Source organism: Chelonoidis abingdonii, chromosome 3 (assembly GCF_003597395.2).
Source record: "Chelonoidis abingdonii isolate Lonesome George chromosome 3, CheloAbing_2.0, whole genome shotgun sequence".
Lineage (NCBI taxonomy): Eukaryota > Metazoa > Chordata > Testudines > Testudinidae > Chelonoidis > Chelonoidis abingdonii.
In genome coordinates this window covers 68,626,627-68,698,715 of record NC_133771.1, presented here as the reverse complement: position 1 = coordinate 68,698,715, position 72,089 = coordinate 68,626,627, and the positions used below count along the sequence as shown (strand labels likewise).

Sequence of the window (72,089 nt, the reverse complement as noted above, 5' to 3'; positions counted from 1 at the left end):
TTGATCTTATAATGGAACATGAAGCACAGATATGATCATAGTTAATAAATTTAGATTTCATCTCAAGAGCAACCAATTACTATGGAACAAGAAAACAGTCTCAACCTGATATATAGTTCTTAAATTAATATACTGTCACACAATACAAACCAAATAAGGCCACAAGGTTTATTAAACATTAATTGTGGTTCCACAAGACAACCATCATTATTAAATGAGGGCAGCTTGCTAATAAATTGTAGTCCTACTGTACAAATAAAGTTATGCAAACTGTCAAGATATGATTGGAAGTTACATCAGCAATTTTCATGGCTCAGTCTAGTCAGCAAAGGCATACAGTGACACCTGTTACTCTTGTATATCATGAGAAAGGACTAGCAGTCCTGTGATATCTTGCAGTATACCTGTCCAATTGATTGCAGTTACTCTAGATTGCCCCACCTTGGACCCACATGTATAAATTAAAACAGTGCTGGGACAAACCCAGAACCTTGAATTTCACAGAGAGGTGCAGATTTCAATTTGCTCCTATTTTTGGTTTCAAATCTGATTAAAAACTTAAAGATGTGTATTTTCTGGAAATCTTGTAAAATGAACTCTCCCTGCAAGATTTCAAGGTGACAGAAACCCTTTGAGGTCTGCTGCTATTGCAAGATTTCATGTGAACAGCTTGGTATACTTTGTCATTATCAAATGTGAGCCTGAAGGCTGGCATTGTTTTGACCTCAAACCCTAACCCTTGTCTAAACATAGAGCCTGCTTCTCCACTGCCTCACATCCTATGTAGCCTTTACACCACGACAGAGTGGGTGTAAAAATGCTGCCATGCTAATTGGTAGTATTTTACACTGATTTGGCACAGGTCTAAGTGACTAAACAGTCATTCACCATTGACAGATAATAGGAAAGATACAGTAATTGTGCATTAAATAGATTGTGCAGAACGCATTCAAAGAGAACCCTTAATAGCAGCAATTACTTTACATTCTTCCTCTTGCCCTCTCCCACAACAATAGTTGAGGGAACATGTTGGAATAAACATGGAAAACAGTGGAAACTAATATTCCTAATCTGAATCCAAACATTGCTGCTTCTGCATGGCAAATGGGAAAATAATTTCTGTTCACTCTGTTTGTCATTGCTGGCTGGTGACCAAGATACGTGTTTTCAGCCTAATCCTGCAATCCACACTCAAACAATGGGATTCTTGTCAAAGTAAGGATCAGATCTTATATCTGGTACTCTATAATCAGCCTGCTTCTCTTGCATGATTTATTCAGTGAGGATAATATTTATGACCTTCACTGGAGTTGGGCAAAACAAATTATTTTTGCTTTGCAAGATTTCATCTTGCATTTAAGGAGAAGGAATAAGATAAGGATCTGGGGACTGGGTTGTCTTTTCTTGGTTACTCGTATCAGTGACCTGGAAACCATTTTTAAAAATGCTCATTAGAACAATTTCTGTGGCAATTATGAAAATGTAAAAATGATAAACATAAGCAAATAAAGGTAAATCATTGACAAAAATGTGTTAATAACAAATACTGCTATTATGTGATTATTACAACAGAATAATCAGAATCTAGATATGAAATCAGGGGAAATGGTTAATGGGAAACTTCCTAAGCATCGTTTAAATATCCAAAACAACAAAAAATTAAAACATCACCATTATGAGCCACATGTTAATGTTTCATTCAGTTTTATTATATTTCTCAGCTTTGAGCATCAGAACAAAGTTTCTCATGAATGGTCTTTGTAAGAGAGAAATGATTATCTTTCTATTTATTTATCATGTACCTGTTAGTTCATTAGGATCTAGGACGGTGTAAAGATGAAACCCAGAGGAAAATAATGAGTCAATGACTGATTAAAAGAAAAACAATTAACCATTTTAAATTCCTGGTGGCAATCTCATTTTCTGTAGTATTCTAGGTAATGACTCTTCATTTGTTAAAAATGGGAACTAACACATTATAGTTCCTGGAAGCTATTAAAGCCACATTCAAAGAGTGCCAGCAAAATTTTGAAAGGATTGCTGCCAAAGACTACATAATATTTAGGCTTTAAGGAACAGAATTTGTTTCTGAAAACCTTCTCCATGAAAGGGGAGAATATTACTTCTCATCTCTACTAGTTTTTGAAGCCCTATTTAATCCATGATCTAATGGATTTATTTTGGCAGGGTAGCTGTTCATTTTTTTCTGGGCAGGGGGAGAGAAAGCTAATTATCAGAACAGTTTTTAAAATGTGAAGATCTATTTGAATATATTTCTTGGAATGTACTCAGGGACACAGATGTTTCTTATAATTGTTATAATTTAAGATAAAACAGTGCTGACAAATTAGAAGTCTGAGTTTTATATTGGGTACCTATTAAACTTCTCTTCTGCTTGCCCTTTTATCAGCTTTATACAACATATCTATTATTGGAACACACATAAAAATATAACACACATATGTAGTTAGATAGTCGGATAACATATAAATAATGTAGATATCCACTCTTCCTCCACAGAGCAACTGTTTCTTTGAGAACACAGAGCATTCATCCATTTAATATAGTGAAGTTCATCTGATGGAAAAAAGGATGTTCTTGTTGCATGTTAAACATTCCCTGTGGCTCTCCCATAATGCTTAACAGCAAAGTTATGTCACTCATCCCCCTGAGGAAAGCTCCCCCCCTTCCCCACAACATGGTAACAAATTGAACTAGTCAGCATTAGAGTATGACTTTGGACACTGATTGTCCCTTTTTTTTCTCTTCGGGTAGCGCTTAGAGGGCACAACTGAGAACCCCAGGGAACTTTACATGCATATAACAAAGACCATTCTTGCCCTGAAGCACTTACGATCTAAACAAAGCCTTTTCTCTTTGGCAAAGTTTATATGTTGCATTCATGATCTTCTTGATGTTTCAGTCATGCATCAGTGTACAACAGTGAACAGGTGCAACTTCCTCACTGAAAGAAACAGGAAAATCGCATGGTACAAACAGAGTGATCAATTGGGTTATAAAAATCTTAACTTCTGTCTGCAAACATGTCTTATTGTGGCCAGAATTGCTGCCTCAGGGCTCTGGCACTTTTTCTTTTTTGTTTCCTTTCAAATCCATCACTCCCCTCCCTCACATGCACGTACACGTACACACACACACACATGACACACCCTTTCTTTGAGCTGTCAGGATTTTTAATAGAATGGTGCTGGACACGGGGGGGGAGTCAGTGCCTCTCGGCACATTTTTCTGTTGTGGTTGTTATTTCATGTGTATTCATCAAATCCATTTTGCCTCTCCACTCACGCCATTCAGAGCGATCCCAACCGATAGCAGCGATTACACTTTTTACAACACATGCTAACAAGAACTATCCTTTTGTCTCCATCAGATAATCTTCACTCATATCACACATGACAAACACACTACCTTGCTGTTAGAGCTGGCACAGATGTTTCCTTGATATGATTGTCCGTCCCCCAGAGGATGAAGCGAGCGTAAGGTCCTGCTTCTGTTCCGTACTGTCCCCTGGATGTAGTGCGCGATTTGACTAATCTAGCGGTACTACTATTCCCTTATATCGACTCAGTCGTAATGCTCTCTGCCCGTAAAGCACATAATCTGATCAACTACCTAAGTGAGTTTGTCTGTTGATTAACACCCAGATCTACTACCATTTGGTTCCAATATTGTATGCTTCGTATAATCTTATGCCGCGACTCAAAGAAAGCAGCTGCAACTGAACGACAGAGATCCAAACACGTACAAGTGCAAGAGGTCAAATAGCTTATGCGTCACTGTTCTATGACATCTAGGAGACCACTCAGCACAGATTCACTTAGACTGGTGTATATATTCAGCCATGGCACGCTGCGGAGAGCTGATCTTCTAGTATCACGTCTAATAGCTGATTTATCAGACCTAAAGTGATAGATAGATATACCCATCCATGGCTGAGCATCTATCTGCACTTAGAGATCCCTGCATCAAACAACTTTCCCAAAACCAGAAAAATTATATCAAATTCAGACAATCTTCTCTTTCAATTAGGGTATTTCTTTATAAAACCAATGCCAGGTAGAAACATGAGCGCTCAATAAAATAAAGACAACATTGCTCTTCTATCTTCATTACTCGACTATGGTACATAGCTAAAATCACTGTACGTATACAAAGTCAGAAGAATACACTGTATCAGCAAGCGCGTCACCATTGAGCAACCTGATACTCTGCAAATTATAAAAATCACGTAAAATCATGTACGATAAAAATCAACAGTGGCATTAAATGTTCACTAAGAAGGGACAGTTCAACATAAGCATACGCAGTACGTATCGCTACACTTAAGTACTCCTTGGCACACAGACTCTTTATTTGTCAAACAATTCAGTCTGTATCATAGAAGAAGGTCCACTGATACTTCAGTGCAGAGTTAGGAGGCCTCAACTCGCCATTTCTAGGCGGATGCTGTAACATGTGTATTTACAGAAAAACAAATTTTCCGTTCCCTCATAACAGCGCTCGCGATAAACACTTAAGATATCAAGATAGATGGGGTACCTTTGGCAGCAAATCCTTTCAAAAAATTTTGAGCCACTGAATGCTCACTCTGCTCTTAAGCTTGAAATTGCCATGGTTTAGCAATCACTGTTAAGTTCAGCTGCCACCAAGCTCCAGGAACTATAATGTGTTAGTTCCCCATTTTTAACATATGAAGAGTCCATTTAGACACCAAGTGAATCAACATGATGGCACTATAGTATTCACTCAGTGATCCTGCGCGCGAACACCTTGCATGGGACACTCTCCTAACTCCGATATCCCCTCTTGTCTTAATATACAAGTGTAATATATAAGTATCTGTATCCTCCATCACTTGTTGTTTCGGCATGCGATCCCTCTACATGGTTACCGGTTAATGACCTAGAGTGGATTGCGACTCTCTATGGACACCTAGAGATATACAAGAGAACGAGAAATTCACAGCATCCCTCACTCCTTTCCTCCTGTCCACGATCACCTAACCAGATTCTCCTGAGTTCTATGAAAAAGCTAATCTCTATACACACAGAAGAAGAAAATATTCAAACGCTTATCGAACATCCCTTCCCTCCTTTCTCCCCACCCAATTCCCTGTAATCCAGACCCATTCCATCTGGGGTCGTCCACCCCAGAATATAAATAACAATCAGGTTCTTAAACAAGAAGAAGCTTTTAATTCAAGATAAGCAAAATCAGTAAAAATGTATTTTTTATAAATTTAAAATGGTATATTGGTACTCAGGTGTTTTTTTAGCTATACGAACATTAGGAATCCTCCACAGCCTAAGTAAATTCGAAGTACAAATAAAAATCCTTTCAGAAAAAATACAAGTTTGAACTCCTTCCCAGACAAAGACACAATTGAACTTCTTCAGCCAAACGCACATTTGCAAATAAAGAAAACAAACAATAAAGCCTAAACTCGCCTTATCTACCTAGTACTTACTATTTTGGAATCTTATAAGACCATGTATCAGGAGAGATTGGAGAGAAACCTGGTTGCACCAGTCTGGTCACCTCTGAAGCCCACCAGAAGTTGAACAACAACCAAAACTACAGCACACACAGAAAACTTCCCTCCTCAAGATTGTGAAAGTCATCTCTGTCCCCTGATTGGTTCTCTGGCCAGGTGACAGCTCCAGGCTGAACTGAAGCTTGTGAAACCCTTTACAGTCAAAAAGAAGATATAAAGTACTTCGGTTCTATTAACTCTAACTATCTGTTTTATGACAGGTTCTCTGAAAATCTTACCTTTATAATCTCCTGACAATTCATCCATTTTCATCACAGTCTAGGGAAATCTGTTAGCAAAATTTCTATTATACGATCCCATGGCAGTGAGGTAGAACTGGGTAACAGTTTTGGACAAATAGTTTATTCACCAAAAAATGCAGTTTTTTGCAAAACTATTTGCCAATATGAGTCATATTTGGGAAATAGTTTAAGCCAAACAAATGGAAAAACAAAACAACTTAAAAGTAGAAACATTTCATTCTGATGTTTGAAACAAAAATGTTGACTCTTTTATTCAAAATGTACGTAGGTTTACTTTAAAAAGTTTGCTTGTTTTGTTTTTCAGTGCTTTTTTTTAAAAATGAACACAAAAAAAAAAAAACATTTCAGGACAAATGAAACATTTCATTCGACCTGAAATGAAATTTGTTTGTTTGTTTGTTTCAGAAAGAAAAAACAAAATTATGTTTTGGGTCAATCCAAAACAAATATTCTTTTGGATTCTTCAGTTCAGCCACTGAACCAAAAAATCAATTATTTGTTCAGCTCTATTCTGAGGGCCACCATGAAATTGTCAATGCTGGAGAGAATATTTTATCTACATATTGTTGTGGTGGGCCTGGTACTGCACCGCCCCTTCATGGCAGGGGTGGGATGGGGTGTCGAAACCTTGCCACTCTCAAGTTCATGCGCCCGTCTCTCTGTGGGCGGCCGGTTGCAGCCTAATGGCCTCCTTCCACACAATCACCCCTTGGTCACGGTAGTAGGCCTAATGGCTAGAGTCCAAGTAACTCAGCCCAAACATCTGGGTGGGGTGGCCCAATGGCCAGGGTCCATATAAATCACCTCCCACATTGGAGTAGTGCAGCCTAATGGCTAGAGTCCACACAATACACGTGGTGTGTGTGTGGGAGGGAGTGGTAGGGGGACCCGGGCCTGCCCTCTCCACTGGATTCCAACCCCAGGCCCTGGTAATGGCAAGTTCCCCTTGCCATCAGCTTGGTGGGGATCCACCTGCAACACCCGAAGCATCTGGGCAGCTCTAACTCTGTTCCCCTCCTGTGACACACTCCATCTGGGCATCAGGGTGTGTCTTGGCTTGGCTGGCCTCCAGATCCTAGTATGCAGGCTCAGGAGTTGGCGGCATGTCTCCTTCCCCTCCAGTGGTGGTCGGCCCAGACTGAGCAGCTCTGCAGGTTTTTATACCTGTTATCCAGTTGGAGCATGCCCAACAGAGCTTCCGGGGCATGGCTTCCTCTGCTAGGAAGGAAGGGTTAACCCCTACGGTACCAGTGCGGAGCCGCTCTGCCCTGTCACAATTGTCAACAGCACTCATCAGTTTTTTTTCTAAAGAGAATGCTCCCACTGTCATATGATGAACTGGATCCTTTAGAGAGGTTCTTCCGAGATATCCATCAGTATCTATCTCTAGAATAACTGGAAGTGTTGTAATCACTGCACCCTTATCCTATGTGTGATCACCCAGAATAGATTTAGAAGAAATTATAATTATGCTCCTTCAGTTCTGATCAGTCTATAGTTCTAGAGATTTTTTTTTTAAGTTCCATCGTGCTTTGACTATCAGCACTAAAAGGATGATAACAGTAGAGAACTCGCTAAGCTCACAATATCATGGGGCCTTTTGAGTCTGCTAAAGATCACTTAAGTACATGTTTTATTGCATAATATCCTTTTTGTGACATTGCACTCCATATGCTTTATGAAAATATGCTTATGAATATGACATAACTGGAATATCCTTTATGCTAAATACCCCTTGTATGGTATCATTAGAAATCTTGTAATCTACTAAGTGTGCTCTTCCTATTTGTTTGAATGTATTATTTCTATATCTGGAGTTAGGAGAATAAGTTATAAACTTGTTTCACTGATGTAAACATGTTAAGTGGAGGCCATTAAGGGTGCTCCAGAAACAATCAGTTGTAAATGGTCTTAGTTACTGGAAAGCCTTCCTGTGTATGTGTGGGACAGTCATGGGAAATGGAGATGAGGGGTCTTCCAGTGACATGTGACCATGTCACCTGATAATGAAATCCATCTGAAATCTGGTACTTTTCCATTTAGAAGGAGGGGTGGGGACCCAGAGAGACAAAAGATTCCCATCTTGTGCTAAAGCTATAAAAGGGGATGGAGCAGGACAAAAGGGGCTTCCAGTCATGAGAAAACCCCTGCTTACCACCTCAGACATCTGCTGGAACTATCAAGGACTGTACCAGGGAAAAGGACTGGGCTCAAACTAGGAAGGAGTTTAGTTTGTGAAGGAAGCTTATTGGAACATCTCTGAGTGTGAGATATTACCTGTATTCAGTTTCTTAATGTATTAGGCTTAGACTTGCATGTTTTTGCTTTATTTTGCTTGGTGACTTACTTTGTTCTGTCTGTTATTACTTGAAATGACTTAAATTCTACTTTTTATACTTAATAAAATCACTTTTGTTTATTAATAATCCCAGAGAAAGTGATTAATACCTGGGGGGGGGGCAAACAGCTGTGCAAATCTCTCTATCAGTTTATAGAGGGGGGACAATTTATGACTTTACCCTGTATAAGCTTTATACAGAGTAAAACAGATTTATTTGGGGTTTGGATCCCATTGGGAACTGGGTGTCTGGGTGTTGGAGAGGTAACCTGCTGAGCTGTTTTTGGTTAAAGTCTGCAGCTTTGGGGGCATGGTCCAGACCCTGAGTCTGTGTTGCAGCAGGCTAGCATGTTTGGCTTAACAAGACAGGGTTCTGGAAATCCCAAGCTAGCAGGGAAAATGGGCTCAGAGGTAATTTCAGTACATCAGGTGACAGTCCGAAGGTAATTTCTGTGACCAAACCCGTCACACTTTTTAACATAGGAACCCCCATTTTTTATGACAAGAATTAAAAGGAATATCTAACTTCTTTTGTTTAATTTGCTTCCCGGAGCTTTTAACATGTGAACTTTGATAGATTGCTCTTAATCTAGGTCCTGTATGATTTGGCTTCTCAGAGGACTAATTACATGTGAGTCCATTTTCCTTCTTGGTCCTCTGAACAATCCTAAATTCACTAATCTCAATTGATACATTAATTGATGTAACATTAAGTGAGCAAAATCTCAGGATTATACTATTACTATTTATGGTTTATATTGTGGAAGTGCCTAGAGAGCTCAGCTAGGCTCCATCATTGCTAGTCCAAAGAGTTTATAATCTACAAGAAATCTTATTGTCACTGGACCAGATCCTCAGCTGGTTTAGATCAGCAGAGTTGCATGACTTCAGTGGAAGTCTGATGATTTATAGCAACTGAGGGTCTGGATCTATATTTCTTCCTTTTTTATTTTTGAGGATGGATTTTGTTTACCTTAAAACCTGGTTGCTGAGGAGAAATGTGAGCAATAACCTTTTTGTTGTACACATAGTTTAAAAACAGGATTTTCAAGAATTTTTCAATGAATTACATACAGTTGGCAAAGCTCCCATACACTTCTTCCTGTGTAAATAGAATTATGTAAGGACGGAGCCTTGTTGAGCATTAAATGGTCAAGCTAAAAGAATATTTAACAACTCTCAGGGAGCTTGCTTCCCCTCCGAGTGGCTTTCCGCCATTGAGGGATTTTACCTGATTTATCTAGACCTCTCTTGATTAAGTTCTTTTATCCAGTTGGCTGGATCAGCTGGCCAATTTATTGCTACCCTTTGCCATCATTACAGCAAATAATTAATCTCATGCTGTGGGTCTTGAGGTCTGTAAGTCTACTCCAAATTCAGTTAAATTTCCAAGTGTAGGCACAAGGCCATCTGAAAGTTCCTTTTTCCTTCAGATTTAATAGGTTTTGGCTTAGAAGGCTAGTCCTTTGGTAGTTTCGCCCACGAAAAGGAGGCTTTTTTATTCCTTAATTCACCATTAACTTGAGATCTTCTTAGTTATGCGCACTCACTTAAGGTTTTGATGTGATGAAACTACTGAGTATTTCTAACCAGGGAGAAAAAAAAAATACTTAAAACTGCAGTTCAAACAGTTACTCCATCCCTTTGAGTGTTTTGAAATGAAGACACAATCCACAATACAGTATTTGTAGCCAATGAATGTCTTGTTCCACAGCTCATAGCCAAAAAATCAAATTAAAAAAATGAAAATATCTTGAAATGAGGACCAGGATTTGCCATCTGCTCCTCCCAACTGCAAACCTGCTGTGCTTTCATTTGCCACAAAGTTTTCTCTCCCTTTGAGTTCCTTCCTGCCAAGGTCTCTACCTCAGTCTCTCACTCAAGTGCCAAGCTCACTCTCTGTCCCCCTTCTTCCACTGAGGTCTTCTCTTCTGATCATCAGCCTGTTTGGCAAGTAAGTCTCTCTCCCTGAAAAATCCACTCTCAAGTTCTCCTCCTCTGCTGTACTATTTCCCCACCTCAACTCTAACCGGCTCCAACCTCTGCCTCAAGTATTGCCACCCTCAAAAGTTAAAAAATCATGAGTCAGGCCCCCAAAATAATGAAATTGGCACAAAAATCATGATTTTAAATGAGGGTTTTGCTCTACTGATTTTTGGACTCCCCCTGCCCACCCTCTGTGTGCATGTGTGTCATTGCCAACTCTCATCTCCATATAGTGAGGTGATATTGGCTCCCCACTGCAAGGGCTCTCACTGGTTTCCTGACGGTGTGGTGCTTCCAGCTTCTCCCCACCTCCCAGAATTCTAATTAATTAATTGTGTTCTCTTAATCCTGCCCTGGAATTAATTATATTCCCACTTAGGCCCACCACAATTCTGTCTCCTTACCCTCCACATTAATTCTATCCCCACATCAGTTCTGGCCTCTGGCAGCTCCTCTCATCCTCCTGCAGTTTTAGGGGTGGTTCACCAGGGCAACCTCTCCCCCTTCCCAGGCCTGGCCTGGTGTTGCAGGGAAGGGAGAGGAGCAGAGGGACCCACTGCTCAGGAGAAGGGAACAGAGCTGCTCTCAGCTGCTAGCCCTTTGAGCACCTTCCTCCCAACTCCCCTCTCATGAGAACAGTGTCTACCCTCCCCTACCCAAAAGCTCTTAAGAGGAGATAAGGGGCGGGGGCAGAGGAGCTCTGCCTGCCTTGCAGAAGCTCTAATTGGCAGTTCTTCTCCAGAAAGTGGGCAAATGAGACATGCAGCCAATCAAAGGGGGTACCTCACCCTCCAGGGCTGAAATGAATGAGGGGACTGGAGCTTCTCCCTGCACAAGGAGACTCTTTAGCTCTGAGTGGCCTAGCAATCCCTACCCCTTGCTCTGCCTCTCAAGCCTATCCTGAGTACCACTCCTAGCATAGCTGCCTGTAACTTCAGACAGAAGAGCTAAAGGAGCAATGCATCCCCCTCCTGGCTCCTCCTCCTTCATTGCTGTGCATTGTAGAATTGTTTAAACAGAATAAAATCATGAAAAGATGTTTGTTCCATGGGTTTGAAACAGCTCCAGTTTTTATTTTTTCAAAAATTTTGGGAAACGTTTAAAATCAAAAATGTTTATCCAACAATATGGGACAACTACCAGATTTATTAGTTTACCTGACATCTTGAAATGAGCATTGCCTGTTTTAACTGAAAATGCTGACCGGTTTGTTTGGTTTATTTCTGCAAAATTTTTCACTTTCAAGATTGGGCGATTGGGCTGCTTTTCGATTATAAATCTTATTGGCAAAACATTAAGCTCAACTACTGGTGCTGGCAGTTGCATAGTATTTTAGTTGTAGGCACTGTCAGCATTGACCTTGATCAAATAGTGCTGTAGGCCCTTCCTCCTGTGTCTTAAACCAGCCCCAATTTCGAGAAGCTTCTACAACGCCACCTGATGGTGCTACCAGTAAGTGGAGAATTAGGAGCCATGAGGCTTTATAACAGGGTTGGTCAAACTTACTGATCCTCTTAGCCATATACGATAATCTTCAGAAGTTTGAGAGCCGAGCACACCTGCTCAAGGGTTCGATCCTGCAGCAGGGTAGTGGGGCTCAGGGCTTCAACTGTGCAACTGCCTACCAATGCTTGGGGTTTCAACAAGAGCAAGGCTGAAGCCCCAAGCTCTGGCAGATGCCTCATGCAGGGCTGAAGCCCCTGCATTCCCTCCCCACTGGCCAGAAGCCCCTACCCTCACCACCTCCCCACTGGGCAGAAGCCCCTATCCCAACCACCTCCCCACTGGGCAGAAGCTCCTATGCCCACCACCACATGCCAGGGCAGAAGCCCCTAGCTCCTCCCACTCCACTCTGCTAGGTTGGGAATGGGAGGGTGTGAGATGCTACATGAGCCACACTTTAACTGTAAAAGAGCTGCATGTGGCTCACAAGCCGCAGTTTGGCTACCCCTGCTTTGTAATCCACTAAAGGTCCTGTCCACAGGGACCTGATGGGGCTGGGAACACTGCTTAAGTCAGGAGAAATAGGAAATGCAAGAAAGTGGGTCCTGTCTTGCTGCAGCTGCTACGGACCTTGCTGACATCTCCAACTCTGACTCCAGCTCCGACCCTTGCCTCAACTCCTGACTTCAGCTCTGACCCCTGGCTTAACTCCTGACCCCATAGGTGCTGGAACTAGGGATGCTGGGGATGCTGCCACACCTTCTGGCTTGAAATTGTAATAACAACCCAAATACATGGTTTCCGCCTTCCTCACCCCCACTAGTTATTTGAAACTCTGCTTTTAGCTTTGAATGCCTGCTTTCTTCTTCATATACATGTCTGTTTACAACATTTGATGTTATACACTTGGAGAAAAGCCACTGCATAAATTTTTCAAAGCAGCTAAGTGACTTGGTAGCTCTGGAAAATTAAGTCCCCTTGGCTTTCAGTAGAACTTAGGCTCCTGAACCACTTGGGTGCTTTAAAAAGTTTTACTCTGTGTTTACTTACAGAACTGGGAACCAAGAGGTCAGGAGTTCTAATCTTCCCTCTGTCATTAACTTAGGGTATAGCTTTGAGCAAATCACAACTCTACTGTTTCTGTTTTGCCATCTGTAAAATAGGGATAGAAATACTTAATACTCATGTGAAGTAGATGTTTATGAACATTAATTAGCTAATGTTTGTACAGTGCTTTTAAGATGTAAGGCACTGTGAAAGTCCTAAGTGTTGTTGCTAACTGGGAATAACCCTTTGTCAATTACTGAAAATGTGAATTTGTGATCTTACACAACTGAATATTACAATGAAAAGATTTAGCATCTCCCACAGCCAGTAAATAACTTTGAGTGGTATTTGTCTGAGGCAGAGATGCTGATCGTTAACATTTCAAATCGGGGTAAAATGGACTGAGTACATAGTGTGGCAATACTGTTGTCTTAAATTTAAACCTTATAAATTATGTTGGGAGCCATGTTTGCTCTCAATAAGAGATGGAAAAATGATTTGTCATCAAGTAAATTGAATAATTGACATATAAACATTTGGAGTAACTTTCCAGATTTGCCTTTCATTTGGAGCTAAATGGGCAGATGTCAATACACGAAGGAACCTTTTGTGAGGAGTTATCAAGGGACTTGTTTATCAACTTTCCAAAACAACTTGATGAAGCTACCCACTACCAGCTCTTTAACAATGAAAAGCAGAGAGTATTTGATTAACTGAAATTACTGATGATTGGATCAAGATAATTCTTCAGCATCCTATATGATCATCTTGGTAAAATATTAGATGGTTACCAAAAATGTCTGTAGTGTTTAACATGCATTATCTATCCATTTCTATTTCAAACATTGTAAAAAGAACATTAAAAGAACTGTAGTTAAGACTTCATACCACATCACCTCCACCCCAAAAGCTAAGACATAGGGAAGCTCTACAAGGGAATCCTGTTTCTCCCATCTCATAGCATCATTTCCCAGGACCTACAGGATGCCTGAACCATCCAATCTGGCTCTGTGTCTCCAGCATAACCATTACCTTCCACCCCCATCCTGGTTCCAGTGGGGTCACACTACCAGGAACTCCCTCTATCTGAGGCTCTTGCTGTGAAGCTTTGTTTTATTTAAAGGGAGGGTTTCCCACCATGGAGAAGGCACTACAGAAAAGGTAATTACAGGCTTTTGCCATGTGATCTTCTCAGGGCCAGTGGAGTGCTGATGTGTCCCAGAGCTCTTGCCACCGCTCTCCATCCCTTCACCTGGCTAGATTCTAATCTCATAGAGCTTCCTCTGAAGGGCCTGGGGAAAGGAGGCATAATGCCACAGATGCAATTATCCCTCCCCTTTCCATATGTGAGGCAGGAGCCCATCTACATACAAATAATGGAGGCATAGGATGTCTCTTTATTTGCAGAATTCAAAAGCTGAGTTACCTTTTACACCGGCATCATTAAGCCTCATAAAAATACCTTGCATTTCTTAATTAGCGGCTTTTTGTAACTGCAACAGCAAATCTTGGTAGATTATTTAAAGCAGATAATAAATCTTCATTCTAATGACAATTTAGGGATCCATAAGAGGGTAATTATGGCTGGTAGTGTGGATCCCAAAGTGTATGTATCTTTAATGGAATCTTAACTTCAATGGAGTTAAACCAACTATGAATTTCTCAACAGAGAGCTGAAAGGAGTTTGAATGTTGGCGTTTTCTATATGTCTAAGAGACCAGTTATTTTGAAATCTACTACAGATGTATCTTATTAACTGTCAAGTTACTTATTAAACCACACAAATTACTGTACACTCACTCAGTAAAAAATGCTAGATATATAAAAAGGGCAAGGAAGTCCTTATGTTTTTTCTGCTAGTTCCTAACCATGAAAAAAAAATAATGTTCCTTCTTAACAAGGAATACAGCCAGGGAAAGTATTAACAAAACAAATGGCACAAAACTGTGGCTTACATGTCCAAAATGACCTACCACATGTGCATATAAAAATCAGCAAATCGATACAAATGTGAAGTTGTAACTAGAATGAAAGTATTATAAACGCACCTAAAACAGGTGAAAGTGGTGTCACTCATAGATGCACGACTATTTTTTTACCAGGCAGAACTGAAGAAAGAGAAGATGGGGCTATGTAGTGCTAGGGTCTTCTTTATATAATTTTCATTGGAAAGTATAAACATGAACAGTTTCTATCATTCTCAGAATAATTTACATAAGCATCAGCCCCAGCTAAGTAATTTTAAAGTAGATTCTGGCTGCATCTATTAAAACAAGGTGGCCTCTCAGTCCAGTTTCAGCTGCTAAATCTTCAAAAGCAAGAGAGGCAAGTTGTCAAAATTAGAGCTGTAGAGCACATCACTTTTTCATCAAATGGCATTACAAAAATGATCATGCAGTGCCAGGACACGACATCACATTGTTAGGAAATTTCTAGCATGTTTCTTAATTGTCCAGAACAATGCTGTAATGCAAACAATATGTCCCTAACTGCCCCTCACAAACCCAACCCTGCAAAAGCTACACTTGGAGATGATGTGGCTGTCTACAGATTCCCCTTCCTCCCCCCACCCACAGAATGGCATTCAGTACCCCTTGTAACATCATTCACTCTTCTACCCTGCAGACTGTATTCCATAGAGTCTGGAGCTACAGTGAAGGAGGTGGCAGAGCCTGGGTGATCCTTACTCGTCTGGTCCTGCATAGCTAAAGTTAAAAAGGTAATACAACGTGGGCTGTATTATCTATATTCCAGACCCCCATCTCTCTTTGCAGGGATCCCAGTGGCAGTTGTAGCCCATAAAGTCAAGGAGCTGAGGAAGAAGGGACCGGAGTTGGTGCAGAGGCAAATGGCCCTGGCCTCCTTTGAATCCTCTGGTATTTGAGAGTTGCTCTGTATACACAACCAGGAAGGTTTGTAACATCCTGTGTCTTTTATGCCAAAATCTCCTGTTAAGTGTTCACAGCAAGGATCCAAGTCAAAGACTCTACTGCCTTTACAGACTTTCTCCTGTTAGAAGCTTAGATTACACATTTGCCATGAATTGGAAAAGCCCACATATCCCACGGTTTAAAAGCAAAAATATAGAATTCTCCGGGTACAGAGAAACTCGCACTTCCAAAGAGACAAAGGTGAATGATTTCAGAGTCTGGAAGCCCTTCATCCAATGCTTGCCAAAGCTGGCCTAAGACATGACATACCACCACTACCTAAGTGGAAAATAAGCAAGACTTTCCTGAGTCTGAAGATGACATGCTTGCTTCTGTGCCCATTAAATGCTACAATAAGTGTCCTCTTCTGCCCAGTTAAAGGACAAATATTCCTTCACATTCTCTTGCACTGTCTTAGAGAGTATAAACAAAACCCATCTGGCCCTTCATTAACTCCAGTAGAGTCCCTTTGATCTCATGTAAACAATGAAAAAAAGATCTAAGGCTTTGTTCTCTTTTCTAGACATGTGCATAATTCATATCAATGTCAAGGGGAGTTAAATATACCTATGGAGAGGGGGAGATACAGAAGCTGTAATGTATACTGCATTTTGGCATATATCTATGAAAAATGTAAATAAAGCAACCTTCATTTTATTTATGTAGAATTCCCCATGTGGCTTCCTTCAAAAGACACAGGCCTCCTGGCCCTGGGTAGCTGAAAACCCACCCCAAATGGGGCACAATGATGCAATTCACTCTGCAACTCTTGCTGTAATAATACCCTGGGGCAGGAGCATACAGGACACAGAGTATATGGGATCAGTGGGGAAGGGGACAGGAGCAGGGCACCGAGGAGAGACATTGGTTGAACTATTTATTGGGACTGTTTTTTAATTCTTTCATTCATGGAGCTAGGGGTCTAGGTTACCATGAGTGAAAGAGTACAGAGCTCAAAGGGAGAGAAAAATAAAATTAAAACACCTGTTTCTCATGTTAAAATTACTTAAAATAGTCCTGTTGCATATAAATAATAGCATGGTGTAAAATCTGTTCCAGGGCCTTCCCAGGACTGTATGCTCATAGCCTCTGGAAGCAGACACATCTTTACACAAAGTGGAGTATATCTAAAGCTAGGCAGAGGCTCAGCTTCTCTTGTCACTGGTCAAACCGGCAGCTTCAAAATAAACCCTCTAGTGTTTTGCATTTGCAAAATGGGTCCAAATAGAGTGAAGGGGGGCAGTGTACGTGTCCCAAAACTCAGAAATCAATGAAGGCAGGCGCATATCTTGCCGGCTCAAGCTGCAGAAACTGCTCCCTGTAAGTATGTGCTACTTGGGGTGCACTGAGCATGCTCACAGGAGCAGAGCGTGCATTCCAGCTGGCTGTCGGGCGGGGCCCTCAGAGCGCCAAGTGTCCAACTCTGAGCGCCTGCCCAGCTGCAGCCACAACCTCGCAGGTCGCCTCTAGGGGGAGCCGGGCGCGTGGCAGCTTGAATTCCGTCCAACAAAGTGCCCTGGTGCGGTACCCACCTGGCCCTGCTCAGCTGGCATCCGGCTGCTGCCCGCTAGCTCGGCAGCTCTGGCTTTAGTTAATGCCGGAAGTCCACTGGGTTGTGCTGACCCGGCTTGAAACTGGGCGTTGACCCTCCCCTGTCGCTGCCCCGGGTGCCTGCTGGATAAAAAGCCCCGTCGCGGCCTGTCTGCTTCCCCAGAGACTGGTGCCCTCCGCTGTCAGTGTGGGGCTGAATCCCAGCAACAAGGAGGGAGTTGCACAATGAAGGAAACGCTCAGCGGAAGTCCATATTTCCCCCTCTGCCAGGGAGTCTGCTTTGCGATCCCCGCTTTAAAATACACGTACCCCTTCCCTGCGGCTATTGCACGCTTGGTTTTAGGGTCCAGACGAGAGCGGAATGTGTCTCCGCTCAGATCCGAGTCACGGAAGGCGGGGGTGTTGTGCTGCAGGGCCAGGCTTTGCTGCTGCTGCTGCCGCCGCCGCCCTATATGGGTCGCGAACAACAGACACGTGAAAAGTCGAATGAAGGAGAGGAAACGATGTACCGCGGCAGAGACCCAGCTCCCGCGCCTTGCGGACCAGGGTCTGCCGCTGCCTCCCTCCAGAGCCCAGGGGAACAGACCAGCCAGAGAATGTAACATCTGTCGCGGGCTGCCCTGCTTTCCGCTCCCAGCGGGTTCTCCGGCAGCGGCGCTGGGGCTAGCTGTAAACCAGGTGCTCTTTCTCCAGTGAGACGATATTAACAGCACTAAACCGCCTTACCTATAAAATCTCGGGTTATCCTGGATTTACCGCCCCTGCTTTGGCTGGGGTTTGCACTAATTTGTTCTTTTTAAAATCGGCTCTGTTAAAAGACAACAATTAGCTTTTCAGTGACCGACAAGCTCTTCTCTCCCCTCTGATTTTGGTGTGGCCAAATCCCGCTCTCCATACGCTGGCAAAGTTCACGGTGGGGAGTTTTGCCTGACAAAAGGCAGAAGGATTTGATCTGAAGTGAATATTTCTATGATCAAGAGACTGAGACAAAATTCCAAAATACCCTAACACCCTTTTCATCATAAATAATATGGAAGCGAAAAGAGAGCTGTGTATAGTCCAGTTGTTTCAAGTTTAAAAGATACTCTGTTTTAATATTAGGTTCAAGCTGGCGTTGCTTGAATGTTTTATGCATAGCATATATTACATTTAAAGTGTGTGTGTGTGTGTGTGTAATATTATACAGTCAGACATTCAGTCTAATCTTCTTACTCCGATATATTTTCTTTGAGCTAATTCCGTGGAATAAACTCTGAACATGGTATGAGCGCTCCAAAACCTTCCGTTTCTTTTCCTGGCTTTAATTTAGAGTTTGATCTAGAGTACTAATCAATAATCATCCTTCAATCTTTGAACACCAGGGGGCTGATAGGACTTTTCAAGACAAATTCCTCGGGAGATGATATGTACTTCACACTTTCTGTGCACTTTACACTGGGAAAAAGAAAAGTCCTGTGCATTTATCAACGGAAACAAATTAATGAAGGCGCCCTGCAAAATGAACCGAGAGAATGTAGTCGATTTACACATTTGTTTATTTTTAAATTGATGAAGGCGCCGAGTGATTTTACACAAACCGTAGAGTGGCTCGATTTAAAGCCATCGTTCAGGACACGTAACTGTAGTTTATATCGACTTATTTGATGCCTCATCCTGCTTAATGCTCTCTGTATATGCAGAATTCTAGCACCGTTTTCAATAACTGGCTGCCTTTCACCACACTGAAAGAGCAATATATTTAAAAGATGTATTATGCATGCAACACCTGATAGCTAGCTTCCACGGAAATGATCTCCTATAAATTTCTATGAAAGTATTTTGGGCTGGCTGATTGTAAAGGAATTTAATTTAGACGAGCCAAATGCCTTCTTTCAGGTGACATGAAAAATCAGACTACTGTATGTCCTTGGACCTCAATAGCATTTCTAGACTCCTTTCACTGGCGAGAGAGAGCGCTGCAGACTTTTATTTGTGTATGTTGAAAAAAAATCTGTTTGATGGGCTGCTTGCAAGATTGCTGACCAGATGGAATTGAGCTTCCGCCTAGATAAATGTGTTTTCCACTTTTAATTCTTACTCTGTTTAATCTTTCTCAGTTCACTCAGCTGAAAACAAACAAACAAACAAACAAACAAACAAACAAACCGAAAACACAACCGGCGCTTTGACTCTTTGGTTCAATTAAGATAGCTCGGGGAACACAGGTTTTAAGGCGATTGCAAAATGTTTCATTTACGGGGCTCTGAAGAACTTTTCTAGATTCTAATACACGGATAGCTGAAAAACATATTTCTATCAACTTCTCTGCGAGAGATTTGGCAGTTGTATTATACAAATGCTCTTTTTTTTTCTTTTCAAAGACTAAACAATTGTTATTCCCTCTGTCAGTCTGATATAATTTATATACAACAGACTTTAAAAAAAATCACCCTGAACATTTTGAACTCAAGCAGCCATTCATTAAAAACAATTGTGCATCGAAGATAAAGCACTAAAATTTAGAGGCAAATATGATGAAGTCATGCGAGCTTTTATTAAACAAAACTGTATTCTCAGCCATACAGTAAATTAGTTTGTCCTCGGCTGTGACAAACAGGCAAAGAGGGCTGATCTGAAAATCTCACAGTAAAGCGAAGGCAACCAGAATGTTTGGATCTAATGTGTTCTTTAAGTGCTAGATTAAAAATTCAGTTAGTGAACCTGCATTAGTCAATGATCGTTTGCAAATCTCCTATTCCTCTTGCATATAAATATGGAATGGCCTTTCAAGAAATTCAGACAACTTTGTAAAACATCATCTAGTTACACGTTCACAGTGAGAACAGTGATAAAAGTGACCGTCTGAGTGCACGGTCTGAATCTTATATTTTCCTATCCCGGGGCGGGGGGGGGAGGGTCTAGTTTTAGATAGAGGAGATTTGTTTCTTTCTTTCTTTCTTTCTTTTTTCTCTATGGGGAAGGACCAACCTTTCAAGCAAAGGAATACAGGTGCTCATAAGAATTCTTTCCCCACGTTTTTCGTACATGGACAAGAAGCCCATTTATAACCCCATTCTGCGGTACAACTTTTAACAATATTGAACGCAAAAACCAAAGAGATCTCGTATTTTCCACTGGTCTAGCTCTTACAGTGAAAAAGCCAAGTCCTTAGTAAGTGTGAGAAACAGGGAGAAAGCCATTTCAGGGCAGGCGAACAGAGAACGGTGCAGTAGTGACTTTCATTCCAAAATTGGTCTGCGTTTGTAACAGAAAGCTATACCTTTCCCTTTTCCATAAATACAATTATTCTGTCTTATTTATAGCTGATGTTGAAATATCACCTTTCCTTCTTGGACAAAAAGGAATATTATTAATTTATATCTTTCTTTTGATTTATGAGATTCTTACTTTAAAAAATCCAAAGGAATAACAGTATGGTATTAGCTTAAGCGTGCGTTTTAAGTAATGCAGCTCTTCTTCACTCCAGAGAAATTCAAATAATTCTCTGGCAACAAACCAAATGAATGTGACCTCTGGCTTGCTAGGCTTATGGAATTGCATAGCCTCATCTTTGTCCTATCTGCACTGGAGTCTATTATTTTATACAGCATTTCAGAGCAGACTCATGTTTCAGGCGAGCTAGCTGATGCCCACACTCTGAACAGGAAAATAGGGGCCCGATCCTGTAGTAAAACCGCCTGCTAAAGTCAGAAGGAAGTATTGTTCGAGTAGAGATTGCAAGGCCCGGACGTGACCACAAATAATCTTCTGAGTTGTTTTGTGCCTTCTTATTCCATAAAGTCCATTTTAAGGTTCTTATCTAACCCTACGTTCATATTTGGGCTTCAGGGGAACAATCCCTTTTACATAGTTTACAATTAAAATGATTGAAAAACTAAACCGTTCCAGTTCAAACGTTCCAAGCAGAGAGCTTGCAACGAGCTGAAAAATTCCCCGGGGAAATAATGACCTAATTTGTTCTGTATAAATTCACAGACACTCTCTCTCCCTCTCTCCGTTAATCTAACTGAATATTGTTTGTAATGTACAAAAAGTATGATTATACAGAAATCACACACAACTGGGGGAGGGAGAAAGAGAAAAATACTTTTTTCTGTACCTGTTGCTTTGTAAATAACTCCTTTGCCAATAGATGGCATAGTGTCCTTTCCATTGTAAGGGAGCCTGGCCTAAAACCTTCGCTGCTTTGTTTACCGTGTTTGTTTATTTTTCTTGTAGCATTTCTAACGCATAAACGTCTCTTTGCATTTCCTCCTCTGAGGGACAGAAAACACAGGTATCTTAAAAAAGGTATATTGCAAAAATTAAAATTACAGATGTAATACATACTGTGAAACCTATGTGAAACCGTTTACAATGGTTACTTCAAAAGAAATTTATAACTTTCATATGTACCTTCCTTATGCAATATGCAACTGCCATATGTTTCCTAGTTCCATAATTCAGTTTTTCCTGGACAGCTAGAGCAGGTAGTGCTTCTTAAAGTACATTGTAGGTAATATGAGAACTAGCCCCGACTAAAGACGGAGGGTCACCATAAAAACACAAGCCTTGCTTTAAAATTCTATTTAACTCCAAATTGTTGCTTACAATTGTACCATAGTGTTCTTGCGGGCCCACGTTAGGCTAAAACTGGGCTATATACACGGTATCTTTTTACTGCTGAAATCCCAAATCCCAAACATAAATATTTCCAATTAGTGGCTCTGCCCAAACGATAGTGATTTAAGACCACCTAATTTAATTCCCTACATGTTTTGATATTTTTTTCCTGAGACAATAGTGAAAATATTACTTAAATTTATAGTAAAGCAATAAAAAAGTTAAGCCTCAGGTTTCCTCAGCCCTCATTTAATGTTTGCCGTCTCTTATTTTGTGACTAGAACCATGAAAAGGCTGGTTTTTAAATCATTTTTCTGAAATTAACAATAAATGTAAGTGACAAAGTCATAGTAAAGACTAGAGATTTCCTTTAAAATGATTCATACTTGTGGCTGCATAATCCCCAATTGATGTCATATTTTTAAATACTAGAAAACTCAATGAAGATAATATTTATAGTTTTAACACTGGTGGCTTTAAATTGTATCTTTAATTCTTTAATGCGGTTCCTCAGCATTTTCATCGGTCAGGAAAAACTGATTAAAAGGGATCGTGTGTTTATTTCCGCCTTTATACTCTGCAATAGCAAAGCTTGTATTTTCCTGAGTTTTTAAACCGAAACTATGGATACGGAGAGAGTGATCATTTTACAGTTAATTAAAAATAGGTCAACTGGCGTGTTGAGATGGCAGGATGCTAAGCAAAACAACGGTACAAATGCAACAGAAATAAAGAAGACAAGTCAATCCTATAACGTAGGCAAACCTTCCCTGGACCCGAAGCCGGATTCTGCAGTCCTCTTTGAAATCAACGGGAGGTTTGCCTGTGTACTGAATAATGGCTGGACACCTGGTTATTTAATAAATCTGACAGGCTGGTTCCTCTCTCTGTTTCCCCAAAGGGATCTAATCTGCTCCTTCTCACCGGTCTCATTGTTTCAGGTTACACTGAAATCTTGGCGTTGAACATCTGAAGCAAGTGTGTTGGGTAGCTAACAACCATAGCTGCGTGTTTCATTTATTGGGCTTCATCCTTCTCTTTCTTTCTAACAGTCTAAGATAAGACCTGCTTCTGAGTAGAACCGTGTTATAAATATAACGGTTTAGGTGCATTCACGGGATCCGGATCTCTTGGTAAAAGCATGGCAAAATGGATGTGGCCAACCTGCTAAACTTTACACCCAACGTCTCTAGCTCCAGGAGCCTGCATTGCTAACTCTTACTGGACGCTAACAAATCGCATTGTATTCACCAGAGCCGTAGCAGATAATGTTGGTTCAAATCCTGAGGTCCTGAGTCAGGGCGACAGTCTGATCTGTTGCATGGATGGGAATCTACAGTGGATGGGAGTTACTCTAGGTTTACACGGGTGTAACTGACATCAGAACCCAGCCTTTACTCATGCGTGTAGACAAGTTTCGCCGCAGTGTAGACTCAATAAGGACAGAAAGGTATAGCGGATTGTATCAGCAATGGTATGCGCTCTGGTTTTCGGCCACTGGGCTGGAAACAATTGACTACGTTTGGGGACAACAATTTGGGAAAATCTAAATGAGCCCTAATAATCTGAACGAAAGCCTTTCCGAAACCGGGCTTGAGATGTTCCAGACTGAATAGGAGATTTAGCCGCACAACTCCCATTCCTGTCAGTGGGAGTCGTGCGCCTGACTCCTCGGTTTGGAAAATCAAGTTGGGGGAAGAGCCCCGCCCTTTTCCGGGTGCTCCGGAAACAACACTTATTTACCTGGAGACTGTGGAAGCGATCCTGATCACCTGAAGTCAATGGGGAGGGAGTGGGAATATAGTCCCGATTCACACCGTGAGAAACCCCATTGAACTAAGCGTGTGATTTGTCCCTGGAGGTTTTGCCATTGACTTGACTGGGAGAAGGACAGACCCTGGAACAAACAGGGCCCAGTTCAACCCTCCTTATTCAGCCAAAACTAACTGAGTTCCGTGGGAGGTTTTGGCTGAATGGAAGGTGAGCAACTAAGCCCCATCCCACTTAAATTGTGCAGCTCCAAATGAGACATCCTGCCAGATTCCGTTTTCACTGAAATCCCTGACAAAATCCTCCTGATCGGCAGTGTGAATGGGATCAGCCCCATTATCAATCAATTGATTGAGTGATTTATCATCTAGTCAGTAACTCTCAGTCACCGGAGACAGCCTTTGATTTGTTATGCTCACCTCTTTCTTTTAAAGCTAACATTAAACACAGAGAAGGACGCTTAACAAGAGAGCTGGTGAAAACAACTTGGTTCTAAACAGTAAGAGCGTTTAAACAGAACTGATGCTTGAAATCCAGTCCCTAATTTCCAGATTTGGGCCTAGATAGCCCCACGTAGCTCACTGCTGAGAAACTGTAATACCCCCGCACAACCAGGAGGGTTAAGGAAGTTTTCCTGTCTGTTTTAAATTTAACCCGTACTTAACCCTATTTTAGCGAGTTTTTATAGGTGATGCAGATCTCTGGGAGAGTCAGTCTAGATTTTTTTTTGTTTCTGCCCCCGCCCCACATACACCCCCCCACCCCGGGCTGAATACTGTACTGGTGGAATAACAGAGGTGTTAACCTGCCTTCCAGCATTTGACATATTTGCTCTATATTGTTTAGTACTTTGCTTAGAACAAGCTAGAAACCTTATAATGATGGACATACGTCTCGTGTACAGTAAGGTCAAGGCTTATCATGAGAATTTCTGATCAACGCCTATAAATCCTCTTTAGTTGGTAATATTTAGTTTATTCTATTACAAAGCAGCTGAGCTAAAATAACTGCTGACTTTTTATATAAAACTTTTTTGGGGTGAGGGGGCCCACTTTATTGAAAACTTGTGTAAAATGTTATAAACAACTGTCGCAGGGCCCGATTCTGGATTCCCTGGCTGAGTAAAAGATATGCGGAATCGGGTCCTTAAAGAGAAAAGAAACTGCAGTTTTTGACATTCCTGCCCTCTTTCATGATAAGCCGAGGTTTAACGTTCAAATATGTTTGCAGAAAGAAAAGGTTTGAATGACGTCAAACTGCGGTCAAACAAACTTCTGTATGCCCTGAAAGATATTCAGTGTAAGAAAATATCGAGTCGTTTAAATATATTTTTTCAGGTCTAAATTTGTAATAGCCCTGAACACAGAAATACAGTACTCAAATGCTTAAACCCCATCTACATTTAAAATCCAGAAATATAAAGTTTATGCCGAAAGACACCATGAAGGTGTTTTTCATCATCTCTTCCGAAAAAAATGTTTTTTACAGCCATATGGATCACAGATCGTTCAACACATTTCAATAAATCCAGCTATTAAAAAATGAAAACAGCAAGTCAAATCGCAGATTTGCAACAGAAAACTGAAAAAGTAAACGCCCTGAAATACGGGATGATTTGTATGGACCTGATGTGAACGCACTCAGGGTCATTGCAATAACCATTTCAGGAGTGTACGTACACTGCAGCCGTTCCGCATCTCTAAATGTTAAGACTCCTCTCTGGTAAAGGACAATGATTTAGCCCCAAAAGAACGAAACGGGAATTGGGGTTGATCAGGAACCTTTATGTTAATAACTCCCGGTTTTCTAAAATACGCGTATGGCATCTGTAACTGGTTGGTTTTGATTGGTTGGTTTTGAAATATGTCCCGCTTATTCTTCTAAACCCGGTCTCCGTGTAGTGCATACCATACTAGGCTCCTTGAACAGACATAATATTATTATTGGGAATACAGAACAGACGTTTTTATTGGGGCTTGTTGTAGCCATTTAAACTGGCGACTGTTTGGATTAATTTAGCACATTTCTGGAAAGTTATTGTCGTATTAACCCCTAGCATTCCCCATAGCATGCCCCGTGGCACAGCTTTCTGCAGAAGTTATCTCGGCTTTAGCCTGTTTAAAAAATATTCCATAAACATTGAGACCAACAGACAAATTTTAAACGCTGTCCCGGTGTTTGTGATGTTTATTGTGTATTGACCTCGTCTGTCATTCTCAGACCTGATATGACATTCTGCAAAGTTTGCCAGGAAAACCCAGCGGGCAGGCTCCCGGTCTCCAAACGATAACGGTTGGTGAGTGGGAAACATTTCGGTATATGCGTTGGTAGGTCAGCACCTGATCCCTGAGATGGGGCCTGCCGATAAGAGAGATGATAATTTGGAAAGTACCTCCCGATCAGAGTCCAGTGGATGGCTCGCAGCTTCCTCGGTGGATGCCCGGGTGAGATCTCTGCAGATGGGAAAGGGGCCTTGGTGATCCGCAGGCAGGGTCCTAAATACAGAGAGATCTCCGCAGCCGCCGCATGCACAGATCCATTTCCCTCCTCCGTATATATTGGCCTAATTTCCATCTTGATGGCGTTTAAACTCTTGAAAGATCCTTTAGCTTAGCACTTTCATCCACTCTGCACGTCTGATTTTCTTCAGATTCAGTCACACTTGGAATAGGCAGAGCAAACAGATTTTAGACCACGGAACAGTTAATAGATCCCAGATTGAATGTAAAGATAAACTAACTGCACAGCACTATTCAGTGACTGCCACTAGACGTTTTACATTATCCTATAGATTCGAAATGACATCGAGTGGAGGGGGATTTTCCCACTAAAGACTTGCTTTAAGACAAGTTACTATCTTCTCCAAGGGAGGCTGGATAGTGCCTCTGCGTGTTCGATTCATGAAATGTGTCTCAGACATCTACATTTTCATATCGTCAACGCATTTCTACAGTTTAAACATAGTTAAAATTACTCCAAAGTCTAATTTAGCACTAGGATATTGATTAGGCAGTCTTTCCCCTTTCCCCAAATTCCGGGGGTTCAGACCGCTCGTTACTGAGGTTACAGATGGATTTACATTTTAGTGGTGTGTAAAATCCTGTTATCTGGACCTTTAGAAGCTATGAGATTTGCTACTCAGTAGTTCAAACAATATATTGCTCTAAGAACATACATGAGGCAGAACGTTAATGTGGTCATTACAGAACATGGATACAATTGTTTAAAACAGTGCCCTAAATACGTGATCGCTCTTATATAAAACCTTAACATTCATTATGTAAGATATGTGTTTCTTCTAATTAATGATATGAATCACTTTGACATGACAGTGGAAACGCGCTGTAACGCTGTGTTCTAAAGGAAAGCAAAGAGCATAATAAAACTGACTTCAGCTCTGTAGCGTTTGATATTTTGTTCATGGGAAAAAAGACAAAACGATCCCTTTCCTCGTCCGCACCTGAATATGATTATTATTAAAGTTACTGCGGCCGGATATGTCAGTGCTCAGACAAGGCTTCGCTGAATTTCCTTTTTTCTTTTTAGCTTCAGTTTACAATCGATTATTGTAACGGGGGCTTCGAGGGTTTGTGCTTAAATTCACGCTGGCCCCCGTTTTAATAACAATTCAGTGAATTTCTAAGTACCATCCTTCCTCGCTGTAGAATAAGACAATCAATTTTCAGAGCAGCAATAATTCATAATCGTTATTTATGTTATTTATTTTTTAAACCCGATTGCTGCCCCGAAGAACTATAATAGAAAGGGAATGCAACGGGCACTTAAATCCGCTGGACGCCTTTGTACATATCAAATGAGATTCCCTGAGGGGAGTCTCAAGTCTAACTCAGGTACAGCCCCAACCATAGACCTAAAAGCTTCTGACCGGAAAGGTAAAAGAACAAAAAACTCTGCCACGCTAATAAGCCTGGATGTAGTTCCATACTCTTATTCTGCAGGTATGCAAATCTGAGTCCCCTCTGAGGCTTGCCTGTGTTCCCAGGAGAAAACTTTGCAAGCTTGGGAAAAGCAACGTTTCCCTGTTTTTAATGAATGCACTTTACCCAGAGTTAATTTGACGGGAGTGTAACGGGAGAGACGCACGAACCTATTTTTATCTGTTGAGTTCTGGGCTATGCTTCTGCCACGATCAAGTGAAAGAGGCTAGCACCTTTCACGCGGGAAGGCGGGGCCGAGCTGTGATTGACACGCCCGGAGGGGGAGCTAAGGGGGTGAATTCTGGAGTCACAGAGCCACACGTTGGGTTCCCCACACCCTGCACTTTTATAACCTTGTAAGGAAGAAGGACCGGGCTCGAGATAATCCCCAATTTCTGATTGGCCCGCACATGGTTTGATTGACACGATCCCCCTGGCTCCGCCCAGCCCCAGTCACTTTATTGACACTAATGAGCGAGTTCTTTCCCACCGGTCTCCTGCTTGGAAGTGCTGACAGATCAAGGCAACAAATTTCAATTACAAGCCCTAATTTGTGTCCGCAGAGCGTTTGTTCCCCATGTCAGTCCTGCCTGGCCCGTCAGACGAGGCAGAGCTCGGAGGAGGAGGAGGGGGAGGAACAGAGCCTCTGCAAACGGGACTAGTTTAGACAAACTTGGCTGATCCCTGGCATTGCACAAGGAGGGCGAGCAGACCCCCGCGCCCCTCGCCTGGGGGATCGGGAGAGCTGCAGGGCGCAAGACGCCGCTCAGGCCCGGCGCTGCAGGGGCCCGTTGCGTGTCTATGAGCGGGGTCTAGGGCGGGGAGGTGTGCGCGCCGGGCATGGCCGAGAAGCGGCGACCCTCGCCCGGCACCGCGATGAGTCTCAAGGCTCACGCCTTCTCGGTGGAGGCGCTCATCGGAGCCGAGAAGCAGCACAAGCAGCCGAAGCGGCGTAAGCTGGGCGGCGAGGAGGAGCCAGCGGCGGCAGCAGAAGAAGCCGGCAGCGGCTGCGAAAAGGACTCCAGCAAGGGCGCCGAAAGCGCCCTGTTGCAGCCCCACGCTGGGGCAGCTTCAGCGCCTGTCAGGAGCTGCGGCGAGCTGGAGCTGAGCTGCGACGTCCGGGGACCGGCCGGTGAGTCTCCTCCCCGCTCCCATCCCACAGCGCTGGGCGCTGCAGCGGGGCCAGGACAAACCTGCCCACCCCGCGCAAGCTGTCAAAGCAGCCGCTGGCCCCCACGCTGGAACTTCCTCGGGCACTCTGAGAAGGGGCGGGGGCCGATTCTGTCCCAGAGCTGAACCCCGGCGCGGCTCATCTGTGCTCGGTGTAAACCCTCGTGCGCCGGGTCACTCACTCCTGGCCTCGCCCTCTCACTCTTCTGACAGCTTTTCAAGTTTCTTTCCTCTCTCCTCCTCCCCTTTGAACCCGGCTGGGCTCCGGATCCAACACTTTCTTCCCCTCCCCTGATTATTGTTTTTCTTTAACATCGTGGCGCAAAAATCGCTCCAGCCAATGAGCTAGTAGTAAAATATCTGTCAGAGCGGAGATGTGTTAATAAACCTTCTCCAGGCATTCGGGGAAACCAAGGGTATGGTGCGAGGCGACCGTGTTCACTTAAAAGTTCCTTTCCCTGCTATTTTTGACAACTGCATTTCAGGCCACCACCACCCTAGCCCTAATACTAGACGTGAAAGAGCCGAGCGAGGAGCAACGGGGATTCGTGTCAGTTAAAAAACAACAACAGTGCATTAATATGCCAGAGAAGGGCAAACTTTGCAGAGCTGAAATCAAATGTACAAGGAAATCTGCAGTTAACGTCGCGACGCTAATTCATTTCCCGCAAGCAGCAGCGCATATGGCCTGGCTCGCTCTGCCCCAGCAGCACCAAGAAAACAATCAGCCCGATTTGTTCTCCTCGGTGCCAGGGGTTTGCTCCATACCGGTGCTTAGGCCTGACGCTGTGCTGCCTATCCGCGGAGAGCCCTTCCTGAGATGGGGGTACAGTTGCTATTTAAAAGACCGCACTCCGGCGTCTGTTATCAGTTTTGAACTCCAGGGCCAAGTTCCGCATGTGATCGCGGCTGATTTTCACCCCGCGCTGGGACAGCCGCGTTACGCACTTGCACAGGCCGCGTAGCTCTGCGCTGGGCCAGCGAGCTATGACCGCGCTGTGTGTAAACGCGGGGAGGGACGCGCGCTGGGCCTGGAGAGTGCGGGCGCGCTGCGGAGGCCCGGGCGATGCTCCAGGCCTCTCGCTGCCTCGCCCCTCCCTGCGGTGGGTGGTGTGGGGAGACTTTTGACTTGCTCTTTCTCTGTTGTTTTGGGGGCAAGGGCTGGACCCAGCAGCCCTTCCCTGGGCTCTTCTCACTCCATGGAAGAGCGAGGGGTTCCGAAGTCCCTGGGAGCTGCCGAGATCCCGGGCCCTGCTGCTCTCTGCCTGACACTCCCTTCTGCTTCCCTTCCTCCCAGCTCTCATTCCAGGCAGCTGCGAGGAGAGTTTCCTAGGAGGGTCCCCGCCAGTGTCGCCCGGCGGCTCCCCCAAGGGGTCTAGGGCCGGTTCCCCTCCGCCAACCCCGCAAGCGCCACGGGTAGATCTGCAGGGAGCCGAGCTGTGGAAGCGCTTCCATGAGATCGGCACCGAGATGATCATCACCAAGGCAGGAAGGTAAAAAAGGCGCGGCGCGCACTTATCCAGTTCCTCCTTCTGGGGCAAATGCACTAGGGCAAAAGTACCCTTCTGCGGCGGGCTGTTCTGCTGCACCGCTCAGGAGAGACGCAGAAAGCCAGCACCCAGGTTCCGCACCTCTGGGTGGGCGCAGCAGTACCGCGGAGGGAGAAGTTGCTTAGGAGTAATCGAAATTAGACGGCACTACCACATCACAATCAAATCGCGATGGGAAAACTGAAGAGCTGATGCCCATTTTCCCGCAGGCAGCGCTTTAGTGTAGGGGTCCCCGAAAAAACGCAGTAATTTGTTAGTCATTTCCACCCTACACTCATAAATACATCAAATGAATTGTATTACATTGGCTTGTTAATTTCTAGTCTCTGGTCCAATTTACAGTTGCAGGACAGGCACATTTTTCTTTTTCTTGGTACCCCTATTGTTTCTTGGAACTAGGGAAAGCCGGCGTTTGTAAGGAGGTTAATGTGGCTAAAATTAATTCCGAAGTCTATTGATAAAGGAAGATCAGACTGAGTACAAATGAGACAGGATATCCTAACTGCCCTCTGATTTATGCTATGCTCTCCTTCAGGTGGATAAACATATTGTCTCATAATATCACTTTGTTCATTCATGTTAATCAAATACAAAATCTGATGCTGCAGAAGCCAGATTTTTTATGCTGTTTTGGACAGCTAATTTATAATAACTATACAGATGACAAGCACAGTCTGAAATCTACAAATACATCAAAGTGGATAAAGCAAATTGATTTATGTGCTATGTTGAGCACAATAATTTTAGATGGGCACAGGAGCATGTGGAGTTTTAGGTTTCTTGTTCATTAGGAAGAAGTCTATGAATGTTGTATTCTTCTAAAATAAACTTTCCTCCCTTTCCAATGGATACACATGGCAAAAACCTGGCTAGTATAAAAATATCTGAACTTATTAGAAATTATAAAAACATATTTGATTGAATCCATATGCTACCTTCTCCATTTTCAGGGAGGCTTTATTAATGATTGAAATGCAGTCTTAACTAGCACAAAGCAACATTTGTCTTGAGGGTCCAGTCAAAGATTTTCCTTTTTTATCTTACAGGTGCACTGAAATAACAGTAAGAGCCAGTTAGCCAAGACAGTTTCACCCTGCTGTTTATTTAGAAATTATAGAAATAACATACATTTTTCCTTCTACAATTTTAATTTTGCTAATTGTTGAGAACAACAGAAAACACGGAATTTAATTTGGATGGTATTTGGATTTATGCAATAAGAAAAAAATCTTTTATTAATATGCAATCAACTAGTCATTATAAAGTTTCTTATTTTTGCCCTTCAGGAAGAACTTTTCATCTAAAAGGCAAGTGTCAAACACACACTGAATTGAAACATGATTTTTTTAAATCTAAAATCCCCACATTGGTTAACTATTCCACTTTTGGACACCAAATGATCTAAATTATGAACATATTTATAAACATACTTTGTACTTTGGTTTCTGCTTTCAATAAAGATGTTTTATGATACCTTTCAAACATAGAACAACTCATGAGTATCACCTTTAGTATGTTGCAAACCGTAAGTCCCTTCCGGATAAGGAACATATTGTTTGGTTCTGTCATGGCACATTGAGTTTTATAATTGCAGCCTTGTTTTATATTTCTATCACCATGTCTTTAATGGTATAATTTGCTGATATAGAAGTGACACACCCTTTGCTGCCATCAGTACTCATCTGACAATTTAAATTTCTGCAGGTTGTGATCTTGCTTGATAAGAGCTGTTACTTGCACCTCTCATGTAGTATATGTCTAGTAACTGTCTAGCAGGTTGTAAAGGCATATGTAGTGAAATAAAGTCTTAAAACAAAATGACTTACTATTTAACAATAAAGTTGAAATGAAATGGTGAGATTTGTACTCTCTAAAAGGATCACAAAACATTGTTCAGCAAAAATGCACTTTAAAAATCTGTTGTGACTTATCAAATGGACCATTTTGTGGCTATGTGGCCATAATGATCAAAAAAGACTCTTACAGACTTCTCTGTATTAGGGAGGGGGGTACTCACAAACTGGTTACTTTGCTGTTCAACTGTTCCCAAATCCGTTTCATATTAAAAGGACCTCATTTTTTCTGTGTTCAGGCGGATGTTCCCTGCAATGAGAGTGAAGATCTCAGGTTTAGACCCACATCAGCAATATTACATTGCCATGGACATTGTACCAGTGGACAACAAAAGATACAGGTACAGCAACTGTAAAACACAAAGCTTGTGATGCAAACCGTACAGATACGGTTTTTGGCAGAGAATATTAATCAACTATATATTAACAGAAGCTAGAGTTTAAGGCTCCTCCAAATTTCTATTTTCATCTCAATGCATAAAAATAAGTTGTTGTGACAAGTATGCAAGAACAACGGCAGTTTTTATTGAAGTGCTTTCTACATTGGGCTTATGTTCGATAGCTAAGCAGTCAGTTGTTTTGCTTTTACAAAATGCAATTTAGCCCCAGCAAAGAGAAATTTTTAATGTATTTTGTTCCTAGTCCACAGCTACATGCATCCACTTTGTGTCACTTTCTAGTTATTTCCTATCAATGAAAAAATATTAAAATTGTATATTGTAGTGACACTACATTAAAATGTAAAGCATTTAAATGTTCTTGAATTATGGTTCAAAAGGATTTATGATAAATGCTGCTCCTTGTGTTATGGATTCAGATTAAAAAGGGATAACAGGTAGGTATCTTTAGTGATTTTGATTTGAATGAATTAATGGTATTACTGTCTATGAAACTTCGTATTTTAAAGAATATGTTTATTAATGAATGACCAGTTATGCTAATTATTTCTTTAACACTTCAAAGAAGGGTCACATTTATGTGAACTCATACCAGGGCAGTCCTGGGCTAAGCAAGTAGTCCTGTGCCTATTGGACTACTAGTCCGATGAAATGTTTGCAGGTTTAGGCCCACAATCGTTACTATTAGCACATTTAGAAACTTTACGAATCAAGGGCCTGACCTTATTTGCCATTAAAGTCAAGAGCAGATTTTTACCAAGTGGTTCAGTGGGAGCAGGATTGGAGCCTTACATATTATCATTTTGGTTATTTCAACCCATTGTTAGAACAATTCAGTAAATCTATTTGCCAAAGGTTTAATTGTAGAACTATGAAACTTTAACATAGGGAAAGAAGGTCAAGCTGAACAGACTTACTCTCAAGGAATACTTTTTTTCTCACCATACTAACACTGAGTCTGAACTACATTTCTTGTGTAACTAAAATGGTTAACTGTAATTTCCTCCTTTCACGGGCACATTTCTGGCAATTTTAATTTTGTTTACAGAGAAATTTTCAGCAAGGTGACAATATAAACACCAAGAACAATTCAGATAGTGGTCGTCTGGTGGGGTTTTTTTGTTTTTGTTTTTGGATTACGTCATAACAAACCGAAACAGGTTTTCTCTGAACTAGAGCAGTTCAATTAAAATAGAAAATCTTTATGCTGATTTGGATCCAAATTAAGACTTTGTTAACTGGTCATAACAGAAATGTAAATTTACATAGTACTGTGAGTATGTAGTTTCTGATCTTTACAAACAGCGATCTTTATGTCAGGATTTGAATAGAGTTAAAAATTCTGATATTCAAATGAGGAAATTAATATTAAATATTAGTAGTTATAACAATGAATGTGTCTCTTTCATTTTAAATATATATGTATTATTATAGTCCTTGCTGTCTGCACTGCTGACTATTAATTTTCCAAAAAAACCAAGTTCAGCTCATGTTATCATATATAAAATGCAGTATTTTCATGGTTGGCATGCACATATTTTTGTTAAGAATTTAGAATTATGTATATTTTATCTTCTGGTTACTTTTACCTGATTTCACTTTTCTATAAGCAAGGCTCTTATGCCGTGGATGTATTCTTTTATACTGATTATTATTTTAGTCCCATTACTGTGCTTGATACTTTACAAACAGCCTGCCCTGAACATCTGAACAGCAAAGAGATACTATAACAGTTGTCCACTGGGCCCAATCCTGCTCCCCTTGAATTAAATCATTAAACCTTAACTGAAATGGTGTCAGCTGAGGATAATTTATATTTAAGATTAGCAAAATTAAACCTTATCTGAAAAGTTAGGTATTGTTTTAAAATATTTTAAATAAATTTAATGAAGTACAATTTGTAATGTTCACACTTTAAAATAAGTAAAGAAAATATTAAATCTAATTTATTCACAAATTAAAAAGAATAATAAATCAGATAAAAATACTAAAACAAATAACAAACTGTATGATTTAGGTAGAGGATATTTCTCCACAAGAAGGAATCACAAGAAAGTACATATCATTTCATAATTGATGGCTTGCTATGATTTACATCCATACATACTTGTAATGAATAATTTTGTTTCCACTATTGATAATGTTGCATATTCTTTTTTCTCTTAAAGAGGAGAACCGTACAGAGAGACAGACCTGGTGAAAGTGTTGAAAGACATTTCTTAAAATTAAATTAATCTGCTTATTTTTTTTGCTAGGAACATTTTTCTTTTTTCTGAAGCGTGCATGCCTATCAGACATATTCATTTGCACAGTTTTTAATTAGTATTTTTTTAAATTGTCCTGCAAAATAGCTGAATTCAGACTAAGATATTTTTTACTGAAGGATATGATACTTTTACTACAGAATGACTTTGTTTATTTTTTTTAATAAAAAGAAACATGATAGGATGTGGGTTTTTTATTTAGGTATTTCTGTGGTACTGTCAAGAAGATCAATATGGTTCTCACAGAAATCCTCTCATTTTAATTTCATTCTCTCTTTCATTGTCACAAGATGTGTTGTATCTGGAATAGTTTTATTGTGTGGACTGTTTCATGTTAGAAACAACATGCTAAGTGAGTCATGTAAAGAATTGTTTATGTCATTGTATAAATTAAGGGCCAGATTTTGCTCTGTTACACTGGATCCCATCCAGAGTGATGCCATTGAGATCAGTGGATTTAATCCAGCCTAACTGGTGGTCAGTAGAAAAACAGCAACTGGCTTTAATGGGAGCAGAATTTGGTCCTGTCTATTGTGGATACTTTTGCTAATATTTTGTAACTCAGCTGTTTGCAGCAACTAAAATTGAAAGTTGAAATGAAAGTAAATTAAACATGGGTTCAGAGTAGCAGTCGTGTTAGTCTGTATCCGCAAAAAGAACAGGAGCACTCTAAGGTGCCACAAATACTCCTGTTCTTTTTTTAAAATTAAACATGTTATTTGCAGCAAAGAAGACTACTGTGTTTGTTAGTGCAGCTATTAAGGTAATCTTGACAGTGGTGAGAGAAAAGGCTTCCCAAAATGCTGTGACTTTGTTTATATTGATTACTTTCCCTTTATCTCTCAAATCTCAGTTGAATTTCCTAGCTATTTTTATAGACTTCTTTTAAGTGGTTTTTTCCCTCTTTTTTTTTTCTGTTGTAAAAATGATCACTTTGGGATATTGTGACTAGATTCATTGTAATTATTGTCCCTCAACATTTGGAGATTGACAGGTGCTGTACATACAAAGTCCTGCTATATCAATATAAATCAGTCTGATGAATTATTTCCAATTTCATTATGACAGATGTTGGGCTTCTTTTCATAGGTATGTTTACCATAGTTCGAAGTGGATGGTGGCTGGGAATGCTGATTCACCAGTACCTCCTCGTGTTTATATTCACCCTGATTCACCCGCCTCAGGGGAGACTTGGATGAGGCAAGTGATCAGCTTTGACAAGCTGAAACTTACAAACAATGAGCTGGACGATCAAGGGCATGTGAGTATTCCATGTCTTACAATATGACAAACTAGCACATCGGTCATCACGTAAAGATTTTATGACATGTATCTTCCTGTTGACAAGAATGACCTCAGCCTTGCAAAGCTTCATAAAAATTGACCATCACACGTACAAAAGCTGCTCATTCTTTTACTTTGATAATTAATTGATGCTTTTTTAAAAATGGGTGCTAGTTTATTTGCCCCTCAAAAGTATAAGACCCCTGGGTAAGAAGAATTGTGCAAGACTGAATTAACTAAAGTAAAAGTACAGAATTGCTTGTATATTTTATCACCATATCTATCAATCTTGCAATTTCAGTTTTTATCAAAAAAATGTGCTTAAACTCACAAGTAGTGAGAATAAATATTAGTAATATGTAATAAGTTTATGTGAATAAAAATACATTTAACTGTTTTTTTTAACCTAAACATTTGTGTGAAATCCCATGAGGTGTTAATAATTGCACTCCAAAATGAACAACATGGGAGCTGGGTTCACTCTGATAATGATTTATTACATACCTTATGAAGCAAGACCCTTTCACAGCTGAGGCTCATTATTTTTGAAAAAGCTGGCAGACTGCTGCAGTATGAGTGTTCTGTTTGCAAGCTCTGAATTGTTTAGTTATGACATTATCTAATGTGACAAAATGTGTTTATATTCATATTTCCTTTTCTCTTGAAAACTGTTGAAACGTGACAGATGTAAGCCAGCGTCTTTCCAACAATCCCTAAAATAGTTGTACTTGACACCTTAGGAAATAATTAAAAAACAAGAATTGTTTTTAGACAGGATGAAGTCTTTATTTTTGACAAATCCAGTAATAAATAGCAAATGTTGGCTTTCTTTCAAAGGGAACATTGAACTCAAAGTGTCTGGAGTTTTAAGAACCTGAGTGACAAGTCAGAGACCGGATGTGGATTCCATTTACTTTAAAATAGCCAGACTTATTAAATAGGATGATTCCTCAGTCACGAAAAGGAATAAAATGGAATACCCCTAGCACTATATGCAAATATGCTATATATAGCTATCAGCATTTTTCTTCTGTGCACATTTCCCATTGAAGTCAATGGGACCGCTGCTTGCAGAACAGTGCGAGAACCTGGTCCCAGTTGTAAATTCTACAAGCACCTCCATTTTCCCTAAAGAAAATATGTGTCTGTAGGGTATGTCTGTACTGCAGTCATAGGGTGTGACTGCAGCTTGGGTGGGTTTACTGAGCTAGCTGTAATCCAGCCAGGCTGGGTACGGGAGCAGTGAAATCAGGGTTCCAGGTGGGCTAGAACAGCCCACACTGAATGTCTCTACATGGGAGGGGGTAGTAAAGTGATGGGGCCAATTCATAACCTATTAAATAAAGGATTTGTGCTAGGGATAAATCTGGTCCAATAACTCTGCTCTTTTAAGCCCTGTTCTTTAACTCTGCACTCTTTTTTCAGTTCTTTGCCTATCCTTTGTTTATGTTACATAAGTATGAACAACTATTTTTTCCCACTCGGTTGCAAGAAAGAGTCATAGAATGTTATCATCAGATGTTGCAGGAGTTAGATTGCTGTTTCACTGTAGATATGCCCATAAAAGGTTTTGAATTAACAGTATTTCTATTTCGGATTTAACACCTCCCCCCAATATTTACACTCTTTATCTGTGGAATTATGATCCAGGGGTCTGATTCTGCAATCCTGGAATGAATAAATGTTACTCAGCATGAGAAGTTCCATGGGTTCCAGTGGGATTACTTGTCTATCTGCAATTAATGTGAATGGGTAGCACCAACATTTTATTGAAGTGCTTAAAAAGTGAAGAGAGCTGTAGTTCTGGAAGACTCCAGTTCTACAACTGATAGGCTATGTCTACAGTTGCAGTTAGTAGTGTGATTCCTAGCTCGTGTAGACATACTTGCACTGTGTGCTAAAAATAGTAGTATAGCATTGGTAGCCTGTGCATAAATGAGCGGCAGCCTGACCTAGTACTCATGAGGTCCAGACCGGTTTGTACTCAAGGCAGTTAGCCAATGCCACCCCTCACCGCTGCCCCATGTTACCATTGCTACACTATAGTTTTTAGCAAGCTAGTTACATGAGAGCTATAGAGAGTATGTGTAAGTGAGCTGGGAATCACATCCCTACCTCCAAGTGTAGACATAGGCAACCGTTCAGGCAGATTGTTATAACCATTGACTTCAGTGAGGCTACACATGGACACAACAGCAGTTTGCCCATGTGCTATCGGTTGCAGGACTGGGGCTCAAGATTTAATCTTGAAGATGGACAAAGAACTAAATTACTGTATTGTATGCTATATACTATATTGGCCTTGCACAATATAGTGCAAGTATATATTATACTATATTGTGCAAGGCCACATTTCAGGCTTGCTTCCCCCTGAGATGAAATCCACAGTGTATGTAGTGCATTCTTATTCATGGTGAAGAGAAATTTAAAATTACTGGAGTACTCTTTATTTATTAAAGTTTCAGTTTGGAAGCTAGCCAAGTAGTATTCTTCTAAAGAGATTCAAGACGCATTGAACTGATTCAGAACTACAACATCCCACCACTCCCAAAACAAAAAAAAATTGAAATGTAATGTTTGTTGTTTTTTTTTAAAGACAATAGAAGGTTGATTGCAAAATTTATATTTCTAAAATCTGGGAAACTGCAAACACTCACTGTTATCAGAAAAGGCAAAAACAGAAAGCAGAGACGTGTCTATCTCAGTGGGTCCATTTTTTCTTTTTGAGTAGCATGAAATGCAGAATTGAAATGGCTGTGCAGCCTCTGGGGGCCTCCAGCAATAATGGAAAAGGAATAATTGCACATTTTGTAATGAATATAAGCCACTTGGCTTCTACAGTGCTGGTCCTCACTCACCTCTTGAGATCATGTAAGGGGAGACAGAATTTAGCCCTCAGCCTTTGCCTCTGAACATATTTTATGTGTCCAGTTCTCCATTTTGACACCCTCTTGATTTTGCTCTTTTCAAACACCTAAGTATGGCCAGTTTACACACAAGTTTCTCCACTAGTGTTCTGGGGCTTGATTCTGATCCTTCAGCAACGTATTTCCATTGACCTTCATGGAATGACAGTAGTGTGAGACGAGTTGGGGCCCTTAATGTACAGTGTAGACTAACTTACTGGCACTGGCAGCAGGGTCAGTCACATTTCACAAAGCTGCTTGCTGTTGCAACTAATCAATGACACTAAGTAAATAGGTAAAAATACTTTAAAGTTAACGTTACACATTTTTAAAAGGCATGTTAAAATACTAACCCAGGTGTCCTATTATCCTCAAACTGTATGTGTAACTCACATTCATGTGAGTTGGGGCTACATATGTGAACTGAGGACGTTAATATTATTAGTAAACATTTATGTTGTGGAAGTGGGTAATGGCCAGCGAGGTCAGGGCCTTGTACAGAACGACAGTGACAGTGCCTGCCCCAATTTTAGTCCTTTGTTTAGAACTGAACATGGCTACATTTCTTTATATTTTAGGGCCACTCACTTTCCGTTTGAACACTTCCTATAAACACTCCAGTGTGCTAATGTTGTCATCAGCATTTTGATTGGGAGTCCTTGTCTTCCCACTTTTATAGTAATATTGTATAAACAGACACATGGACCAGATCTTGAAGTAGTTTTGCACATAGAATCCATTTGCATGTGGAACAACTGGAGGGTCAGGTGAAATTTATAAAGATACATTTTCAATGTGATGCTTGTGGACTTAATGGGAGTCACCCAGTTAATTTGTTGCAGACTGCTTTGAAAAGGTAACGCATCTTAAATTATACTGGGCAGTAATCTCCACTGAGAGACTGGGTTATAATGCCGTCCTTTGCAGAGACATCAGTATCATCAATTAGAGATTTTATGATGATGAAAAGGAAATCTTCATTTTATGACTCACACAGATAGACAAACACGCTTCACTCATCACACATATATACTTCCTCTTTCTTATACTAGCCCCTCTCCCCTGCAGTCTCTGGAATAGAGGGTCCCAGGTAAGATCGATCCTCTTTGATTAGAACTGGTTGAAATTTTCACACCCTTTCTGTCAAGATTTCAATGGAAAAAAATTCAATATTTTTGACATTCTTCCACTAACTACTTTTGAGTAACTTGTTTTAACCCCTAGTTTGATATAGAGTCTCACCTGTGGTATTTACATTGAATTAAACTTGTCTATTTTCTCCCCTCTGTAATGCAGGGGTCAGATTGCAGGTGGAGGCAGGCCATTGCTCTGCCCACCTTCACAAGTTCGGAGTAGCTGTAGATTTTTTGTTAAAATGACCTGCAGTGAAAAGTTGAAAATGTTGACATTTAAATTTGCATTGCTAGGTTTTGTGAAGGTGATAGGGGCAGTTCACACATCGTAGCCCCAAGTGTTTCTCCCCACCTCCAAAGCCTGAATAAATGAGCTTTGCACAAAGAGTCAAAAAGGATTTTTGTTTGTTTGGTTGGCTTGGTTTTTGAGATGTGGGAAAAGGAACCTGGCAGCTAGGAGAAAAGTGGCTGTAGTCCTTGTGCTGCTAGGCTGCAGGGCAAGGCGGCAAGGACCCATGTTGTGCTGGTATTATTGATTGTTTTTTGGTTATGGATAAGGCTCCTGTCTTTGGGCTCCATTGTGGCAGACATTCCATAAACGTCTTAAAAAGAAAGTCCCTGCTACAAAAAATGTCATTTGTGGCTGTGCGTCCATCAGTTGTTGCCCAGCACTGCAACTTTGTATGGAAAACAGGAGTTGCAGCAAGGGCCTTCTGCACGGCGTGCATGCCCATGAAGCAGTAACAGTGGCTTCCCTTGTGTTTAGGGCCAGCTGCAGCCATTGATAGGGCCAAGGTTTGTTCTTTGGTGCTGTTGTTTTGTTCTTTGTGTCTTCCACAGTAAGAACAAGGTCTTCACCACTATACGGGAAGATACTTAAGTAATTTAAAATGAAAACTTAAATGCTGCAAGAAATGATAGCACCCCTAGAGAAATGATGCCATGGTACACTGATCTGCTGTGCCTCTTCTCATGGTTCCATTGAAATATTTGTTTACGTAGGATGGTCAAGAAGCTGAAAATCTTCATGGGTAATCAGTCCAAGAACAATGAGCCTAAGGGGGAACAAAAGGGAAGAGAGTATGAACAAAATATTAACATAGTCGTTATTTAAAAAATCCTAACAATGCGATATTAATATTTAAGATAAGCTATTCTGGAAGTACAATTAAAGTATGTGGAAAGCCAACTTGCTTTCTAAGAGCTGGACTGTCAGTTTGCAATTGCAGTTTGGGTTGTTGCATTGTCCCTGGAGCAGTCTGGGAGGGAGGATGGGACTCTTCAAGTCACAGAAACGGCATGCCTGCCTTGGTCTTCCTTACTCCCATTCACAGGGTGGCCCATGGCCTGGATCTAAAGAAAACGAATCAATTTTGTGTTAAACCCAAATACTGTACTGATCTGCTTGTCAATTTGAGTTTAATTATCTTAAATAAAGAATGGAATCATCTGAGACAGGTGTCGTTGACTGGGCCATGCTATGTAATGAATTTTTAAAGGGATGCAGCCAACTTAAAAAATTAAGTTCAAGGTAATGTCAATTCCTTGGCCATTTTTGTGGTTTGCATGTTTCCTGCTTTTTAAAAGACCCACACAAACAGGAGAAACTGACTGATTCTCCAGGGACAATGGCGTAGAGCCAGTCTACTCAGTGCTATTAAATGCACAGAGGAAGAAAACTGAAAACATAGAGCTTTTTTTCTGTAATCAATCCGGGATGGCATTACTAAGAACAATAGAGGGTAACTCATTTTCAGGGAGAGGTGTGACTTAGTTATTTGCTTATTAAATTGGCAGTGTCTTGGGCCCACTTCACCATTGCCTTGCACCTTGTGTAGTCATTTAACCCAGTGCAAAGGCGGTGTGTGTGTGTGCGTGCGTGTGTGTGTGTGTAAACTTCTGTGTAATCAGAATAGTAGAAAAACAATTTATATTCAATTATACTGATGTAAATGACTAGGCACAGTGTAGGGCAATGGGCAACTGGGGCTTTAATGTATAGTTTAACTTGATACTGCATTCTTAATGCACCCATTACTGTCCTACATCATCAGGTATTTAGGGTGTGCACGGAATGCAAGGTCAGACTTTTGCTGTTAGTCACTTGCTAATTCTTCTTTTATAGAATTTTTTCCAACAGAAAAACTCTGGAAAGATTGTTGGAAGAGATATTTAAACACTCAGTTCATCAGAGCCAGTATATAGCTTTTTAATCTATGCGAGACTATAGAAGCTGGGAAAATCACCTTGAATTAGAATAACCATAGGTAGGGCCCTACCAAATTCACTGTCCATTTTGGTCAATTTCATGGTCATAGGATTTTTTAAATCGTAAATTTCTTGATTTCAGCTGTTTAAAGCTGAAATTTCACGGTGTTGTAATTTTAGGGATCCTGATCCAAGAAGGAGTTGGGGCGGAGGGCGGAGAGTGGTTCACAAAGTATTGTATAGAGCGGAGTTGTGTACAGCGACCCTTATTCTGCACTGCGGTTCGTGCCGGTACTGCCTTCAGAGTGCTGCCAGGAGCCCAGCTCTGAAAGCAGAGCCGCTGCCAGCCACAGCCCAGAAGAAGGATGGCATGGTATGGTATTGCCACCCTTACTTCTCGCTGTTGCTCTGCAGATCCGGCCACTCAGCAGCAGCTGCCACTCTCCAACTCTTCAGCTCTGAAAGAGCAAGCGACAGTAAGGGTGCATGGTATGGTATTGCACACTTATTTCTGTGCTTGCGATGGGGCGCACTGCCTTCAGAGCTGTGTGCCCGGCCAACGTCAACTGCTCTTAGCTGCCAAGCTTGAAGCAGCACAGAAGTAAGGTGGCAATACTACAACCCTCCTAGAGGTGAAAGTAAGTGGGTATGTTCCTAGTACGGAGGACTGGTAAGAAAAAGAAGACGCTGAGGGAGGGAGGCCTCCCCTGGCATAAGATAGTTTAAACTCAATTGCTCATAGGGTTCAACCCTTGGTTAGGAGTGAGTTTCCTGGTTTCTTGTTAATTTCACTCCAGTAGCGCCTGCGGGATGGGAGGGTGTGTTTGACCAGTCCTTGTCTGCCCCAGGATGAGCGGATCCTCCAATCTAATATACACAACATATACAAGCATTTGGCTCCTCAACAGCTTAAATCCAGAGCTAATTAAAGCAGGGTGGAAGGGGGAAAACTCACTGTCACATGGTTTCTCGTCTCGTCCCTCCTCCTCCTCCAGCCAGGCGCAGACAAGGCTCTGCATTGCTCCCCACCCCAGCAGGGTTCTCCCTAGGCTCTAGCTTGCAGTAGCGGGACACTGGCTGAGGATGCCTGCCTGCTGCTGCCTGCATAAGAACACGTGTAACTGAGCTGTTCCTGTACAGTTCAGACTCCAGGTTAGAAGACGTTTCTGCATCTTGTTAATTTCACTCCAGGTTGTTGAGTGGGACGGGGATGTGTGTGACCATGGCAGGGCAGTTCTTTTCTGCCGTGACATGGAGGATCTCCAATACACAAAAAACACAATCAAAATCAGGAACCGTTTCAAGTTCAAATCTATCCTTTCCCTCCCCGCAGAGGTCATGGTTGTGATGTCCAAACTGCTTGCAGATCCTCTTGAAAGTTACTGGCCACACACGGAACAGATGAGTTTTAAACTGATTCTTATGGCAGGAGGCAGGCTTCTCTCCCTCCAGCCAGTTCTCCCTGCTGCAAGCTAGAGGCACAGCCCTCAGCTGCTGCTCAGTGCCAGCCAGGAGAAAGCACGGAGCCTAGTGTCCGCAGCCTGGCTGGAGGAGGAGAGAAGACACGGAGAAAAATGTGACAGTGAGTTTTCCCTTTTTCAGGCTTATTCCAGTAGTAAAGTTTTATTACAGACAGTACTGGTAGTAGTAACAGTAGCTTTATTTTCTCTACCTATGTCATGCAATGGGAGGGATCCATGAAGTACGTAGGAGAGGTGGGTTGCTTGTGATTGGACCATATGGGTAAGAAATGTCAATTACTTTCACCCCTACCCAAACTCCAGGGCTCCTAGCTGCCTCTGCAGCTGGTAGCTCCGGGGGTGATTTAAAGGGCCTGGCTCCTAGCTTTAGCTGCATCCCTGAGCCCTTTAAATCCTGATTTAAAAGCTCTGGGATTTAAAGGCTCTACCTCTTCTGATAGAGGCCACGCCTCTTCCAGTTGAAGTCCCTCCCCCTCTGCAGGACTCTGGAGTACCAGCAAGTCCTTTAAGTTACTTTCACCCCTGAACCCTCCTAAAATAACCTTGTGACCCCACTGCAACTTCCTTTTGGGCAGGATACCCAATCTGAGAAACACTGGTCTCCCCCTGTGAAATCTTTATAGTATAGGGTAAAAGCACATAAAAGACCAGATTTCATGGTCTGTGTTGCGTTTTTCATGGCCAAGAATTTGGTAGGGCCCTATCCATAAGGGACTGCCTGAAGTCATTTATTGGAGCTCTTCTGATGTCATTGTCAAAAAGCCCAGTTGCAATATAATGAAAACCTTGATTATCCAGAAACTTTGCTTATTCAAAACAGGATCATGTTCCCTAGCCAGGACTAAATGTATTAAAAAGTACTCTGCCTAGTCAGCCCGTGTTTATCCAAGCTAATGTAATGTCCCCCATTTCATTTGGATAAATGAGGTTTCATGGTATTTGGCATTATTCAGGCTGGGTGAAGTTAAAGGCTCCATGTTGTGATGCCTGATTGTATAAGCACTCCGTGGCTGCTAAAGAAGCAGGAAATTTAAAAAAGGCTGCTCTTGAATCTTGATTAAAGCTTCTGCAAGCCAGTAGCTATGGGACCGGTGATTTATTTATTGATTAGACCTTCCAAAAGTTGCCAAGCTTCTGATTTTTTTTTTAAAAAAATCTTTATTAAAATGATGTTTATCTTTAATGTAATAGAATTAAACAGGACAGATCTTCTGTGTTTTAAGCCTCCTTCAGAATGTAGAAATACCACCGCAATCCTACAAATGATTATGGATGTCTTTAATTTGAGGCACTGATGTTCATAAGATTTTTATCGGATCGGGGCCTAAATCCTTAGTAAAGGAAATTGTTCTTTTTCCTAAATTGACACGTCTATATTGTGGTGAGTGTATTTATTATTTCCGCATAAGAAATGCTCCTTGTATCTGTTTACATATGTAAATACACAGCTCCTAACATTTGCAATTGTGACATTTGGTGGTTTTCTTAAAGCCACTGCTCTAGGAGTCATGAGAATCTCAGCTTTCATTTGAAATAAAATCCCAACAAATTATGTTTCTAGCCCTTATGGTCACAAAAACACTACCAACCAAATCCACCACCACCGTACTTGAAGCATTTTCAATATTTTCTTAAAGTTTCAAAATCCAGAAAGCAAACTGATATTTTTTTAAAATCTCATATGGTGAAGTCCATCCCCACTGAAGTCTATGGCAAAATTCCCATTGACTTCAGTGAGGCCAGCATTTCACCACTCATTTTTTGAGTTCCTCACTCGTGAATTTTGAATGCTTAGGAATGGCAATGTTGTAAGTATATAGTGATAGATTACTGTAATGAGACCCATTATACGTTATAGAAAACTTAATTTCCAGGAGATTGCATGATAAGCAACACATGCCATAATTTTTTTCCAAAATGCTACCAGCATTGAAATAGCGGGGCATCCTTTGTAATAAATGTTACCTTTTCTTTGTTTTCATTTGTATAGATTATCCTTCATTCTATGCACAAATACCAGCCTCGCGTCCATGTCATTCGTAAAGACTGTGGTGATGATCTGTCTCCAGTCAAGCCCATTCCTTCAGGAGAAGGCGTCAAAGCATTCTCCTTTCCTGAAACTGTTTTCACTACTGTAACAGCATACCAGAATCAACAGGTAACTTTGGCTTTCTTGTTAATGGTTTACTGGCTTTATAGAATACATTAGACAAGTACAAGAGAAGAAAAAGATAAACTTTTATTTCACTACTTTGTAATAAGGCATTTGTCTAATACTCTAAATATTTAATAGCTTTTTATATTACTGTAGCATGTAGATGCCACAGCTGAGACAGGAGTACTGGTGTGCAAGGCATTGTATATAGTAAGGGATGGTTCTTGACCTGAAATTCTTGCAATTTAAATAGACAGGGCATAAGAATTTCTCTCTCTGTTTTACAGAGAGGGATTGAGATACAGTTCCCATGGGAGTTGGGTGCCTAAATACCTATGAGAATCTTGGCCAAAGAGACTAAGGCCATGTCTACACGTACAGTGCTGCATTGTAGTGGCGCCACTGCACTGCTGCAGCATGTCTGTTTAAGATGCTCTGTTCCAACAGGAGACACTCTCCCACCAACATAGCACTGTGCACACTAATGCTTATGTTGGTGGAACTTATGTCAGTCGGAGAGGTGGAATATTCACATCCCTGAGGGACATACATTTTGCTGACATAGGCTGTAGTGTAGACATAGCCTGAAGGCCAGATTTTTAAAGATATTCTGCCTAAAAATGCAGATAGGTACATAGGCACATCTGAAAATCCCATAGGTGCTTATCACTCACTGATTTCAAAACACTTTCCAATATTAGTCAAGTATTAATGTCCCCAGGTTGTAAAAGGGGAAGTTAGTTTTTAATTTAGTAATTAATAACTTTCATTAACATTTAAAGGAGCAGGTTTGGCCCATAAACAACCTATTCAAATTCACACAGTGAGGGGCAGAGACAAAATTAAAACCCAGGTTGCCCGACTCCTAGTCTTCTGCACTAGTCACTTTGTCTAAGTATAACACACAATGACATCATATTTAATATAGTAACATTATATTCATTCTAAATAGTTTAGCACAATTATGTTTTGGTTTGTGTATATGTTTGTATATATAAATATAAAATTTGTGCTTATTAATGGCCTACTTTCTTCAGAAAGTAGAAAGCAAAATGATTTAATGATGCAATATAAATTTAAAGGGGGAGAGTCATCTGAGCGATAGGCTACCATTATTTGGTAACTATTTTGTTGATTTAAAGAAATTACAAGTATTTTATTTTCGTGTGTTTATAGTATGTTCATGTGATCATAGCCGCTTAACAGAAATCTTTCTCATTCAACATCTCCTTCTCTGCCTGTATATATCTTATGTAACTTTGTCACAGACAAAGAGGCAATGCACTGTCTTAGTTGAAGAAGCAGTGTTTTCCGGACAACTTCTTTCAAGAATCCCAACCGCCTGGGTGTAAAATAAACACTCATTGACTTCCTTGGGGGATGTATGCAGAGAACGATTGTGGGATTAGGTCTTAATTTATTATGTTAAAAAGAAAAACACATTTAACCTGCAAATGGGAAGAAAGATCCACTTGATTTTTTATAATTCTTAAACAGAATTAAAATGGAAAATTCCAATGATAGCTCAGGTTTGGTGGGTATATTTGCTATGCATGTCACTTAAACTGAATTGGTAGAAGTTTTGGCATCGCTTTATTTTATTATCTTTACAGATCACTCGATTGAAGATTGATAGGAATCCATTTGCCAAAGGATTTAGAGATTCTGGACGTAACAGGTAAGCTTTGGAATAATGGTTTGTCTGCAGTGACAAAATCAATTTGTTAAAGGATTTAAAGAATGGTTACCATGCACACAAAAAGGGGTTTCTGTTCTTACAGACCTTTCAAGCTTGTAAGAACTAGGTGTCTCAGTCCTAGCCCTAGAGTTATAGAATTAAACCTAAATTCTGTGCATGTTATGACTGGTATACAACCTTGAAGGTTCACTGTTTAACTTGATTCATGTACTAATATATACTACAGCTTATCGACGTAGAACATGAAAAGAAAACCTGCACACTGTCTGAATGGTGATTCTTTTATGAATTGCATACTAAACCCTTCCACCTGAAAAAGAAAGCATTTAATTGTATTGCACATGGTATAGTAATTTCAGTGACCACTTTGCATTTTGTTTCCTACAAGTGCTGTATTTATGACCTGACCTTCCAGAGAAGAGAACAAATTGGGTCAGTAAAAATGTTCAGCGTGTGCCTGCCAGTTTATTGAGCTTCTATTTTAGTAGAAGGGTGAAGCACTGGAGATCATTTTGGGCTCACAGCAATTCGCAGAAGAGCTCAGATTCACTTTTGGAGAGCAAATTAGTATTTTTTTAAATGGATGATGTTGGGAGAGGAGGAGATGAACTTTATAGCACCTAGCAGTGTGGGATCCTGGGCCATGACTAGGGCAGAAGCCCTAGTGCTATGATAATACTAATAATAAATACTAATAATATAAGGGGAGAGATGACTGATAGGAATCTACTACAAAGTATCTTAGACTTTCACACCAAGCACTTGCTGCTGTCAAGGATTAAGGGTCTTCCTGATGAGAAACAATTGGCCAAACTCAGCCCTGGGTCAAAATAGGCATCACTCCAAAATAGGCAGAAGGGAGTTGTGCCTGAATATGTCAGTTGCGATTTTATGTTTGCAGTGTTGTAGCCATGTTGGTCCCTGGATATTAGAGAGGCAAGGCGGGTGAGGTACTATCTTTTATTGGACCAACTTCTGTGGGTGAGAGAGACAGAGCTCTTCTTCAGGTCTGGAAAAGCTTTGGTGAACTTAGTCCTTTATCTTAGAATTGAGTAAACAACTAACTTTCAGATAGAGTTAGTTAAGGAAGAAGCAAATTCAATTTGCTGAATGCCGTGCTATATATTTAATAAGAGAGAGAAATTCACCCTATGTGCTTCTGAACTCCTTCAATGACCATTTAATGGTATATTTGATATATCTTTAGCACCCACACTATTCTTGGGGCTGTCAAATACCCCAAAATAAATAATCGCTGCACAGAAGCCTTTGGAGAAAATCCTCACACCACTGCAGTCAATAGCAAAACTCTTACTGACTTCATTGGGGCCAGATGTCACCTTTTATGTTCCAACAGACTCCCTGGGAAGATGGGATGCGCTTTGAAATCCAAAGGTGGGGATAAGTTAGAGAGCAGTCTTGCAACTGGGTTTGCATGGATAGAGCTCCATTGACTTTCCTCAGGTTCTGTGTGATTGCAGGGGCCCAGCCACACAGATCCTGTCTCTGGATTGGGACCTAGTTGTTTTTGTTTTAAATCATAATTAAATTCTCTTTGTGTGGACGTTAAATGAAAAGTGTCATTCAGAACGATGGAATTGTGAGGTTATTCCACTGAAAAGGGCCTCTTTGTAAATGGTTTCATTCTGCCTTTAAATACAAATCTAAACGCCCTTTTGTTGCAATAAGGAAGTTTACTGTAGAAGGGGCTAGATCCTCAGCTGCTACAAACTGATGTAGCTCCCTTGAAATCAATAGTTCTATGCTGACTTACACGCACTAAGGACATGGCCAAATACATTTGGGAATGTGGTTCATATTTTTGATTCTTTTTGCAGCAAGTTTCTTTGAAGAATCTAAATGTAAAGGCTTTATTTTCTCCAGCACTCTATAGTATGTCTTTTACATAGGCATTATAGTCTGTCCCGAAAGTTAAAATACTGTGGTGTCATTGAATTCTCCTTTTGGATGCATTTTGATTGTATATTGTGCTGCAGTAACCTTGCCCTGTCACACTACATAAAACAATTGTTTAATTAAAAATATTCCCTTTAAGGTCATTTACAGTCTCACAGGCTGCCTTATAAAGATCAGTAGCCTTGCCCTTTAAAAGCACCCTCTGTACTTTTTGCAAAGTGAAACAGAATTTATGTGCTGAGAGTAGTTTCATTCTTCAGTTAGGCCTTAGGTTTGACCCTATAAAAATCTTTTCCTCAGGAAGGTACCAACATTTCTTTTCTTTAAATACTTCAGGAAAAACATAACTGTTTTGTTAAATAAACTTGGCCATTTAATAGCATAAATTAGGGTGGTGATAAAATGTGGAAATTGTTCGAAGGCATCTTGTATAAATTATCGCCTTGGCTACACTCCTCCAGGAGGTGGCTTTTATCTCCAGTTTAACTAGAAGTGAAAAGTCACCATTACTGCAGAAAATGAAGGCTATGTTTTAGTCCAGGTTGAGCTAATAAATACTTTATAACTGCTTCCTGCAACATATCTGTGATCCTGCTGGAACTGCAGTGTGAAAAAAAGCAATATCAGAAGAGAATGTGGATGGCCTCAAATCGGACTGTTTGCATATTTCCAGTTTACAGAGTGTTGCTGTTCAAAGGCAAGCGTTTGTTTGTGGTATGTGCTCCATGTTGACACTTAACAAGCCTTATGAGTGTAGCAATCAAAACTAGCAGCAAAATTATACCAGGGTGCTGACATAGTAGCATTGTTTGTGAATTTGTGGCACAAAAAGAATGACCTGAATATAGGTATAAGATCAAATTGGTTTATATAAATGTATGTGGCACATCCAATGTGATGTCTGGTTAGACAATTATTTCTATTTGTCATTCAAAAACTTACAAAGGCTGAGAGAAAACTGTTGAAGCTATTTTATAAAGATATTTTTTACCCAATAGCGCCAAGTAACAGGCTCAAAAAGAGCAGCATATCCATGAGTCACCCATCTTGTTTGCACAAGTGTTGAATCACATTTTAACAGAAGTTGTTTTATGGGTCACCTTCCTTCTAATGTGAGATGGCAGATCATCCTTCTGGCAATCAGACTTATGTGGAAAAGTCCTATTAGGACATTATTAAAGGTAATGCTAGCAGTTTTTAAAAAGTGATTTAGCAGCTGCAGACAAGAAGAGCCAGCACTATGGGACCAGCCAACTCTCCGTGACCACCAGCACATTCACTGCAGATCACTGGTGGTCCATGGACCAGAATCTGAGAAACATTGTTCTAAAAATATTTTTTTTCCTGAAACATACCGTGTGTGAGACTGAGTGATGAACTAGCTACAAAAAGTGACAAGCCAAATACAGATCATTCTTTTCACACAGTGGTGTTTTTATTCTATTTAGAATGGGACTGGAAGCTTTAGTGGAGTCCTATGCATTCTGGAGACCATCACTAAGGACACTTACATTTGAAGATATACCCGGGATCCCCAAACAAGGTAATAATCTTATTTGTAGTGCTGAAAAAAACCAAATGTCTAAATATAAAATTGTGCTACCACTCCTTATGAAAAACTAGATAAGTGTATCACTTACAGAAAAACTAAGCTTAACTCCAAATGCAGATGATGGGGTTTTTATTTTCAGAGAGAAATAAGCTAATTTAACAGGTTTGCAATGAACAGGACAAAAGAGGTCTATTATTGTAGCTTCTAAAACCCAGTTCAGTAAATTCACTGTTCTACAACATTATGCCAGTAATCATAAAAAAGGGAGTCATATACTATTACTGACACAGCTATGTATTAACTTGAACATTTCCCCAGTACTTAATTTGCTTTTCACCAAGGATTAAGCCTTTAAAATTCACAAATACATTAATCCAGACTAATATGCATGCTAAGCACAAAAACCCTAACCAACCTCACCCTACCCCCCAAAAACAACAATAACAACAAACATTCATTAAGCTGGAACTGAAGTTGAGAATATTTTAAGAAGTGGAGGAGCCCTAAAAAAAGCACTGAGGTTCTCTCAAATAAACCCACAAATGTTAGCCAGAAATTTCAAAATAAAGACTACACTTAAAATAAATATGGAAGTGCATAGTAAAGATCACCCAAACTACCATAATTTTGCTCCATTCCACTTCATCTCTTGTAAAATGGAGATAGCCTGGTGAAGGACTCTTGCTAAATGAGGTTTTCATAGACTCTGAAGGCTGTATTTTGTGGCTATCTACTTTGTGTCTATGCAATAAGTGTCTATGCTATGCATGTCTTCCCACTTACTCTAACGTTTCGCTGCATGTGTTGTCTGTCTTTTGGTCCAGCCTTTCTGAGGTTTGTAGCTGTATATCTTTCAGTATCATGACACTTGCATTTGAAATTCCATATGTCTGGAGGATTGTCCTGAGACTGGTGCCCTTTGAAGAGAAGAAGTAGAAAGCTGACTCTTTCCAATGACTGCATAAGGGTGATAATTTAAAAGTCGACAGGAGTAGCTTGTGATAGGGTAGTATAAGTGAGGGTACTTCAGTGTAAATGCTGCTGCAGCGGAAGTTTCATTTTTCTACAGGTGTAAGGTTATCAAGTTAAGTCAGTTCTTGGTTTTAATGCCACTAATGTGGCTGAAGATGTGAGTTATTAAGGACAGGATGGTCCCTGGGTCTTGGCTGCTCTTGGGCAGAGATGCAGGGGCAGAGTTCATTTATAGGTGACTTTCACCATGCATTTCCAGACTCTCTCTTGTGTGTGGTTTTAGTTTTCTTTAAAAAAGTGTGGATGGGCTGGGGGAGGGTGCTGAAGTATTTCATAGATATTGGCAAATTTAACACTAACTTTCCCTTGGAGAAACTCCTTAGATTCTGAAAAACATAAGAACTGCTCAGCAACTGCCTAGAGACTCCAGTAGGCTTTGCAAAGAGCTGGAGACTGCCTCTCTCCATGTGGCTTTCTCTGGCCTGCTGTGTAGCCCACACCCCTTTTTGAGGGAGAGCTATGTGGAGGAAGAGGCACGTAAAGTGGAACTTCTTGAGCAGAGGCAGATCACTCTCTGGACCTCAAACCATCTCTCTGTGGGTTCAGGTGTATGTCTCATCCCTCCCCATCCAAACCAGATCTCTTTTGCTGCTTTAAGTGCCTCCCCATACATGCCACGTGCTTGCCTGACTGCAATCATGCCCCCTCACCTCAACCTTTGTGGCAGTCTCATTCACATCAGGAAGCATTAATAAATCCTCAGAGCCTCTAGTATGTGTAGAAACCACTTTTAATAACTAGCCTCTTTCCTCCTCCACCTTCTAATAAAACAAAAAAACAGTCCCGGGCACCAATCCTTGCCATGGCCAAACACAAAATTGGAGTTTCTGTGCCAAGCCATTTTGAGTTACAAAAAGCCAAAAAAGGCTAGGAGAGTTTTCAAGAAGTGAAATCATCTTCCTTTTTTTTTTTTTTAAATCGTCGGATTTCCAAAACACACAGCTTTATTTGCCTCAAACTTTCCAGAATAGCCCTATGCCAGCATAATATCATGCATGTGACACTTCAGACAGGTTGGCTGAGTTCTGGCAAGGCTAGTGGTGTGTGTGTGTGTGAGAGAGAGAGAGAGAGAGAGAGAGGGCTTGCCATAGAAAGCTGATTGCATACTATGGACATACTGCGTACATAAGCTCTCAAAGGCAGTTTATACTGCTTGCTTACCACGCTCATCTCTCCAGGAGGCAGATCAACCTTACTTATTTACTTTTAAGTAACAGTGCTGTTTTGAAAGCAGGGTGCTCATATCAATAAACGTCCTGCTTCTCACAAAAGACGTACTCACAGTTCTGGTTTCTCTCCTCTCCCCTTCTCTGGTGGTCACACAGGCTGTGGAAGTTACAATTGCTGTTCACAGATAGTGAGAATGGAAGCTAGGTTTATGGCAGCATTTTAGTTCTAATATACCTCTGTCTCCTTGCCTGGTAGCTTCACTACAGAGCTGAGACTTATCCTTTTGCTGAATGGTATCCTGATTGTTAGACCTTGTCTCCACATTGGGGGCACATTGACACAGCCTGAGAGAAAAAATAGGTACATTTTAAGTTGTGATTGCAAGGGTTTCATGGTGCCTGGTGGTAGTCGATGCAGTGCACTGTGGGCAGAACAAGAGGAGGTAGGCAAAGTTCACTGGGAATCTGGTATTTTTACTCATATATCTGTCTTGAAAAACTGTTTATGTGTTGGGGAAAAAACTGCTTTGTGTTTCTTCACATCACTCCCAAGCTATCCAATTGTCATATATGACTCTTGAGTGCGGAAGAGTTGTAGATTCCTCCCTCTAAGGGCCATTGGTTTAGGTAATTACAGAAAGCCAAAATCAGCTTTATGTGGTCGTTTCTGAGGGAGATCTACCCACTAAGAACAGGAAGCTCTCCTGCAGCTAGGGAGACTCTTGGAGTCTTGAGAGCTCTCTTGGGCTGTATTAATTATTGCATTTTTTCCGACTCATTTCCCCACCTGTGTTCTTCAAGTATATGGTTCAAAAATAACACAGACTTTCTGATTACAACAAATTGTATAGCACAGACATGTCAATACATAGCTGTATGATCAGGATTTTAAAATAAGGCAATGCTTCATAATATTCTGCTTTGATTTTCATAGAATCATTTCAACACTTGAGCCTCTACAGCTTGAGCTAAACTTTAAGGGCTAGTTCCCTAGCTGTAGCAGACTCCTGTCCTCTGTAGATCAGGCACAGAGGGGCATGTGTAACACATACTGAGCCCAAGGCTATAAATGCACTCCAAAGGGCATGCCAGTTATAAATAATTCAGGGCAAACTCTTCTAGGGTTCATAATTTTGAATTAAGATACATTCTGAATTGAAATTTGCAACACCAGAGCCTCGGCCATGACAATTTGCTTCCAGTGTCTACTGAAATAACTAAACTGTGCGATAGGAGAACAAACCTTGATGTAACCTTGGGTGTAAGGAGGGTTGCACAGTCCCAACTTGTATTCCATATTTAGTTAGTGTATTTTGAAGGGATAATATCTGTAACATTTATAAAAATCTTTGTATCAAACTGATCGTGTTTAGTACCAGGAGAGCACAGGTTGCAGTTGCTGATCAAATGCAGTCTAAGACGTTAACCTTTTCTGGTATGCTATTTATGTTTTAAAATTCTCTTCCAGGAAATGCAAGCGCCTCTACTTTACTCCAGGGACCTGGCAATGGAGTTCCATCTACCCACCCTCACCTCTTACCTGGGTCCCCTTGCTCTTCTCCTGCCTTCCATCTGGGTCCCAACACTAGCCAGCTCTGTAGCCTTGCTCCAGCTGACTATACGGCTTGTGCCCGTTCAGGCTTAACCCTTAATAGATACAGCACTTCTCTGGCTGAAACCTACAACAGGCTCACAAACCAAACCAGTGAGACCTTTGCACCCCCAAGGACTCCCTCTTATGTGGGTGTGTCAAGTAGCACAACTGTGAACATGTCCATGACGAGCAGTGACGGTGATGCATTCAGCTGCCCACAAACTGGTTTATCTATGCAGATATCAGGGATGTCGCCACAGCTTCAGTACATCATGCCATCCCCATCAAGCAATGCCTTCACCACTAATCAAACCCACCAAGGCTCTTACAATACATTTAGACTACACAGTCCCTGTGCTTTGTATGGATATAACTTTTCCACATCCCCCAAACTGGCTGCCAGTCCTGAGAAAATTGTTTCTTCCCAAGGAAGTTTCTTGGGGTCCTCACCAAGTGGAACCATGACTGATCGGCAGATGTTGCCCCCTGTGGAAGGAGTTCACTTACTTAGCAGCGGAGGGCAGCAGAATTTCTTTGACTCTAGGACCCTAGGAAGCTTAACACTGTCATCATCTCAAGTGTCTGCACATATGGTTTGATGAAGCCTCTTAAGGAAAAGTACACTATGTTTGGTGTCTACGATGTATTTCTCTTGGAATATGAAAGGACACAATGTAGCTTGTAAAGTGTATATATAATATGAGAGGAAGCTTCGCTGAATCATTTGACTTGCTTGGGGCCAGATTGTTTTCTGGTTTGAGTTCTGCGGAGTTTGTTGTGGCACAGTCCATTTAGTTTTCTGGGATGTACACTTAGTTGTATAACACGTTGGAACATATGCAACAAATTAAGCAGGACTTCCTCCCCTTTTGCCCTCCCCCTTTCTTAGCCCTTTAAAGAATGAAATGACACTTGGGTCTGAATTAAAAAATAAAAATAAAACATATTTCCTACAGAACTAGCAAATTTCCCTGCAGTGTTCATCGAGTGCTGAGCTGATGCAGCAAACACATAGTACAATTTTCTTCTGTTATAAGAGATACAATAGTTAATTGGACTTCAAGTGCTAAGCATGCAGAGTTCAGTCTAAAATAGGAAGTTAGCTATGGATTATCTACAAAGTAAATGGAAAGAATAGCTTTCCTTCTCATGTTATGCTGTTTGTAGCCTGTCAGTGACATGGCATTCTTATTAGGATATTTCAATGTTAGGCAAGAGTCACCTGATGTTGTCACATCATTTAAAAAACAAATGTTGCAAATCCAAATTGTGGTGATAAGAGTAATTTAAAATAAGCAGTGGAAAGATCAGCTTGTCTGATTCCTCTGTGCAGAGTGAATTTTTGGGGAGATTCATTTTTGTCAAGGGGAAAGACTTGATACATTTTTTTCATACGTGTTTTCCACAGATATTTTCTATTTTAAATTGTTTTGCTGGAGAATAGAATATTTTAATGAATCTTTGATTGGTTATAAAGAAAATGCAGGTTTAAGTCTTTTAAAATGTTGCCTATTGAATTAACAGGCTGAGAAATTCCATTATCAATTTTACTCTTCTTATGGGCAAATTTACCGCCTGCCCTAGAATCCTGACAAAGGAGTTGTCTGTGGTGGTACTTAGGCCCAATTTATACAGGTGACCAAAATTCTGCCCTCAGGTACATGGGTGCTACTAGGAGTAGAATGCAGTCAGAGAAGACACCCATGTAACCAGGAGGAATTTGGAACAGGATGGCTATAGACAACCTCCATAGTACTGTGCTTAAGGTTTTTAGCATGGCACCTACAGTCTATTATTTCCATCCCATTGGGAGTCTTCTTTCTTTCTTGTTCCTTTCGATTGCTACTGCTTTGTTTCTCACTCTTCTCCATGGAGTTTAAACAGTTCACTTCCTTCAGTTGCTTTTAGCTCTAAGTACAGAGATCTGTTCACAGGGAAATGCCTTTTTTTGTCACTAAAGGAAGATTACTGGCAAACTTCTGCCCTTAGTTACACCAGCACAACCTAATTGCGATCAATATGGTTGCTCAGCTGCACATTTGAAGATGCATTCTGATCTACACACCTGTCAGATTTTAGATCTTAAAAACTATGGAACAGATTTTAATCTTTAAAGATTGGAGGCCTCATTCCTTTTACACTAAGCCTCCTATGCTACCACTCGGGTATTATAAAGACAATTTAAAGCTAGTGCAAATGTTATTTAAATACTTTTTATGGCCAGAGCAGTGTAAAGTGACATGGTGCAAATGAAAACCAAGCCCTTAGTTGTATGGTTTTAGATTTCAACAAACGTAGCTCATTGCATTTCTCAGGGCCACTGTCTGTTTTCTAGCAAACAATAACTTAGCTGCTTACATTGTAAGAAATACTCATTATAGCTAATATGTTTTCACTAGGGATGTGGCGTAAGGGGAGGAAAAACAATCTCTCCCTCCCCCTGACATAAGGGAGGTGTAGGATGCTTGCCACAGGACTGAGGAGTCCTGAGTTCAAGGTCTTCCTTAGCTACAAACATTCTGTGTAACAGTGGACAAGTCACTTAGGGCCAGACTTCGAAAGATATTTAGGTGCCTAGTGGGATTTTCAAAAGCATCTCGCTCCTAACAGGTGCTTTTGAAAATCCCGCTAGGCACCTAAATACCTTTCAAAATCCAGCCCTTAGCCTCTCCGTGTCTCAGTTTCCCACATGTAAAATGGGATAATAGCACTTCCCTATCTCACAGGAGTGTTGTGAGGAGAAATACGTTAAAGCCTGTGAGGCACTCAGATACTACGGTAATGGGGGAGGAGGTGCATGTAAGTATCTTAGATTGTGGGGATTGGTGTCAGCCCATGCGTGTCCTTTCAGACAGATCCCCTGATGAAGAGTACCCGCAGTACAATGTGTTCTTTTTTCTACCTCCCACCCATGCTGTGTCTTTAAAGTTCATACTAAAATAAGGAAATACAGTTTTATAAATTGCCTTTAAATTACAGTTGGCAAGGGACAGATCTTCAGCAAGTGCCAAATCAATGGTGCTATGACAATTTAATTTGCAAGATATTTGTGTCTGGCAATCCCTGTCCTAACAAAATATTTGAAATCCTGTCACTGTGCAAAGCTTTAAATGGACTTCATACTCTGTGCTTTTTGTTTGAAAGGAATAAGTGGGAGAATTCTCCATACAGTGTATGCCTTCGTAATGGGGTTGTGGGGAGGGGGGGCTGGTGTATGAAATCCGGCAAGACCTTACTTGGGGAAACTCCTGAATAAGGACTGCAGGATTGTGTGTGTGTGAGCGGAGATAATATTTGCATTGCATTGTAGCATGTGTGTGCGTGTGCACGTGTGCAAATGTGTGGAGATAGTATTTGCATTGTAATTTGGGAATTTTTCAGTACCATTTACTGGTTGCTTTTTCTTCGTTATTTTTAATCTTATAATCTCACAATATTGCTTGAAACATTTCTTCCTTAAACTTCAGTTCATATTGTAAATAGTTATTGGTGTGTCATGGCAAAGACTAGCTTTTTATCAATATAGTAAATGCTATATATGCATTATTTCTATAATTATATATCTGTATTTTATGAAAATGTCGCAGAAATTATATTAAAGTGTGTATCTAAAACTTTTTGTTACATTTGGAAACTTAAGGGTTGGGGGGGGAGGGGTTTGGCTACGACTTCAACAATAACAAAGGAACTTACCATAGGGTGCACTGAGTTATACAACAAGTTTGGGAGCATTTGACTAGCAGACATTTCTTGTGTGTTTAAATTTAACTAGCTTCTGGAGAGCTCCCTTGTCATGTGAAGGTGAAGGCCATGACAAATGTTGAGCAAATGAAGATTCTAATAGTGGTAGCAGAACAGTGAGGTTTTTATTTTGGAACACAAGAATGAGCAGCTTGCAAGGCTGACTAGCTAGTGACAGACCCCTGTTAACTCAACATACCTGAATGGATTCCAAAAAATGTGGTGATGGGATAATCTCAGCCTCTCTTTATCAACCAAATCTAGGAAATTAACACTTGCCTGCTATCAAGTGCTTCAGTGAGAGCTTTAGTACCCTGCAGAATTTCTCCTCCATGCTCTCCCGACCACAGTGTTTGCTTTGCATATTCTAAATGCCAAAATACATTGATTTCAAAGTCTTTAAGAATGAGCATAATCAAACGGTTGTACCATGCTGCTAATTGACAGCCATGCAAACAAACACTTCTGAAAATACTTTTGTGCCTAGTGGTGCCATTTTATACCACATGGGTAATCAGTGCAGAGTGGGTACAAAACACTACCAGACTGGAATGGTGATGTTTTACAGGCACTTGGGTACTGTTGCAAATGACTATGAAAGATACAAGATGAAAGAGAGAATCAGGCCTGAAGAGTTCAGTCATAAGGGGGCCAGATCTGGCGGTACATGGATGGAAAACAAATAATGATTATAGTAAAAATATTTCCCCTATAAGAACTGCAGAACCAGTCCCCATGTTTTAGACTTTAACTGCTCATATCAACTAGGGGAGGAAGGAGTAGCTCTAAACTCATGATACTGGAGTTAGTTCCAGTAAAGATATACTTGAGCTCAGGACTGGCGCTAGGGTTTCTCACACCCTAGGCGCACAGCCATTTCGATGCCCCCTGTGCTGATCCCGCGGCTCCGGTGGAGCTGCCACAATCATTCCTGCGGAGGGTCCGTTGGTCCGTGGCTCCGGTGGAGCTGCCGCAGGCATGCCTGCGGGCGGTCCACCAGAGCCACGGGAACAGCCGACCGTCCGCAGGCACGACTGCGGCAGCTCCACCGGAGCTGCGGACCAGCGGACCCTCCGCAAGCACGACTGTGGCAGGTCAACCGGAGCCGCCTGCCGCCCCCCCGACAAAATGCCACCCCCCAAATAATCCTGGCACCCTAGGTGATTGCCTAGGCTGCCTAAATGGTAGGGTCGGCCCTGCTTGTGTTGTTCATCAATGGAAAATTTTTTCATCACTAGAAGGAGCCTTGAGATTTCATAACCATATTAAAGTTTTTATGTAAATATAATGGACCTAATTGCTCTGTATATTGTAGGAGTGTAGTGGGTTTTTTTTAATGCTGCAGAGTAACTTGCTTTACTAATTTATGTAGCAACTTGGACATTAAAAGAATTTGTCACTCTGCTTGTCTGAATATTCCCTCAAACTTCTATAGATGATTATTCAGGTTTAGTTTGGAGTCCAAGTGTGGATTTCAATTAAATAAGTGTAACTGAGAGAGAATTGCTAGTCTTTTTAGACTACCTTTTAAACTACATTGACAAAAGATATTAGCTTGCCAGCTGGACTCCGAATTTATTCACATGAAGGCTCAGGTACAATATTTGTGTATATGTCACAAAGTTGACTATATGGCACTTTATTTAATCTGTTCAGTGCTAGATCAACATACATGTCCTGCTTTGTTTTCAGGCACATTAATCAGCTCATGTACGTAATTCAAAACATTATCATGCCAAAGAGATGACATACTCTTTTAACAAGTGTTCACTGAGGTTGTCATTGAGTGACTGGTGAATAAAATCTCCACAGGTTGGTTTAAATACTTTTTATCAGTGTTATTAAACAAATGAGAAGGAAAACCATCCAGAATAAAATCTTATGTGATCAGCTTTTGTTCACACTTAGGTACAGAAGTGCCTTTAAAAATAGCTAGGATAGAATGGTCCTGTGGACTCTGGATCCAGTGGAATCTGACAACTGAAAACTTAAATTCTCCTAATGTGCCGTTTTCCTTGTAAGAAGATTTAGGTCTAGATGAGGGATGTCTTCAAGCCATGCTGAAAGTGAAGCCAGTGCTCTTTTGAGCCGAGGGAAGAGACTCTAGGCCTTAGTATAAAAATAAGTTTCTAGCTCTTTCCTTGTAAAGATAGCGTGGTAACATGTAAACTCAGGTTGAAAGCTTGTCACTGATCAAAGGTTAGTCACAGCTCCCTCCCATCCATCAGTCCTTTGAGATTTGGGAAGGCATCAGATCAAGTTCACAGCTGTTGGGGTCAGAACTTCGCAGGCTACTACAGATGATGCAGGAATAAGCTTCCTATCAGCTAATAGCCTGCAGCTGAGCCAGCTACCACTCTGAACAGCTAGCATGACCTTTGGCTACAAAGAGTGGCCGTGTAGTTTAGGGGCCTAAACAAAGGGTAATCTTTTGAAAAGTGCACGAGGCCCAGATCCACAAAAATATTCAGGCTTCTGACTTCCGTTGAAATCATTGTATGCTGTTCTACTCTAGCCATGTTGGTCCCAGGATATTAGAGACAAGGTGAGTGAGGTCATATCTTTTATTGAACCCACTTTTCTGGGTCAGAGAGACAAGCTTTCAAGCTTGCACAGACTTGAAGAGCTCTGTGTAAGCTTGAAAGCTTGTCTCTCTCACTAACAGAAAGAAATTCAAAGATATTACCTTGCCTCGCTACTGAAATCAATGGAAGTTAGCACTAGATAAAATAAGATTTAGGCTCCTAAGGGTAGGATTCACAAAGGTGTTGGATGGGCATTACGTTTCTAAATACCTTTATGACTTCCACTTTTGAAAATTTTACCCAGGTCTAATCCCATCTCTGACAGAGACTCCCTACTCCTAATCATGTGATGGGTGGAAATTTTCTAAGTGAAGTACCTAAAATGGAGCACTTCAGTGCTGAACTATATACACTCAACACTTGAAAAATGTTGGCCTTAGTGTATTTGTAGCTCATTTTGAATTTCTGTGGAGAGGAGGCAATATCTACCACACAAAGGGGTTGCAGCAATGAAGTAGCTAATATCTGTGAAATGGTTGACATCCGACTGCATGGCTAGAGCTCCAGTGGCTGTACATCTAGGTGAGTTTTTCCCTCACTGACTTTCTTTAACAGTTAGAAATTATGCATCAACTTTAAAGCAAACAGCTGAGTTTCACTGCTGCAGCAGGACGCTGCTGGAAAAATGGGGGCAGACAGGCAAACAGGACCTAAGGATCCTAGCATACACATTTTTTTAAAGAAGTTATTATTTCTTGTATGGTAGTACCCATGGTTTATAGTCACTGTCCAAATATATGTCATAGTTCCTCCCTCTGAGGAGCCCACAAGCCAAAATGATAAGCAACAACAGCGGATGGTTGAGAAGGATAAAACATGACTGAAGAGTTCCTACAAGTAACTTAGTTTATCTTCTGGCATTTGGTCACTGACTTCATTGACTTCCAGTTGTTTTTTAGGGGCACCACAGCTGGTAAACGAAAATCATGCCCCTTTCTTCTGTTAAGTACTTTTCATCGTACAATAGTTATGGTTGTATTACATTCAGCAGGAGCATTCTTTTGGCCAGAACTGGCGGGCAATGCTTCTTACATGAATACTATGCACAGTTTATACAGCCACTTTTAAAAAAAGGCCTTACATGTGCAGTTTTCACACTGAAAGAAGGATAAACTATTCACAGAATGGCTAGCGGATGCTGCACTCACAGCTCATTTCAGACATTTTTCACTATTTTTTTTTTAAGGAGAAAAGTTTTTTAAAAAAAGGCTTTTTTTCTGTTTTTAAGGCAATATTTTCCACTAACCTAATGAAAAAAAACCCTATCTCCATTACAGTGAGTAATATATTTCTCATGAAGAAAAATGCCTCAGTTGACCTCTCTAAGTCTAAGGACTAGAAGAAAGGCATGTATTTGAAGGCTCCCTGTTCGGGAATTTGCTTCCCTTGGAGGTCTGCCATTAAGAGTCTGCTCTTGCCCTAGAGGAGTCAATGAGAACTTCACTACTGACTTCTGTGAGTGCAGGATCAGACTCCTATTGAGCATCAGGAAGCCAGAGAGAGCACACTTGGTTTAACTTCTGTTCGATTTAATATTTGAGGTTCTTTTGTTTGTTTTTAAAGTTGTTGCCTTGCTATTCCCTGAAAATAATATGGCTGCTAGTGTGTCTAGAGACAGCAGCTGCAGTTCTTTAATGCAACTCTTAGCCCTGGTCTGCACTACGAGTTTAGGTCCAATTTAGCAGCATTAGATCGATTTAACCCTGCACCTGCCCACATGACAGCATTTTTGTCGACTTAAAGGTCTCTGAAAATCGATTTCTGTACTCCTCCCCGACGAGGGGGTTAGTGCTGAAATCGACCCTGCTGGGTGAAATTTGGGGTAGTGTGGATGCAATTCGACGGTATTGGCCTCCGGGAGCTATCCCAGAGTGCTCCATTGTGACTGCTCTGGACAGCACTCTCAACTCAGATGCACTGGCCAGGTAGACAGGAAAAGCCCTGCAAACTTTTGAATTTCATTTCCTGTTTGCCCAGCGCAGCGAGCTGATCAGCACAAGTGACCATGCAGAGCTCATCAGCACAGGTGATCATGGAGTCCCAGAATAGCAAAAGAGCTCCAGCATGGACCGAAAAAGAGGAACTAAATCTGATCGCTGTATGAGGAGACGAATCCATGCTATCCGAACTCCGTTCCAAAAGATGAAATGCTGGAATATTTGAAAAAGTCTCCAAGGGCATGAAGGAGAGAGGTTATAACAGGGACCCGCAGCAGTGCTGCATGAAGCCTACTAAAGAGCTAGAGAGGCAAAAGGCCACTCTGGGTCAGAGCCCCAGACATGCCGCTTCTATGATGAGCTGCATGCCATTCTCAGGGGTGCCCCATACAACTACCATACCCCTGTGCTTCCCTCCTCCCCCACCCCTCCCAGGCTATCTTGGCAGTTATCCCCCCATTTGTGTGATGAATTAATAAAGAATGCATGAATTTGAAATGACAATGACTTTATTGCCTCTGCAAGCGGAGATCAAAGGGGGGAGGAGAGGGCAGTTGGCTTACAGGGAAGTAGAGTGAACCAAGGGGGTGGGCTTTCATCAAGGAGAAACAAACAGAACTTTCACCCCGTAGCCTGACCAGTTATGAAACTGGTTTTCAAAGTTTCTCTGATGCCCTGCTGTGGTTTTCTAACTGCCCTGCTGTTTGGCTGTGCATAATCAGCGGCCAGGCAATTTGCTTCAACCTCCCACCTTGCCATAAACATCTCCTCCTTACTCTCACAGATATTGTGGAGCACACAGCAAGCAGTAATACCAATGGGAATATTGGTTTTGCTGAGGTCTAACTGAGTCAGTAAACTGCGCCAGCGAACTTTTAAACATCCTGTATCCTGCTCCTGCCCTGAATGGATTAAAACAGCCCTGGGGGAAGGTTGTGGCTGGGAGCTACTAAGGTGAGCTGATTGGGAAGTGGCTGCAGCTGGGTCACGCCCCAATCAGGCCACAGCTGGCCTGTATAAAGAGACAGTGAGCCAGAGGCCCAGCCAGTCTCTGTTTGTAGAGGGAGAAGGTCCTGGCTGCAGGGAGCTAGACACAAGGTACCTGAGTGAAGCAGGGCCAGGGAAAGGTAGAGGAGCTGGGGAGCTCCAGCCTGGAAAGCCCCAAGCTGTGGCCTAGCATTGGGCTAAAAGGTACTGGAGGTTGCAGAGGGCAGCCCAGGGGTAGGCTAAGGCAGCAGGTCCAAAACCTCCTTGCCAGTGATGAGTAGGCTGATAGTGCAGTCTGCCCCAGGGTGTGGGGCTAGACAATGACTGGTAGTAGCCATATACTGAGGCAAGATGGGGATAGAGGGTGGGGGTTTCCCAGGGAGGGGAAACCCTAAGATTGAGGTGTTACTGCCATGGGGCAGCAAATCAGGTAAAAGGGCACCAGGTCCTGGGAGGGACACAGGGGCCAGAGGACAGGCGGATCACTGGCCTGCAGAGGGCCCTCCAGAGCTGAATTGAGCTAATTCCCAGAAGTCACCAGCAGGAGGTGCTGCAGGGGTGAGTCTGCTCATCTACATGTCCAAAGGCACATGCTACCACCATTATGCACTTGCTTAGCCTATAGTTGAACTGCTTCTTACTACTGTCCAGACTTCATGAGCCATGGGAGCAATGGCTAGGCTGGGGTAGGTGTGACCACATGGTGCTGCCGACTGGGAGATCAGCCTGAGGCAGCAGCTTCCAGCTGGCATGATATTCCAGGCAGGAATGAATCTCCATTAGACGAAACTTAAAGAAGAGTATGACCTGGAGTCATTCTCATTTGTCTCCAGGTGCCCCTGACTGACCTCACTGAGGCTGGCCAGGAGCACTCTTGACCAACCTAACTGAGGTTGGCCAGGAGCACCCATGGGATGACGGTGATGGCTAGCAGTTGTATTGCACTGTCTGCCGTCTGCAAGGCAAGGCAAGGGGATGCTGCTGTATAGCACTGCAGTACCATATCTGCCAGCAGCACCCAGGAGACATACACTGACAGTGAGCTGAGAGGGCTCCATACTTGCTGTGGTATGTCCTCTGCATGGGTAACCCAGGAAAAAAAGGCGAGAAACATTTTTTTGCCATTGCTTTCATGGAAGAAGGGAGGGGGGCCTGACGATATGTACCCAGAAACACCTGTGACAATGTTTTTGCCCCTTCAGGCACTGGGAGCTCAACCCAGAATTCCAGTGGGCAGCAGAGACTGTGGGAACTGTGGGATAGCTACTACGGTGCAATGCTCTGAAAGTAAACGCTAGCCTTGGTACTGTGGATGCACACCGCCAACTTAATGTTCTTAGTGGGGACACACACAATCAACTGTATCAAATCGATTTCTAAAAAATAGACTTCTATTAAATCAATCTAATTTCATAGTGTAGACATACCCTTAGTGGGTAGTTTTGTTTGATATTTTTTAAAAACTGTAATAAATACCTCATTGTTAAGGCAGTAGGCACTCTCCCAAATTAAGCAGCCCATGTGCATTAAGGGGGGTGCTAGTGAGGGAGGCTTTTTGTGCTACAGGTGAGTGTATGTCAGTATCTGGCCCTAATAATGTTATGTAGGAGATGATGGTGACTTCATAAATCTTAGCAGATCCCACCCCAGAACAAAGTGCCCAAAGCTTTAGCAAGAGATTCTTTCTCAGTGAGGACTAGTTATATGCCCAACTTGGAACTTTTCCCCATACAATCCAGCTATTTTTGTGATGGAGATAAAGAAATACATGTGCAAGGAGGGGGTTAATCTAAGAAAACATTTATTTTCACTTTATTATAGGTCAAAAAAGAATGAGTTGAGTCTCTCAAACTTTCTTAAAAATAAAATTGCCTGTGGGTTGAGACTCAATATTGAAAGTTTTTTGCCCCAAAAGAGTTTTTCAGAATGTTTTCACTTGCTCTTAACTATGTTTAAAGAGCATATATGTAAATGAAAGTCTAGGTATAAATAAAGAGTCAACATAGCTTTAGCTATAGGCTCTACTGTTGTAACCTACAAGGTTACATGTAATATTATGTTTATTATTAATATAAGCTATATCTTATCAGTGCTATAATGTCTCTGATGTCTTGTTTTAGAATGTTTTGTAGGTTAAACTAAGCACAATCACCACTTCTAAAGTGTACTATTCTCATATTCCGTATAAAGCAGCAGCAGTATCAGTTTACAGGTCTCTAGGTTAACAGTTCTCAAAGTGTGGTCTAAAGGCCCATGGTGACCCACCACAGGGCACTTGCTGATGGGTCAGAGAGAGCTGGCTGGTCACATGATTCTGGCTCACCTGGTTACTTCTTGCTATTAAGTTGCATTAAAAGAAACTACATATATACAAATGCATGAAATACTTTCCTAATATTACATTCCTATGTAAGCATCTACTGTAGCTGCCCACAGAGATATTATATGATTATGAATGCGAGGGAGATGGTCTGCACATTCACAAATGGGAGAGGAGATATCTTAGAGAGTGCCTCGTGGGCTATGGCCCACATTATGAAAAAGTTTCAGAATCCCTGCCTAGGATGTTATTAGCTATTAGTCACTGTTGCATAGACTTTCTGACCCAGTGCAGAGACAGAGGCACCTGCAGTAAATGCTGGACAACTTTCCTGACCTGTTAATGGTTGGCAAAGTATTTGATGACAGTTGCAAGAATCTGATGCACAGCAGTATCCTTTACAGCAGTGTAATCTTTGTCATCAAATCCCCCAGCAGCCAAGATTAATAGCAGCACTTGAGCTCATTTTGAAAGTTGTATATGTGGCAGCTATGAACTTTGATCTATGGTTTGCCTTTAAAAAAATCATCATTACACAAACGTCTCCCATAATCCTTTCATCTAATTAAACCACACACCAATACTATGTGGGGAAATCTGATGCTATTGATATAAGCTGTGTGTTTATTACGATATTTTAGGCTCTTTATTAAAGTAGATATTTGTTCCCAGCAAGATAGTGGATAAGCTCCCTAAAAACAATAACATCATCCAGAAAGAATATGTAGAAAAATTTCCCAAGGCCAAATTCTATTAGAAATGTACTGTGTTGATTTATGCTATGCCCTCGCTCTAGTTAAGGGCTCAGATGTATTAACCTGAGCTAAAATTACTAGCGTTTAATGAATCCAGTCGAGTAGTGTGTATTTTTCCACACAATGTTTGTCTCTATTTCAGCTAGTCAAATGATTTCAGAATCTAAGATGATATTATATAGTTTCTACCAATAAATTATTCAATATTTGGATATAACTTAAGGGGAAGATTGTCAAAGACTCAAGAAAATCTGTGTGTGTGTGTGTGTGTGTCTGTGTTAAACCATGGAAGCTTCCTATTTTACCTTCATCTACACTAAACCGAACTTCCCTTGCTGATCCTGATCCTGCTATATTCCATATTTCCTTTACATGAATAAAGCTTGCCTACTGGTTTGTTCAAGCCTGATGGAGGCGATATAGTGCAGGGTCTGAGTAGTGATTTTCCTGGGGCTAGGGAAAAGGGCTGAAAAGTCTGGGCTGGAGTAGCTTGTGTTAGAATAGAGGCCTCAGGCCCTCTACACCAATTGTGGAATATGGTTCCACTCACTAAGCAGGTGGCCAACTGCTATTTGGTCTGTTAAGATTCTGAGTGTTCTTCACAGATAGTCCAAAGTGCAGCTTTGTGCAAATCTAGAGGTAGCAAAGGGTGGAATCCATAAGTTTTCAGGCACCTAAACCCAAAACTTAGCTGTGTAAGTCCCTGTCTTACGTGCTGAAGTCCCAGTTTTGGTATTACTGCCAACCACAGAACTCCCACTGAATGCTGTAGATCCCTAAACTCATTCCGTAGCTAAGTTTTTCAGAGTAAAAGTTCCATCGAGCTTATGTTTCTGCCTCTGGGCACATGCACTGCCGCCTCAACCTAGGTGTTCAGGCACTTATTTATCACATAAGAGCTATCCACATACTACGGGAAATAGGCATGTGTCTGCCTAAGTTGCATGTGGGGTCCAATCCATAAGATGTGCCTCAGGATTGGGTCCCATTCAAAACTGAGGAAGAGGGGCCCACCTTATAACTTTTAGCCAGTGGCTAGTACATTCACGTGGGATGTAGGAGACCCAAGTTCAATTCCCCCCACACCGCTACACCTGGGGAGCGGAAGGGATTTGAAGAGGGGATATGTCACTATTAGGTGAGTGTCCTAACCATTGACTATGGGATATTCTTATGTGGGGACCCCTCAGTCTCTCCTGTTGAGTGGTACCACTGTGGCTAAATAATGAAAGAGTGGTTGAAGCAGGGGGAATGGACCCAGGGTCTTTCACCTCCCAAGAGAGTGTGCTAACCAATGGGCCACAAAATCATTTCAACTATCTCTGTCTCTGGCCCAGTGACTGTTCCACTGTGAATAGTTAAATAGTTAGAAAGCGAGCGAGAATGAATCTGTAGCCCAGTGGTTAGGGCACCACCTGGGAGGTGAGAGACCCTGGGTCCAGCCCGCTGCTTCATCCACACTTTCGTTAGTTGGCTTCAATAAGGGAGACTGAGGGAACCCCACAAGTTAAGATGTGATCCTCCTCCATCCACTTCGTGTGGTGTGAAGCAGGTGACTGACTCATTTCCTTCAAGAAACCTCTGACTCCAGGCAGCAAGTGCCCATTTGTGGACCACTAAGCACATCTAAGCACTTCCCTGCAGCCTGGATGTAGACACCTATTTCTGGGAGAGGGGAGGGGCTTGGAACCCACCCATCGCCTTGGCATCTCTCCCTACTGGCCAGCTTAGGCCATTCCCTGCCTTGCATACTGGCTTTTGTAGACATCATTCTTAGACATTTGTCTCTTCCCATTTGAGACAGATGCACCTAACCTAGGCACCTAACTCAGCTTTATTGATCGCATTGTTGTTCCTGGGTTTTTTAGCATCATTATGCTCAGCATTGTAATGCCTAAGTCCCCTCATGGATCCCACCCTAAAGGACAAAGTTGAGATGTGAGAGGAATGGGAATACATTCTTTGCTGCCAAAGATGAAAGAAGGTCCTTCTGACTAATGATACAGTCTGAGCAGCAATGACTGTAGTAATATTCAGACTGTGGACCATATTGACAGTAGTCAGGCAGATGGTCTCAGCTGATGAAAGAGTTACTGATGTTGTCAGGTCCATATGTATTTATCTTTGCTGATACGCATCATCTCCATCTAGTCTGGGTGGACTTACAGCCAGCTGCCTTTTACTCAAATCACAGTTTCTGTAAATGTTGGGTAAGCCTCGTGACTAGGGGGTCTCACTCAGGTGACAATGGAGCCAAAGAGCTAAGTATATTCAGTTTACTGATCCTAGTGTAGCCCATAGTATTTCATGAAATCTCCAGGGACTTCATATAAATGTTGAACTGATGATGAGGCAACATGATTGAGCTGTAAGGTGTTTCACAGCTAAGACCTCTTAAGGAGAAGGAATGGCTGCCCATAACCACCCTCCAGAAAGAATGGAGCAGAGCCACTCTAATGCAATTCCAGCCATTTCTGCCAAGTCCTGCATTCTTGTAATTCCCTGTATCCAAAATGAAGAAAAGACTGAGCAGAATCAGCAGGGGTTTCTGGCCTCTGTCTATTGCCATGAAGGGTCATTGACCACGTTTACTCATGACCATGACCCTGTCTGGTCCTGAATGGATGGGTGCAGGGAACCCAAGGATGTCAGATGTTGGAGTTGGCCTGTCACCTACTTTTCAATGATCTTCCTCTGAAAGGTGAAATTTGAGACTGGGCAGTAGTTGGCTGGGATATTAGAGTATTTTGGTACCTAGCTACATCTGTACTGAAATAGTATACTCAGCCAGAGCTGGTTAAACTGAGTGACAGCAACTGGGGATGCAGAATGGAGGTCTCTCAGTTCTGCCAGCTGGACGCAGAGTCTCGTCTGTGGGTGTAGGGTCAAAATATACTTGAAATGCAAGTGAAATGAAATCTCATCTAAGAGCTTATGAAAATTCATTAAGATTTTTTACTAGGTTAAGGGCCTCCTCTTCTTATTGAAGTCAATGGAAACTGTGCTATTAACTTCAAAGGGAGCTGAAGCAATCCTTTAAGACTGATTTTCAATATTGTGTGCAACTGCACTCCTAATCTTCTTGTATAATTACTGGGGGGGGCCGCGTATTTGGTTTTTGCACACATAATGTATCTGTACAAGCAAGAGAGCTGCTATGTCTGTAATTGGCCAGTCAGAGGAGCAAATACCCTATCTCCATGTGCATTTACAGTAATTGTGCACACAACTTAGACAAGCAGTTGTATATGCATTTTTATGGTTACAAGTGCACATACATCTTTGAAAATCAGATTCCTTATATCTGAAGGTGCTTGGTCATGGTGCTTGGAGATAGCAGTCTTAATGTGTTGAGAAAGATTCCTAATAAACAGGTTACATTTTTATTACCTTCAGTTAAATAGCAACAAATCAAACGTAAATGGACCCTCCCAGTTCATATATTGCAAAACAGAATATTTCAGATTATGTTTTAAAAACACAGGGGAACAACAATGTTAAACCTTACTCTAATTCAGGAATTGAGACAGTTGACATAGGTAAAAACAAAACCCCCACTTTAATACAAAATAATTTCAGTAAACAGCATAATCATTTTAAATAACAGCTGTATTATTTGGAGAGGAGAGAGATCACGTTCTGCCACTGTGTTAGAAACTGTCTTGACTTCTTAACTGGGAGTTAGCTAACACTCAGAAATGTTGCCAGAACATGTATGAAGTTATCAGAACAGGAGTGACTATTTTAATGAGATGATTTAGTGAGTATAGGCGTGCCTTTGCTAATGCTAATTAATTCTGAGCAAACATAGCGTGAATTGGATTTTTCTAGAAGCCTGAGCAGAGTCATACTGAGCTGGGAAGGAGTTAGGATGCGGGAGAGGGTTCTGACCTGGGGCAGCGGGCTCAGGGTGCAGGTGCCAGGTGGCACTTACCTCAGGTGGCTACCAGTCGGTGGCACAGCGGGGCTAAGGCAGTCTCCCTGCCTGCCCTGACTCTGCACTGGTCCCGGAAGTGGCTGGCATGTCTGGGCTCTAGGTGCAGGTGTAGCCAGGCGGCTCTTTATGGTGGACATGCCCACGGTTGCTAGCCAATGGGAGCTCGGAGTTGGTGCTGGGGTTGCAGCACGCAGAGCTTTGCTGATCACCCCTGCGCCTAGGGTCTGCAGGTACATGCCGGCCACTTCCAGGAGCTATGCAGAGGCAGAGAGTCTGCCTTAGCCCCACTGCGCCACCAACCGGCATTTTAATGGCAGAGCTGCCAGGGTCCCTTTTAGATTGGGCATTCTGGTTGAAAACCGGACACCTGGCAATCCTAGTTCAGCACTTAACAGCATGTTGAGGGAAACTCTGAATTTAGATTGGAGGAGGGGGGAAGACTCTGTGATTGTCACATTCTCTCAGTATTGCCACAGGTTCAAAATCCTCAGTCAGGCTCCAATGAATCATGAGATTTTAAAAATAAATAAGTTTGATTTGCCTTTTTGTTTTTTGAACTTTTGAGATTCATGTTTTTAGGCTTTTCTCCACAACCATGAGAACCAGAAACACACTTAAAAAAAAAGTTGTTTGTCACATAATAACCTGATGCCAGGAGCTGAGGCCTTAAAACCACCAAATATCATATGCTTTATAATAAAATCACAAGAGTTGGTCACCGCATGCTCTGCAGAACCAGAGATGTTTTGGGGATAGGACAGTCCTCTGAGAGATTTAAATAAAAATTCTGTTAAGGTCTACGTTTGTCTTGCCTTGGGGTCTGAACCCTGAAATTAATTGAACTCCGTGATAGTCCCAGTAAGATCATCAATGATATACAATTCATATTGTCCAAATATGTTCAAAATCTTCCAATCTTCTGAGATTGTCCTGAATAAAAGATTGGGTGTTTAGACAGTAGATTCAAGAGTCATTTCAGGGATATATCTCCCAAAGTCCTATCATGGTGTTAAGGAATTCTCCTGATTTGTTAAAGAGTA

The 72,089-nt window shown here is 41.5% G+C and overlaps 1 protein-coding gene across 1 annotated transcript; it reads left to right on the top strand.

Moving 5' to 3' along the window:
- Positions 1-28,209: 28,209 nt before the first annotated feature.
- Positions 28,210-57,392, top strand: TBX18 (T-box transcription factor 18). Its single transcript, XM_032805247.2, has 8 exons — positions 28,210-28,554; positions 29,902-30,085; positions 32,235-32,336; positions 35,747-35,918; positions 45,660-45,827; positions 47,438-47,502; positions 50,889-50,983; positions 54,662-57,392. The coding sequence occupies exons 1-8, from the start codon at positions 28,263-28,265 to the stop codon at positions 55,384-55,386; spliced, it is 1,803 nt and encodes a 600-aa protein (XP_032661138.1). The 5' UTR covers positions 28,210-28,262; the 3' UTR covers positions 55,387-57,392.
- Positions 57,393-72,089: the final 14,697 nt, after the last annotated feature.

Excerpts from the sequence above, each read along its gene's own strand:
- TBX18 (XM_032805247.2), top strand. The coding sequence starts at position 28,263 with ATGGCCGAGAAGCGGCGACCCTCGCCCGGCACCGCGATGAGTCTCAAG. Across the intron at positions 28,555-29,901 it reads CGACGTCCGGGGACCGGCCG|GCAGCTGCGAGGAGAGTTTC; the intron begins GTGAGTCTCCTC and ends CTCTCATTCCAG. Across the intron at positions 47,503-50,888 it reads AGAGATTCTGGACGTAACAG|AATGGGACTGGAAGCTTTAG; the intron begins GTAAGCTTTGGA and ends TATTCTATTTAG.